We start from the raw sequence: 69,430 nt of genomic DNA on the forward strand, positions 1-69,430 counted from the left end.
CCTCTACGCCGGGTCTATGGTAGCACTGCTACAGGTAGCAAGGGAGCGGCAAGCCGACAAGCGACTAGTTGCAGCTGGGAGTAGGAGTCGGGAGGAGATTGCGGTGGCTACAGCTGGAGGTGAGCGTGCGACTGTGTGAGAGCTAGAGCAGCACGAGAGCGGCTGTTTGCGTCTGTGGCTGGAGGACGAGATCATGGGTGGTCATCGGATGGGGAATTGGGGATCAAGGAATTAGGGTTGTGTTATATACCTCCACGAGATTTACTGGGCCTTTACATGGGCTGCCTGCTGCGTGCTTCATAAATCTTTGCTGAGGCGGGTTGACAGGGATCGAGGGTCAGGGACCAAGCAACCATCCCCATCCCCTCCATCCCTGACGGGGACAACATTACTACCAAATCCTTCCCCGTGGGGATTAATTTCCCCCCATCCCCATCCCCTAATGGAAGAATTCCTCGTGGGGAATCAAGGATCGGGTCCCCGTTGACATCTTTATCCTAATCTGTGCCACGAGTTTTAGTGCTCTTGTTGGAGTATTTTATAGAATGATCAAGAGTAAAGCCATCCATCCGAAGTACATTTTCCCGAACTATCGCTACACCCGCTACACGAGGAACACAACTTCTGGACGGATAAGAAAGACTTCTGCTAGTAGACTCACTCTAAGAAAGACCACGACAACATCTAGCTTGGGGGAGGAGCACCCCCATGTATCTAGCTAAGTATTTCTTTTGGTTCTATTATTTTTGAGTTTGCTTCATATTTGCTAAAGAAATAAAAAGCTGCACAACAAATTAAAGCAAAATAAAAATTTATCTTTGCTAGTTATATATATATATATTAAAGGTGTGATATTAAATTATGAAAAATAAAATAAAAAGTGTGATCTAGTTTTTTGTTTTTAAGAGCTGAATAAATAAATGGGCTCTGAGGATAATCTCTTTAATAGAAATGATAAATAGTTGCTCTGTCGTAATTTCTTTCAAGTATCTAGTTTTCAGCCTTGAATTCTCTCGAGTTTTGGATACGACTGTTTTGATATAAGAATTTACTCTAAACTTGAAACTTATGAGTAGCATATGCTTAATCTAAGTCTAGGTAATTGACTGATGTGATATGAGAAGGTCGGAGTTGATGTTTATCTTGTTTCAAGTGACGCTAAAATTCTTGAGATTTATCTTTAAAAAAATATGAAAATCCTACATAATGAGCTCCTATATGACAAAGCTGGAATTCCTACCAGAGCCATATATGATATTTAGATTAGTGAAACTTCCACTCATATATATGTTGCTTGCATTGCATTGAGTTTAGTCAAGCTTTGTTGATCCTTATGGGAGGTTTGTCATGCTCTTAAAATCAAGATCACGTACACACCACCCAAATATGCACTACTCCTATACTGGGGGTAGGCGCAATAACATACCATTTCATCTAGATCCACCCAAAAATATTTTATTCCTACACTTGAAGTAACACACCAAAAATATTCTTGATAGAAATTTCCACCAAATAAATGCTTTAAGTTCTTGTTGATATCTTTCTCAAAGTTTTGTTGCACAAAAGAAACATTGGGCTATGCAAAAGTTATTCATAAAAAAGAAAGATAAGAAAAAATGGATAAGTGTCTGATATATTTAAAATAATGGGTGCTCAGATGCCCGCCTAAAAAAGAGAAGAAGAAAAGATGAATAAGATAGCCCATGTTTTCTTGCAAAGTTGTTTCTAAGTTTTAAAAGAGAGATATGTTTTCAAGGAGCATAGTAGAATTAGGTTAGCTACCAAATATATCTACCATATTTCCACACACATGCACATCTTGATTTGATTATATGACTCAACTCTCTATGGATCCGGGGTTTGACTTTATAATATATGTATTGCAAGTATGCTCTTTTATGCTTTTTCCACTCCTATGAGCTCCACATAAGCCTTAGTTGTAGGAAAATGAAGGCATAACACACTATTGCCTTGGTGAGGATCCACAAATACCACATATATTGAGAGACTTGAAAGTGTCATACAATGGAAGCTCTGAGTTTTATTTTGAAAACTTATAAAAACTCTAGAATAATGATTGAGCAAAGAACTTTAGACATATTGCTTAACTTGATCGTTCTGTCTTTCAATTGCTCTAGACCTAAGAGAAGGTTGAGAAGCCCCATGGTTGAAGGTAAATATGGGTAAGTTTGAAGTCAGATCGATTTATTCTAATACAGAGGAGAATTCTTGTTTGATCGCATGTGTACTTTTGAGAAGTGAAAGCATCGTAGCAACTCCTGATCCATTTGCTAAGTTTAGCTTTGCTAAGGGACTAGCAAAGGATAAGCTTGGGGGAGTTTGTTGACGGTAGCTAACAACCATTATAAACCGTTAATATAACATGTATAAGGGCATAAATATAATCACTAATGAAGGTTTAGGGGTTTAAACTAACAAATTCCATGAGTTTTGGTGAATTTGTATTTTCTATAGGGTTTATTCAGAAAACCATCAAGGTGGAGCTATATGTCAGATTTAATTGCGCTTATCCATAGCGAAACGGACACCAGAAGACTCTAGAAGACTCGGGAGAACTCCACACCGAAGCAGAGGGTGAGACGCTGCTAAGCCACTCGACCCTAAGGGCCCACCTGTCAGCCCCTCATTGCAATGTCGATTCTCCACCACCTCCTAGGTTGCATCTACGTCGTCCTTTAAGTCAGTTTGATCTAAGGGCTCATGTTGGACGCTCTAGCCTATATATATCAGCCCCATCCCCTGAAGGCATAAGTCATTTGAGAAGATAGAAACACCAATCATCCTCAGAGCTCCACCATATTCTAGGGCATAGCTAGTTAGGCTAGGTTTAGAGGGAGGCAAGCAGGCTTCGTTTGGATTCCCGGATCTTATTAAGAGCGTGGTTCAGTATAATCTTTGTACCCCCTCTCTTTTGTATCTCCATTACTTTTATATGCTAGTTACAATTGTTATAACAATATTAGTATTCATCTTATTTATGTTCTTTGTTATAATATTCATCGTCTACTTTGGTTATATGCTTAGTATAGCTAGTTTATCATTATATCCATGCATAAGTTCGAATAGCACTCGCTCTGCTGTGCACGGGGTGAGTGGTCGACATTGTGTAAGCGTAGTGCTTATACATTGTTTACCTACGGATACACCCTATATTCTGGGTCATATGATAGATCGTGGATGTGACACTCCCGTTGAGTCCTTTATAGTCCACTCCCTGAATATAGGCGCACGTAGGGTACGATTACGAAGGAAGATCAAGCTCTATTCTTGATCTTCCTTAGTAATATCCCTTATGTGTAGATATGAGGATGATTTTAGCATAATAGGTGGCAACCTAGTAAAGTAATGCTAGGAGATATAGGTTTATAATAGGTGGACATCATCATTAGGGATGATAACCTAGTAAAGTAATGTTAGGAGATATATGTTTATAATAGGTGGCTACTTAAAACAAGTGACATGTTAATAAATACCAACAGACCTCCTACTTCATCGGCATCTTCAGCACTAGGTACATATAGTGCGGCATGGCCATAAACTTGGCAAGAGCTGGTCGGCCGAGGATGGCATGGTACGCCGTGTTGAAATTGGCAACGAGGAAGTTGACGTAATCGACGCGAAAATGCATGGCGGTGTAGAACTGAACCGGCAGTGTAATATGTCCTAAGGGGAGAGGACACCTTCCCAGGAATGATTCCCTAGAACAGGGAGTCCATGAGGGTGAGGTCTTCCTTCTTGAGCCCTAGCTCCTCTAGAGATCCGGTGAAGAGGATGTTGAGGGCGCTCCCTCCATCGATGAGGACCTTCTGGAAGTGCACGTCCTTGATTATGGGATCTAAGACAAGTGGGAAATGCCCTAAGTATGGGATGTCCGACCACTGACCGGCCCTGAAGAAGGTGATCAAGTGTTCTGACTAGTCGAGGTACTTAGGATCAGCTGATGGGGCCATAATATGTAGCGACCGACATGACGCGTCGAGTTACAAGCTTCTGCTCCATGCTTGTCTTTGGAGATAGCTCTCCTACCAAAGATGGTGGTGACGGTCTTAGTGGGGTCCTGGTAGGTGGGGCCCTTGTTCTTGTCTCATTCTCTGCCTTGGCCATCTTTAGTCTCATCGTCGTCACGCTGTGGCTTCTTCGATGATTCACCACCGAGCGCTAGTCTTCGGGCCTCTACACTCAGTGCATGGTGTGCTTGGCATCCTTATGGATAGGGCATAGGCTGTCCAGTAGCTTGCCAAAGTCAGCGTCGTAGGTGCCCTTGGAACGGGTATTGATGATGTTGATCGAGTTATCAGGCTAGCGATGGCGGCCTAGTCTACCTCTTGAGCTATTTAGGAGGTCATCATGCCAAGGCTCGTGGTCATCTTAGCAGGCAGTCATGGTCATCGCAATAGTCCTGATCATCACGGTGGCTGGTCGCGGTTGTCATAGCGCCTGTCTTCACGACGCTCATCGTCATGGCGCTGGTGGTGAGTAGAGCGGGTAGCCCATTTGGCTTCTTCGGCATCGATGTATCCATTTGTTGTTTGTATCAGTTCACCAATGGTTGTGGGCCTCTTGTGGTATAGCTTGCCACTGAGCTGCTCATGCCAGAGCCCTTTGGTGAAAGCGGTGATAGCCTCGGCGTTAGTGATGTTGGGAACATAATTTCTTGTCTCCGAGAAGCGCCTGATGAAGTCACACAGGGACTCCCCAGAGGACTGATGAAGCTTCTCTAGGTCATACTTGGTGCTGGACTACTCGCATGTAGCCATGTAATTGTCGATGAAGACTTTCTTAAGGTCGTCCCAAGATCGGATGGAGTTCTCCCACAGGCTGAGGAGCTAGTTGTTTGCAGATTGGTTAAGCATGATGGAAAGATAGTTCTCCATGACGTCTTCGTCTCTGCCCGCGGCTTTGATGGCAATCTCGTATAGAGTTAGCCATTGAGCGGGGTTGGCCTTTCCATCATAGGTGTTAACACCAATAACATTGAAACCCATAGGCCACCAAATGGCTTAGAGCCTTTCTGTGAAGGGGTGAAGTCCTGATGCGCCGATAGGAAGTGGTGCTTGATGGGCAGCAAATCCCTCATGTTCGGTGTCAAATTGCCAGCGATGCTCCATCTCTGCTTCGTAGCGTGCGGACCTATTGTTTTCAATGTGGCCGTGGACATCTGCACCGGCATTAATGTGGTCACAAAGGTCATGAGGGAAGGGTTGATTGACCTCCTGGTTGCAATTGCCACCCTAACCTCCCTAGAGGCGTGGAGGGCGACCGTCGTGGCATGAATAAGCTTCATAGTTGCCTCTAGATCCTCTTAGAGGTAGGGACCTCTAGCCTAAGGTCAGGAGCCCTCAACACCGTGATGCTGGCCTCCTTCGTCATGGCGAGAGCAGTGGCTATGAGCTAACGTGGTAGAATAAGATGGGGCATCGTTCCGGGACTCGTTGACTTGGACTTGTGTGGCTATGATATGTGCTCAAACCTTCTCAACCTATGGAGTGTGAGGGAGTTTATCGAGCTCATTGAAAGCGATGGCTAGATTGGCGCTTGGAGTCTGGTAGACTGGCTGGTTGCCCACCATATCAAATGCCTCTTCTAGATTACGTTGATGGCGAGGCGGGCCACGACCATCGTCGTCAGCCCCTTAGGTTGCTTCTGCATCTTAGCGACATTGGCGATCGGTGTTCTTCGCTAGACGAGCTTCGCACTCTTCAGTGGTTTCGCCATCCTTGGTGATGCTGTCATGGCTGACATAGAAAATCATGCCCCAAAACCCTAGAGGGAAAGTAGAGCAGCTTGATACGGTCTTGGTTGAGCCCTCAGAATAATTATTAGGGCTCTTGTTTAGAATGTTGTGGAGAGATTCAGTCAGAAGAGGAGAATCATCCGAGAGCTGGCGAATAGCCACTAGGTTGACCTCGGGCGTGGGTTGACCAGAGTCAGTCGGGTCGATCATATAGAGGTCGGTGACGTGGTCGCGCTTGATGTGGTTGATGAAGAGGTGGTGGATGGCGTTCTAGTACGCAGATCCTGCACCCTCTAGCTCGAAGGGATAGGGCCTCAGCAGGTTCTCCATCGGAGCCTCGTAGTCGGCCAAGCGTAGGTCGGTAGCGGGAAGTGGTCGGCATCACGCCGTGCACCCCTCTAGAGCAGCCATAATCACCAGATCAGAAATCTGGTCGCCTCAAACAGTGTGGCCAAACAAGTCCCTCAGTTGCAGCAGCTTGGTGATCTTGGAGTGCAGGAAAATCGTCACTCGCTCTAGATTGATCTAAAACTGAATCTACGAGGAGCTGACATTCCACTAAGCGGTCTATGACCCGATCGATGGATGCGATCAGATCATCATTACTGATAGATCTTTTAACCCAGTGGCGGGGCGTCGGGATCAGAGATATCGTTGCAGGTGTTGGCTCGATCAGCATAGGGTGATCCTGCATCGCCTCCATGATCTCCCCGTTGCCGTCGGGGCCGATGACCCAGGTCATGGGTCTGATCGTGAAGATCTATCCTGGCTCGGGAAGGGCTATGGAGCTCGGAAAGGTGACCATCTAGTTTGCCATGAATTCAGCATGCACACCCCCTACCTGGCACGTCACCATCGATGAAATCTAGTCAACAGTCTACCGAGGGGTATGCCCACGGTAGTAGATGAATTGGTGGAGTTGCGCATGAGGGAATCGGACAGTGACACAGAACGTAAGGGACATCAATTGGGTAGGTTCAGGCCGTCGACTTAGCGTAATACCATACATCCTATGTCTTTCGGTGGGTTGTATTGCGTATGATCAGATGAAAATAAGGGGAGGTCTCTACCCACCATATATAGACTGGGAGGTAGGGTTACAGATCAGTTGTTTCTATCCTGATCGATTTACAAGATAGGAAGTTATAGATATTATGGGATCTAGCATATCCGAGCAGGTTTTCTAGATCACCGAGGATCTTGACGCAGTCTTGCGAGGCACGCTGACCTATGCCATGCTTCACGTGGCGTCGTCTTGTAAGCTAGGCCTCCACTAGTAGCGCGACCCATGCACAGTCTTGTGGGCTGGGCCTCCTCTAGTGGCTCAGCCCATGTACAGCCTGTGGGTATCGAGGGTCATACCCCCACAAGCATTCCCTCAAACACCCACCCCTCACGACATATCAGCAGGACCACACGTCCCTACACCAGACCTAGGGTTGTCCCACGCTCATCCAAACACCATAGCATTCCCTCGAACACCTCCTCCCCCGCCGTACCATAAACCCTAACCCAACATCGCTGTCCACCGACACGTCAACTCGCCCTTGCAACCATTTCATCGAACACCTAGCCTGCGCATCGCCACCTGCCACATCCACAGCAACCACCCACACCCCCTCCCCACCATCCACCCTAACCCGACAGAATGCCGGCAAACCCCCACAGCGCCAGCTGCACCCTAACCCACCAATGTTGTAGACAGAACAATGGCGGCGACCTACTCCTCCTAGCCTGAGCCGAGCTGGACATAGGCATTCTGGCCGCCATGGCACCCAAACCCCAATGCGACTCCGACACACCCAACGCTAGGTAGACCGTAGAAGGTACCGGTCATAAATCTCGCAAAGCAGAGCAAGAGGAAGAGGAAAGGGGGGAGAGAGAGGAGACGACGGATACACACCTCGACGCCGACCGAACGAAAGGAGAGGAAGCATTTTTCTGGCACCTAAACCTTAAGAAGGAACAACCTCCCGCTGCTCCCAACGTTCCTCTGCGTAGTGGACCCAGTCGTGCGCGATAGCCAATGGGCGATTTGACAGCGGCCCTGCGTCGCAGCAGCAAGCCAGGACCGAACGAGGTCTCCGGGCCCGCATCGGCCTCGTCGTCTAATCCCTGGTCGATAACGCCCCGCCGAAACAGTCTCGCGGCACCAAAACGACCGGCACACGTGACCCACCCACCCGCTGCCATGTGGGCCACAGAACATCTAGGCCTGCGCCGTCAGCCTGCCAGGCCGTCGAGCGTGGCAGCCCGTCGATAGGCCGAAACAGGCGCGCCACCCACCCACGGCCGCCCCACGCCGATGAACCACCTCCGCATGCGCCCCCCCCCCCCAAAAGTTGGGCCCGCCATTCAGCCTCTACGACCGACCAATACGCAAGCACTGCCGCGCGTACGGTGAAACCAGCGACCGCACGGCAAGGCCACTCCGCGTACGGAACAGCAACCAACCACCGGATAGAGGATCAGGCGGCCCACAATATTTTAAACCGACGTGGCCAGGGCGAGGGCGCGTCCAGGCCACGACGTTTAAAGACTTTAAATTTGGATTCGATAAAAAGATAGTAGAGGTGTTCGTTTAAGCCCTGCTGCAACATAAAAATCCTTAGAAAGTAAATTGTGTAATGCAAAGAGAGTGCTGGGAAGACTCAATCTTTCAACAAGATATTGGAGTGCAAGTACTCTTTATTAGTTCTCGTTCAAGTACGATTTTTTCAATGAGTTCATATCATTTTTATTGAGGATAGCAGTGTTCCTGGTTCACGAGAACCATTGTTCCATGTTTAGCGTAAAAATATTTCACGCTCACTTGGAAAATTATCACAAAGAGAAAATTGTTTGTATTTTAGGAAAAAAATTGTTTTATCTTTACACGAAAAAATATTCTTGGTTTGTGAAATGGTTATATGTTCTTGTGGAAATGGCTTATAGCTTCAATAAAAAACCTTAACAAAATCTAAAAAGTTTCATTTACTTATTTATAATGTACCATATACTCATAAAAAATATTCTTTCTATTATCTAAAACCAACACGGGACTAGATCGTGAAATTAAAAATGGAATAATAATAATAAAAAAGAAATTTCTAAAGAAAGTGTGAAAAAAGGGCCCAGAAGAAGGCCCGAGCCCCGAGCGGCCGTGCGGGTGCGCTCTCGCTGGGCCGACCGTCGCTGCACCCCCTTCCGTGTCCGCTCACCCGCTGCGTTCCTCCGCGTGCGGTCTGTCTGTCTCCCTCGTGCGCCCCCCTCTCGCTCTCCGGCGACAGGTGGGCCGCCGCCGCCGTAAGCCAGGTGCTGAAGCTTTCGTTGGTCTTTTAGCCGGCGACGAGCTCCCACCAGGTACTCCCACCCCTTCTCTTCCCTTCATGCTGTGCGAAGCTGAGCACCGAAACCCTAACCTAAAGCTATTTAGCTATTTGAGGATCCGTCCCTGTTCATTACATACTCATTAAATATATTGCTATAGTGGATTCATTTGATATTATAGATGTTATAATCTATTTTCCTTTGAACTTGGTCAAAGTTAGACGAGTTTGAGTAAAAAACGACTTACAATTTTGAACGGAGGCAGTGCGAACTATCCCATTTTTTCTTGCGTTTATTTCATTCTTTTTGGATCTGCATATACGATTGACTTTAGAGCTTTTTACATCACTTGTGGCAGGACATGTTTTGGGTTTCATCATCTTGTTATGTCCAGGCTGGCTCTGTGGTGATTTTATAGAGCTGTGCCATTGGCTCTGCAATAACTATGTGGACCAACATTTTCAAAATAGTAAGCCAGACCTTACTCCACTATCTGATGCAGTTCCATTTGTGCAGCACCAAAACGTGGCAATTTGTTCCATCCTGGAATATGCTTGCTTTCCAGTTTTTTTATTTAATTGTAGCTTCTTGCTAAGTGATTCACATCATCTGGTTGTCAGTCATTTTAAGTTGATTTTCTTTTCAAAAAATACTTTTGAGCAACATAATGCATTTCTATCTCTAAAGATGCATCTTGAGACCTCGAAGAGCAAGAAATGCCATGAATCTGTGAGCAGAGCATTTTACAACTCAGGCCAACACATTTTACATTGTCAAACCCAGAAGTTGCAACTCATATTTTGTTTGGATCATTCCGCAAATTTGACTACCCATGCTTTCATACCATGACTGACATACTTCTTTTCTTATTCTTATGGTATGTTTTGCCCTAACAGGGGGAGCTCCAAACAGTTTCGTGGTTTCAGTTTCTTCCTATCGAACCCGATGCAAGTGCAGCGTCTGAGAAGAGGTGCTGTATATGCTCCTTTGATGGCCTTTTGTGCTTTATCTTAGTTGTCTTTGGGCATTCGTTATTTATGTTTGGACTCATTTGCTTGTTTTGTGTACCACACGTTCTTATTTCAGTTCAAAGGCTGAGCAGAAAGATGCTCTTAATACCATTGTGCTTTTGGCATATCTTCACTTACAAAGTGAAGGTTTCCTAAGTACTTGGACTAATTCCTTTGTTGGTCCATGGGATCCATCTCAAGGAGAGCATAACCCTGGTAATGATCATATGTATTGGCTTCTAAATGTCTATCTATTTTTCTTTCACCTTAAGTTTGGTCTTGGATGATGCATACCACATGACTTTGCTATGCTTACAGATGAGAAGATCAAGCTCTGGTTGTTTCTTCCTGGCTGCCACTCATCGGTATCTGAAAACGCCCAACCTGCTGTAAACAAATTAAGAGGTTGATTCTGGCTGATATTTCTTTTTATTATGATGTCTTAATCCAATGTTCCAGTGCTTATGTATTTGCATCTTCCTACTGCTTATTATTTTGCTCTGTAGTTGCTTCAAATGGTTTATGGGTAGCCCCAGGCAACTCAGAAGAGGTAGCAGCTGCACTGTCTCAGGCTTTAAGAAATTCTTTAGAAAGGTATTCTTGTATTTTTTTAATAATTGTTGCAGTAAGAAACCATCGATATTTTTGCTGGTTTAATAATTGTTGCAGTAAGAAATTCTTTAGAAGGGCGGGCCTGGTGCAAGCGGTAGAGTCTTACCGCCTATGACCGGAAGGTCCCGGGTTTGAGTCGCGGTCTCCTCGCATTGCACAGGCGAGGGTAAGGCTTGCCACTGACACCCTTCCCCAGACCCCGCACAGAGCGGGAGCTCTCTGCACTGGGTACGCCCCTTTTGTTGCAGTAAGAAACCATCGATATTTTTGCTGGTTGGACATGAATATCCCTGTTTTTTTTTGGTGCAGATCACTAAAAGGGCTTTCGTATGCAAGGTTTGGTGATGTTTTTACAAAATATAACCCCCCTACAAGAAATCAAAACAGCTTTAGGTTGGTTAACAAAGGTTCCTACACTTTTATTTGCTTATTCCGTTCTTTTTCCACTTATCAGTGCATGATAAGCTGTCAGTTAAAGTTCCATGCTTGGTTTGCTAGGGTTTGGAGGATATGTTGGCACACTTTATCACAAATGACAGCACAAGTCTTGCACTTAAATATATACGATATACTATGCGAGACATGAAATATGTAATGGATCCTACTCTTGTAGTCTTGTGTTTAGATAGGCTTCTGCTTATATACTGATACACTATTTTGTTTGAACAGTCCTAATTGGATCATCAAACTGCACTGTAACCATATATAACTTTATAGTCTGCTGTTTTTCCTTTCACCGTAGGTTTTGGCAATGATTTTCGTGCCATTTTGTTAACCTTTATTATATGATATGCGGGTGTGTAGATGCTCTGAACTGAAGAGATTGTTTGGTTACCTTATCTTGTATAGGAGCATATTGCCACAGCTGGTAGTTAAGGGACTCTACCTTTCCTGATTTCTTTATTCTCATTATCATTGTTTTAGGAGAGCACAGCCTACAGTTGAGTTTGTCTTTGCTGCCACCGAGGAAGCAATATTTGTTCACGTTGTAATATCTGCTAGGTAAGTACTCAATGCTATGAATGCCTGATATATTGCTGATCTTCTTCAGTGTATATATGTACTGATGACCTTACTTTAAATAATATTCTACAAGGTATGTTCGGAACCTTTGTAGTGATGACATAGAGAAAGTTCTCACTCATTCTCCTCCCTCCATTGGTGAAGGTCTTCCAGGTACTGTTCCATCCCTCGACAATGTTTCGTGTCTTGCTTCTTTTGTACCATTGCAGTGCTTTCAAAGACTTCCTTTATCTTTTTTTGGCTGATTTATATGTTTGAGGATTAAGTGGAAAAAGTGTTGAATTTCGTTTACGATAGGGTCATAGGGAACACTTGAACCATCCAAAACGGTATTGCCCAAAACCCAATTCGTAAAAATGCTTCATGATGAATGGTGAGTCATCGAAATTATAGAATTCCAAAAATTCCAAAATGTGTTTTTTAGTTTTTGTCTCCTTTACAATTAGAAACAGTGACATGTTATATCTTAGAAGTACTCCCGATATTCTAGTGTTTGTAGTTTTGTGCACAGATATTAAGATAAACCTATAGCATGTCTTTAAAGCTACCGTGTTAAATTAACTTGCCTCGTCAACCACCTTCAGGCTTCAGTGACCAATGAACAAAGGAATTGGGCATTGAAAAATGTAGCAAACACTCAATAGGGTAGGGTCTGCAGGTATATCGCTTCTCGAAATCCTATAACAATAAACAAAAAAGTACACTTTTGCCGAGCTACACAACAAAGAAAAAGTATGAGGATAGTAATTAGTTAGTTCTTCACCGCTCAACTTACAAGGATGTCTCTTTCATGTTCGTACCATTGAGATAAAAAAATTAGCTTTATTGGAAGTATTGATTTCTTTAAACAGGACTAGTATGACAGAGTGATTTTGACTAGTATGACAGAGTGATCTTGAGTAGTATGACAGAATGATCTTTGGACTCGTTTCTTGAAGTAAGACTTCTAAAATACTTCTCATTTCTCAATGACAGAGTTGTGAGAATCTATTCCTTAGGCTAACCCTAGAAGGGTAGCAATATATATTAGTCATACATGGGCCTCATGGGCCTAATATACTCATGCTCTCATACTCCAACACCCCCCCGCAGTCTGAACTACCGGCGCAGCGGAGTTACAGACTGGACATGAAAAGAAGCACACACACGAGCCCCCCCACAGACGCAACTAGCCACCAATGATGTTGAGGCTGGAGCGAAACTCGGTGAAGGTCGATGACGGGAGGCCCTTGGTGAAGATGTCGGCAAACTGGGAGGTGGTCGGGACGTGGAGGACCCGAACATCGCCGATGGCAACCCGATCACGGACAAAGTGTAGGTCGATCTCCACATGCTTGGTCCGTTGGTGCTGCACGGGGTTGGTGGAGAGGTATACCGCACTGACGTTGTCGCAGTAGACCAGCGTGCTCCGGGAGAGAGGGCTGTGGAGCTCGTTAAGGAGCTGTCGGAGCCAGGAGGCCTCAGCCACGCCGTTAGCGACAGCTCGGTACTCCGCCTCGGCACTGGATCGGGAGACCACCGGCTGGCGCTTGGACGACCAGGACACCAGGTTGCCACCCAGAAAGACAGCGTAGCCGGAGGTAGAGCGCCGAGTGTCCGGACACCCGGCCCAGTCGGCGTCAGTGTAGACGACGAGCTCGGTGGAGGAAGACCGCTGAAGGAGTAAGCCGTAGTCGACAGTGCCGCGGAGGTAGCGGAGGAGGCGCTTGAGCGCAGTGAGGTGAGGCTCTCGGGGATCATGCATGTGAAGGCATATCTGCTGCACTGCATAGGTGATGTCTGGCCTGGTGAAGGTGAGGTACTGAAGGGCACCTGCAAGACTCCGGTAAGCAGTGGGGTCTGCCACGGTGGTTCCCACGGCCTCTGACAGCTTGCCCTGTGTGTCAACTGGAGTAGAGCAGGGCTTGCAGTTAGTCATCCCAGCACGGTCGAGGATATCAAGAGTGTACTGCCGCTGGTGAAGGAGAAGGCCGGTGGGGCGAGGCTCAACAGTGACCCCGAGGAAGTGGTGGAGCACACCAAGATCCTTCATAGCAAACTCCTGCTGAAGAGAGGCGATGACACGGCTGAGTAAGGACGGACTGGAGGCTGTGAGGACAATATCATCAACGTAGAGCAGCAGATAGGCAGTCTCAGCTCCATGATGATAGATAAACAGGGACGTATCTGACTTGGCCTCCACAAACCCCAGGGTCAGCAGGAAAGCAGCAAACCGAGAGTACCACGCCCGGGGGGCCTGCTTGAGGCCGTAGAGAGACTTGTTGAGCCGGCAGACCATGTCCGGACGAGAAGAGTCAACAAACCCCGCTGGCTGGCTGCAGTAGACTGTCTCGGTGAGAGTCCCGTGGAGAAAAGCATTCTTGACGTCCAGCTGATGCACGGGCCAAGAGCGACTGAGAGCCAGGGAGAGCACTGTGCGTACGGTGGCCGGCTTCACCACGGGACTGAAAGTCTCATCATAATCGACTCCAGGGCGCTGAGTGAAACCCCGGAGAACCCAGCGAGCCTTGTACCTCTCAAGGGTACCATCAGCCCGCCGCTTGTGTGTCCAGATCCACTTGCCAGTGACGACGTTGGATCCGGGTGGACGGGGCACCAGATCCCATGTCTGGTTGACGAGGAGAGCCGCGTACTCCTCTTCCATCGCGCGGCGCCAATGAGGGTCCGACAAGGCGTCGCGAACGGAAGAGGGTACAGGAGAGATCTGCGGGTCGTCGGGCATCGTCGCGAGAGCCCGGGGCCGCAGGGTACCAGCCGCGTGTCGCGTCACCATAGGGTGAACATGCCGCGGGTGTCGGTGAAGGAGTGGCGGGTGGTACACCGGCGACACGACACGGGCAGCTTGAGGCGGCGGCGGCGGTGTAGGGGTCGTCGGCGGAGAAGGGGCCACCGGTGGTGTAGGCGTCACCAGTGGAGAGGGGGCCCCCGGTGATGCCGGAGGCAGCGGTGCCGCCTGCACACGGCGCTGGTAGACGTGCACCGGCTGGGCGAAACGCGCAGGAGGTGCGACAGGCGGCGTCCCCGGACTCGCGGCGGACGTAGGGGCAGGGGCAGCTCCGGAGGGCGACGCCTCCAGACCCGTGCAGGGCGCAGGGCCAGGGGCGTCACTGGTGGGCGGCGAGCGGGGGCACGGGCCCGGCGAGGGGCACGGGGAAGCAGCACCTGCAGGAGACAGCGGTAAAAGTGGCTGGACCACCGTGTCAGTGGGAAACAGAGAGAAGGTGTCAGGATCGGGGGTGGGAGGTGGTGTGGTGGTGGTGGAGAAGGGGAAGACAGACTCATCAAACACCACATGGCGAGAGATGAGGACCCGACGGGATGTGAGGTCAAAGCACCGGTACCCCTTGTGATCCGGGGAGTACCCAAGGAAGACACACAGAGCTGAACGGGGAGCCAGCTTGTGGGGAGCGGTGGCAGTGGTGTTAGGGTAACATGCACACCCGAAGACACGAAGGTGGTCATACCGAGGAGGGGTACCGAAGAGAGCGTGGTGTGGTGTGGGAGCCGGGCAGGCAGCGGAAGGTAGGCGGTTAAGGAGATAGGTGGAGGTGTGCAGACTCTCTGCCCAGAAGCGAGCAGGAAGCGACGCCTGGAGCAGAAGGGTGCGCATGGTGTCGTTCGTGGTGCGAATCATGCGCTCGGCCTTGCCGTTCTGGGAGGAGGTATACGGGCAAGACATGCGCAGCTGGACACCTTGAGAGAGGAAGAAGGCACGGGAGGTGCCGTTATCGAACTCACGGCCATTGTCACACTGGACGGCCTTGATGGTAAGGCCGAACTGAGTAGACACCCAGGCGAAAAAGTGGAGAAGAGTGGTGAAGGTATCCGACTTTGCACGCAAAGGGAAAGTCCACGAATAATGCGAGAAATCGTCAACCACCACAAGATAGTATTTATACCCAGAAATGCTGATGACAGGAGATGTCCATAGGTCGCAGTGTACAAGATCAAACACATGCGTAGTATGTGAAGAAGAACAAAAAGGGAGACGAACATGACGGCCCAGCTGGCACGCATGACACAAGTGCTCATCGTGAGCCCGAGTACAACCAATGTCGGAACTGCGACTAAGCTGCGTCAGAGCATCACGTCCAAGATGGCTGAGGCGACGGTGCCAAGTGGTGGAGGAAGGAGTGGCGGCGAAGGCAGCTGACAAAGTAGACGGCGACGAAGAGAAAGCAGACGCCGGAAACCGAAGGGTGCAAAGGGGTCCCGTGCTGTCACATCGGAGAAGAGGACGCCGGGAAGCCAAATCCTTTACAGTAAGACCAGAAGAGTCAAATTCAACAGAACAGGAATTGTCAGCTGTAAAACGACGAATAGAAAGAAGGTTGTGAACCATAGAGGGTGCAACAAGAATGTCAGGAAGACGAAAGGAACCATGAGTGCCGGCGGCACCCACGGACGTAACTGGAAGACACGAACCATTCGCGACCATGATGGACGAAGGATGAGAGGAAGAAGGAGGGTAAATAGAGGGGAGTATACCAGGGTCTGGAGTAGTGTGGTAAGTGGCACCCGAGTCGGCGATCCAGTCTGGACCGGCAGGCGGTGTCAGGGCCATGGTGCTGAAGGATCTGGCCAAGGCCGCCGGGTTCCAACCGACAGGCCCGGGCGAGGTGTCAGGAGGTGTCACCCACGAAGATGCGCCGGGAGGTGGAGCCCACGCAGACGGGAAGTGAAGCCCCGGAGGAGCTCCAGTGAGCAAGGCCGCTGGTGGGCGAGGCTCTCCGCCTGGAGCCGGGAAGGGCCACATGGAGATGCGCCCCGACCACGGGTTGTGGAAAGAGGGCCAGGGTGCACCCCGTGGAGTCGCGGGCGACTGGTGGCTCCCGCGGCCCCCACGTCCCCCTCCGCGGCGACGGCGGCCGCCACGGCCCCCCCCACCCCCGCTCGGCCCGGGGGGAGGAGAACCAAGAAGCGACGACGGCGGTGGAGCGAACGAACGCGCCGGAGGAGTAGCAGCCAGGGCAGTCGAGGAAGACGAGGACCCTGGCACGGAGGTGGACCCTGGCTGGACGCCCTGAGTGAGCTCCTCCATGACAAGGTCGTCACGGACCTGCAGGAAGGAGGGAAAGGGCCTCTGCCGGGTGATCCACGTCCGGAGGTGGGCGTAGCGGTCACTGAGCCCGCGGAGGACGTTGAGGACCAGAATGCGGTCCTCCACGGGCCAGCCAAGGTCGCCGAGGGAGTCCGCCATGCTCTTCATGCGCCGGCAGAACTCGCCAACGTAGAGGTCACCCTGAACGAAGGTGCGGAAGCTCGCATCGAGACGCAGGGCCCGGGCTTCTGCATTGCCCAGAAACTGGCCCTCGAGTGCAAGCCAGGCCCGGCGAGCGTCAGCAGAGTTGCGGACGAGGTCGTGGAGGTCCAAGGAGATTGTCCCGAGGATCCAGGAGAGGACGACGCTGTCAAGGCGCAGCCACGATGGGTTCTGGGCCGCGACCGAGGCGTCGACTAGGACGTGGTCGTCGAGGGCGTAGCGGCGGAGGGTGAGGAGGACCAGGTCCCTCCAGCGGGCGTAAGAGGGCTGACTCAGGCTCGAGGATGACCGGGACGAGGAGTCGGATGTTCTGGACACCCCCGGCCTGGTAGTGGAGCTGAGCCACGTGCGGGTCGGCCGGGTCGTGCCAGATGACCGTGGTGTGAGACGCGCGGTGACCCGTCGAGCCTGAGGAGGTGGCCGCGGTGTCGTAGGAGGTAGGGAGGACGAGGAGCTGCTCGCCTCAGCGATCTGGCGGGCCAGGGCTCAGCCGCGTCGCGCTCGCGCTCCCAAGCGAGGGCGGCCGCCCGCACCCGGGCCTGGCTGTCCGCAGCAGCAGCCCGAGCAGCCACGAGGGCGGCGGCGAGAGAGCGGAGTTGGCCCCTGCCGTCTGGAGAGGGGCAGGGGGGCAGGCAGAGGAGGAGAGCGGGAAAGAAGAAAGGCTCCAGGTTCTCCCCCGCGCCCGCAGCGGCAGCGGCGGGGCTGCCTGCGCTCGCTGCCCGCCCCCTGCAGCGAGCCGGTGGCCAGGCTGCCGCGCCGCGCCGCGGCGGCGGGGCCGCCTGCGCCCGCGCCCGCGCCCGGGGCTCCCTGCGCCTGCGCCCGCAGCGGCGCCCGGGCCATCCGCGCCTGCGGCAAGGAGGCCGCCGGCGGCGGCGGCGGCCGGGCCGCCGCGCCCGCGCGCTGGGCCCAGGAGGAGGGGTAGGGAAGGGAGGGGAAGGCCTGGAAGTAGGTGGGGGAGGGAGGGGGAGGGCGGCCAGCCATGGCGGCGGCAAGAGGCCGGCCGGCGGCGCCTGGCGGCTGGTTGGGGAGAAGAAAACCTAGTCTGATACCATGCTAGAGTTGTGAGAATCTATTCCTTAGGCTAACCCTAGAAGGGTAGCAATATATATTAGTCATACATGGGCCTCATGGGCCTAATATACTCATGCTCTCATACTCCAACACTCAAGAATAAAGAAGATTTTACTGATTTTTACTAAATTTTCTGAGCTCGACTTATTTGATTAATATGTAATTTCACTTTTCTCTGTTGTTTCCACCACTTATATAAGTTGTGCTTTGTGTTTATTTCATGACTTACATTGAATGTTGCAGTTGTTGTTGCTCCTAGTGGGATGCTGGGTAGGCTTGTCGGTTGCTGTCCAAGTGATCTTGTAAGACAAGTATATTCAAGGTATTTCAAATGAAGTGAAATTTATTATTACGTTAAGCTAGTATTCTGTATCTATGTATGCAAATATTCTCTAAAGAAAAAGCATTAATCCCCACTGATGAGATGGTCGCAATGTAATCTACAAGCAAGCACTTGTATTAGTTTCATTAGATGTTTTTATGAAATTATTGTGTATTCAGTTATTTTTTAAAGATGTCCATATGAACAGATTGTTCACTTTGACAGTGTCGTCTCACGTTAAGTTCCTTTAACAATTGCAGCAAATCATCGGCACCTAATTTACCAGGTTTTAGTCAACCTACTGTATGCCAGCTGAGAGGCCAAAGTTGCTATGTTGAAGTTGCACTTGGCTTTCCAGCTGCTTCAGCTGACAGAGTTTCTGAGTCCGAGCATATTCAGATAAAAAGAGAATTGGATCCAGCGAAGGATGCTCAGGTTGGTACTGATGGACTGCGTAAGATAGAAGCACCTGATAGCCTTCCAGTTCTTGAGAGGACATTTATTTACCCACCTGAGGCTGTTTTGGTACCTATGGTCCATCAAGCATTTGTTCGTTTTTCGAGCAAAAGGTACTAATCTTACTCTTTTTCTTGCAATGATTGTAGTGGACATGGCTTATATTTTGTTCTTTGCAGAATGTGTTTACAGGGCTCGCTGGGAAGTTCATCGTGGGAGGCATGGCCGTTCTGGAATTTTTCTCCGTCTTCTTACTTTCAGAACAGGTCAGTCTCAAGTTATTTGTTTCTTTGGCATGCTCTATCAATGATGCTAAAGTGAGAATTGATTATTCGTTGTAAACATGTTTGTCGACTCACAATGTTGTCTATAAATTGAGGAGCTCCATGAAAATCAGCACTTACAAAGAAAATTTTGCACTTGTTGCCCCCTAATCATTGGTTGTACGTATTCCAAATCCTCTTTAAGCTACTTTGTGTTTGACTTGATTAGTATTCTCTCAAACCACTGTTTGAAAGAGTTAATCACAGGTGTTTTTGTTTAGAAGACAAATCAAAACACTTGCATTTTGATCTCGAGCACTTCTATTCTCCCAACCCATGATCCTTTGCTAACCTTTACCCTCTCTTTCTAACTGTCTTCTGTTTTGTGCTGCTGATAATCTAAACTACGGATGGGCAACTGAACGCCATACTTTCCTGTTCATTTCCTGGAACTTGAGTTGGTGGCTAGAACATGATCTGTGTCTGTGTGAATCACCATCTTGGCCTCAGTCTCCCAAGAGCTAGAACCATCAGCAGGGTGTGAACTTGTTATTACATTTAGATTTTTAGAGTATTACCAAGTACATCTGAGAGCTCCTCAGAACTGTATATGCTTTTTGCTGACGGACCATGGTTCATACACACTAAAATTCCTGGAAAAAAAAACGAATTTATTTCTACCATGTAAAACTCAATTGTGTTTGATCGTACACAAGAAATAGTAGTAAACTGTTCAATATGACGTTTCCGTTGTTTTTTATTATATGTGCTGGTTATAACCTCTGTCGTGTCCATAATTTCTCCTACTTTAATTGGTGTCCTCTGTTAACAGCTCTTTCCTTGGATCTTCTTGTGGACTTGGAGTCAATTCTAATTATCTAAGACTAAGAAGGGAAAAAAACAAGTGCAACAGCATGGCCAGCAGTATTAGTAGTGTGAGTAGCACTTCTGATGGAAGTGAGCGTGCAGTTGCTACTGAAGGTGATCTTGTAGCTGATGCTGACTCTGTGTTCGGTCGTCAGTCTGATATGCCATCCAACAATGATAATATCGGTAGTAAGACGGTACTGTAATCTATTCCTTCTTTACTCACATATTTCAGTATACTGAGTTGACCTTTTTTTCCCTGTATTTAAAACGCAAAATGGTGTTCTTTTCTCTCGACAAGTTATTGAGATTGTGTGATATACTTGTGATATATGGAAGATTATCCATGTGAATATCGAGTTTCAATTTTTTACCAACCATCCTGAATGAAGTACAAATGCAAAAGAGAGGACAGACTGGCTTAATATACCATCAGCTCTCTTCTTGTAAATGCATAACACTTGTAGTAATAAATAATTAAGTATGAGTGACTATATTCTTATTTTTATTTGTGGGGAGCAATTTATATCATTGAAAAAAAAAATTAGTCATCCTCAAAGAGATAAAGAAATGTGAAAATGATGTGACCTGCTCCCTCCATTCCAAATTTTGAGTCGTTCTAGCTTTTCTAGATACATAGCTTTTGCTATGCACCTAGATACATAGTAAAAGCTATGTATTTAGAAAAGCCAGAGCAACTTACAATTTGGAATGGAGGGAGTACTTAATATATTCATAATTTTGATTTAAAAATATATGATACTTTTAAGTACTATATTTTGGTTGCAGTTAAAAATGGAACACAAAGCTGGTTGGTAATAGATAAATCATAAATGGAGTGGTTATACACGGTTGTACATATTTCACTTCTCACATATATTTCTTTTGAGAAAGAGCCATGACCACCTTGGTTGATGATGGTGTACACCCACATTCTGACTGAACTAGGCCAGATTCCTGCACATTAATATTTTGTGTGACTATAATCTGTGCGCAAATATAAATCTGCCTGGACCTCTGCTTAGATAAAATGGTGGCCCTTGACCATGTGTTTGTTCCTTTAATGCTAAAACCATCAGAGTGGTCTGTAATTTCTTGCCTTAATGGAGCTCGCTGTGCACAGAGTTCTGTTTGTGTGATTCAATCACATCTTGTTGAGATGTTAACCATTTCTTTTTTGGCACCGGCCTTATAAGCAATATTGTGGTACTCTGTACATGAATGTAGGGGCATCAGTATAATCATGATGCTATGCTTTGTGTAATTAGGTATCCAAGCGGTCTCGTTCTGAAGTAACAGAAGTTTCTTCTCATACTGGCAAAGATGTTGGTGAAAACATACAAGGTGCGAATGGTCAGGTTGGACGCTCTTGGGGTTGGGATGATGAGGGTGTCGTTATGGACATCAATATACTTCTCTCAGAGTTTGGAGATTTTAGTGACTTCTTTCAAGAAGAGGAGTTAGACTTTGGTGAGGTAGGCATTCTATATCCTTGTAGTATTTTATTTACCTTCGGAGCCATTACTATAACATTCAAATAGTGACTTAATTAAGTATGAGGAGCTCTGTGATAGTGCTGAGCTCAACTTAAATGGCTATGAGCCTATGATAGAATGACAGTCTATATGACATTTCAAATCCAGTACATTGACCTGTATATGTCATCAGTCGCAAGTATGCTAACTGTAATAAACTGTATTGACTCTTTGAGTTGCATTCAATACTGCTGTATTGCTACACTAATGTTACAAGAGAAATTTACTACTGGTGCCTTGTTCTCTATTTTAACTAACTACTTCACTACTGCTTTTTTATATTGTTTAGGTTATAACCAATGGCCTCTGTTAGAGTTTATCATAATTTGAACTCATTGATTGAAAAACATTTAGTTGTCATGTCACTAAAAGGTGAAAGAAATTTCTTACAATGTGCATTCCCATCCCCCTTTTAACTTCTATACTTTAGCTAGTTGTTGTGAAATGTCTATTGAAGTTATCTGCTCCTTGGGTTTATTTAAAGATTTAGCATGCTACCTTTGATGATGGGGAAACTATCATCATATAAGTTTTATTGAAGGAGTTAGCATGCTACCTTTGATGGGAAATAATCCCCCTATGATGACATGGCTGTTTAGAATTAGAATGGAATCTTTGTGATTTACCTGTAGTATTAATTCATGTAACTGAAAATTCCATTTCGTATAGCCTCCAGGTACTGCTGAATCACATGCTCTAGTAATTCCTGCTTCAGATGGTGGAGATGTCACATTCACAGATAGTCCATCAACAGCAATGGATATCCCTGAACAAAGACTTTCTCCTGTTGGTTTCACATCTTTGGATGCATTTGACCACCAAATTATGGCCCCTGCTCAGGATGTTGTTTCTAAAGTTCAAGAACCTCATAAAGATACTGCAACACCTGCACAGTCCCACTCGTTAGTTTTATCATCTGGAAGATTTGATTATCTCACCAAAGCTGAAGCAAAGCTCACATTTGCTCCAGAATATGCAGCTGTTGAAATTTCTATTGCTGAGGCCCTAACACCATTGTTTACAAATCCATACTTCCCCAGATCAAAGAAACCAGGCAGTTCTAGTTTTAGTTCAAGAGTTTATTCATATGATGTTGCACAAAGCTCTCAAATTGAGTCCACAGGAGACAAGCCAGATAAGCCTTCTAAACTAACATCTGGTAATCATTTACATGATGTTGGTTCATCAAACTTATACACACTTGTCCAAGGTGGGAAGAAAGAGAGTGACAAGAGCTTAAAGAGTACTGACATACATCCCTCTAAGGGAGAAACGTCACCGCCTATTTCTGGTGTGACTTCATTTAGTTCTTCTCTTGTTTCACAAAAGAAGAGTGACAGCATGTTCAATGCCGGCTATTTTCTGCTGTCTATGAAGACTGCTCTGGCAACTGAAATTGAATGCATCACGTTCCAGGCTGCCATGTGCAGAATTAGGCATACACTATTGTCTCTGAGAAGCAAAGCGTCTGCCGAGTTTAACAGTGCAACATCCAGTTTTATGCAGACAAATGTCAGCAACAAATCAGATCTCACCCCCAAGTATGACATGAGAAAAAAAGAAATTATGACTGTAAGGTTATCTAGTGATGTTGATCATGAAATGTTTGACAGATCCTTAATGGACAATGTGGGAGTTTGGAGGCCTGTTGTTGTGCCTAAAGGGCCAAAATCTCTTGAGTCTTTGTCTGCTAACACATTAGCTGGTGCAAGCCCAAGTCTGTCTATACAAAGACAGCCTGTTGTAGATCTTCTCTGTGCCATGGCTCTGCTTGTTCAACAATCTACTTCATTTGTTGACATGTCACTTGATATGGATGACGGGGATGGTTCCTTTTTCTGGCTTTCCCTGGATGAGCAAAAGAGACGTGGATTTTCTTGTGATCCTTCTATGGTTCATGCTGGCTGTGGTGGCCTATTAGGAACATGCCATTCAAAGGATTGTGCTGGTGTTGATTTAGTTGATCCACTTTCTGCTGAGGTAAAATCTTGTGCTCGCTTCCTTTTTCTTTTTTATTATCACTGATACTTGTGTAGTACATTGTTTCTCCATATATTCCAGTATTCATGTTCAGTCCCCTTTGGGTACAGGTTTCAGAGTCATCCATGATTAGCTTGTTGCAGTCAGATATAAGAGTAGCTCTTAAAACTGCCTTTGCAAACATGGATGGCCCGTTATCAGTAATTGATTGGTGCAGGGGCCGAGGCAATGCAGCTGAGTCTGCAGGTACTGGAGATGCATACTCTTTTCAGTACTCCACTGGTGATATCCTGGAGCCATCAAGTTCACTGTCCATTGGTGGAGATTCATTGAGCCCACCCCAGCCGACCAGTAGCAACCGAGGTATACCTGCTGTGACCTGCACTCTGAACTTGATAATTTTGCTACAAAAATAATATTGCCAAAGGGAGGAAGAGACGACGATTTGTATCACAGGGGATTTTTATGTGTCACTGCAGGCATTTCAGAACTAGAGTACCAAAAGGGATATCACCGTGTCAGACCAACCATTGCTGTCCTCCCTTCACCTTCTATGCTAGTCGGGTAGTGTATCTTTTCTTTTCCATGAATTGTTTTATCCTACGTAAGCATATGTATCTAAATGAGTTACTGATGCAAGCATTAAAACTGCAGTTACCAGGATGATTGGTTAAAGGCCTCGGTGAATAGTCTTAAAACGTGGGAGAAAGCTCCTTTTGAACCTTATGCCTTGCCGAAGCCTGTAAGATTAGTTTGGCAGTGTTCTGTCACTACCTTCTCTCCCTCCTCTCCCTTCATGCTGCTTTTGGGGAAACAAAGACGTCTCCAAATAGGGCCTAACTACTTGAAATTATCTTTTTAGCACTGCTTTTAGCCAGATTTGTGAATATTTTTGTAACAGCAAAGACACCATACTACCATAGTGCAAATGGCACAACAGCATAACATTGTATTCATATACAGTTAGTGAGTCTAGATTAATATATTTGATTCATTGATTTCTTATCTGTTCTCTCTTTTAGGTTACTTACTATGCACTTTGCCCTGACATTGATATGTTGACTTCGGCTGCAGCTGATTTTTTCATGCAGCTTGGAACAGGTAAGTCATGTTTTTCTTGCTCCATATTTTCTTTAGTTATTTCTCGTGAATAATATTGCTGACATAAGCTACTCCCTGTGTTGAGTCCATCCCTAAATAATTGCCAATTCATAATACATGCAGATATGCTTTTTAGACAGAAATTTTGGTACTTAAAACTCAAAGAGGACACTCGTAACATTATATTTTTAACATAAACCAGATGTCACCATAAACATGATTCACTTATTCCTCCCTTTTTGACAACATTACAACATGATTGATGTAGGCAAGAAATACTTTTGTCACTCCAGCAGATTTATGTACATTAGCAAGTTCTTAATCTCCAAACCTCTGTTCCAGTTCATTATGATGCAAAGTGTTTTTACTTTTTAATAGCATTTGCCATCATTAATTTTGTGTTCCTGTAGTTTATGAAGTTTGCAAACTGGGAACTCATTCACCACAAAACAATGGAGGACAAATGGAACTATCTCCTGGAAAATATTTGCCTTCAGGACTTGTTCTAGTTGAGTGTCCTGAACAGTTGAAGAAGGTTGGCTGTGGCCACTTAAGTGCCATCAGTTCAACAAGTGAGTATCTTCAAGCTTTTTCAAAACATTGGAGTGTGAAAAGCTTTGTAACATCTATTTCAAGGATACTTAAGGATATAAAGCTGACTTCAAACATCTCTACAAATCAGAAAGAGAGCAGTAGTGGACCTTGCACAGTAAGGCCTTTTTCCTTTTTGTTCCTTTGCCATTGATCTGATTCATATAACTTAACAATAAAATAGCTGCTTCTCTCCTATTGGAATGCTTTGTAGTGGTACTCTGCATAATTATGTTCATTTTTTATTTCTATTCCATCTACCTTGATTGTTTAATCTTTTGCAACTCTGCAGTGTCTTTTCCCTTTGTTTTTTTTTCAAACAACACCCCCCCCCCCCCCCTTTCAAAAAAAAAGTTGTTGCAAACGAGAAGTGAGTATATTTAGTCTAGGCGTTTCTTTAATGAGATATATTTCATCTGTTCTATAGGATATAATGATCCTCAGAGGTTTTTGTTTTGTGGCATGATTTGTTCTTTGACCTTGTAGTTTTTTGTTACTTTCATCTGTGCAAACAGAACTTTTCTTCTTTCATGATGCTACCATAACCAGGGCTCCTGTCATGGTATCATGGATAAATCCGTAGTTCAAATATCCACTTCCTCTTAAGGCATTGATGTAGTATACAATTACAATATGCATGTGTTGTTAATAGATCCCTTAATTGGAACAGACAAGAAAGAAATCGATCTCTCCTTAGAATTGCTATCCAGGAACTTGTCTTCATTTCTCTTGTCTATCCTCACTACCCTTGTCTAATTGCCAACCATGGCACCTAGATGCTGGATGTGGAGGGGCCCAAGCTTGCTGCTTCAACATGCTTGCATTCTTTGTAGCAAAGCTGGCTCACATCATATTCCTTATGACATGTATTTCAACCTAATTATCACGTTTTCCTGGGAATGGAAATGATTCAACCTTTTGATTTATTCACATTTTTGTCTGTCTTTGTTTTTTGCAGAACTTCTTTTCAATGCCAGGAACTTTTTAACATCGCATGATATTTAATTCTTGCCTTGTCTTTGGTTGATTTGATATCAAATCTTTTACCTGGTAGTATTGTGGACTAAAAATACAATTCTGGTCTTGTTTGGAAGGCCTGGGATGACCCAAGAACCTAGAGTATCCACATGGAAATTATTGAATTCCACTTGGATGATAATTTATGTAGTCACTATATGATAATTTTGTTCGAGTATATTCATGTTTTGTATTTCTCAGCTGTAGGTTTTGTATATATTTGCACAAACCTGCCTGTGTATATATTCTGGCCTAGAGCCCTCATAATGGATACAAATGATATTCATAATATGGTAAATTATTCACCTTATTTTTAACACCAGTAGCCCTTTATCCATGCAGGTAATTTATGTAGTTTGCCCATTTCCAGAACCTTGTGCAATTCTGCAGACGTTAGTAGAATGTTCCGTTGCTCTTGGGTATGTTATTTCATCCCCGGAAAGGGAAAGAAAGTCGCTATATTCGCAGGTTGCCAAAGCCCTAAACAGCAGTGCCTCTGCAGATGAAGCATCAGCATCAAATGTCGTTATGCTATCCGGGTTCAGTATACCTAAGCTCGTCTTGCAGATTGTTACTATTGAAACTGTACTGAGAATTGATAAGCCAAGCAAGGAGCTTGCTGTTTTGAAGGACATAGCATTCACAGTGTACAACAAGGCACGACGAATCCCACGGGCTGTCTCCACAAGCGACATGTTTCAGTCACCAACTTATTTGGGTAGATCTCAGTCCACAATGATGCATGCTACATCACCTGCTCCTACTCTTTGGAAAGAATGTTTAGTTCCTCGAATGTCTGGGCCAACTCTCTCTCGAGAAACAGATTTTGATGCATCCATGAGGTCGGCAACATGGGATAACTCATGGCAGCCTGCTCGTTCTGGAGGACTGCTGGACCCAAGTAAGATGCCAGATTTATGTGCTCAGGATGATAGAAAATATGCCTTTGAGCCACTTTTCATACTAGCAGACCCTGGGTCTGCTGATCTTAATGCTTTAATGGAACCGTTAAAATCTGGAGCAGATACAGGTGGCAGCAGGGTTTATGGCTCAATGTCAGGAAGTAACTCGGATAGTGGAGTGAGCCCTCTACTCGATGTATCTGAGAGTGACAGTGCAGCAAGTCTTCATTGCTGTTATGGTTGGACTGAGGACTGGCGATGGTTAGTATGCATTTGGACAGATGCTAGAGGAGAATTATTGGACAGCTTAATATTTCCTTTTGGTGGTATTAGTAGCCGCCAAGACACTAAAGTTCTCCAAAGTCTTTTCATCCAAATTCTACAGCAAGGTTGTCAAATAATGTCGTCTTCACCTGAGGCTAGCAATATGAGACCACGAGATGTCATAATAACACGTATTGGAGGTTTCCTTGAACTTGAAATTCAAGGTACTCACTTATTTTATCAGGCACTCAGATACCTTTTGTTTTGAGACTAATGCGATTATCTAATATGTTTTGTCTGCAGAATGGCAAAAGGCAATATACTCTTTTGGCGGTAATGAAGTCAAAAAGTGGCCTGTGCAGTTACGGCGATCCATACCTGAGGGTATTCCACCTAGTTCAAACGGTCCTACACTCCAGCAGCAAGACATGGCCTTAATTCAAGATAGAAACATGCCTTCCTCACCAAACCCTCTGTACAGCCCTCATTCAAAATCAAGCTTCATGAAAGGTGCACTTGGACAATCTGGCAACAAAAAGCAGATACTTGTGGAACAAACTGGAATGGACACTTCAAGGGGATCACTGCACCTAGTTCGCAGCATCAGTTTGGTTGCAGTTTCACAAGATCATTCGTTGCATCTCACATGCCAAGCGGACCTGTTGACCAGACATGCTTCTGGTAAGAACCTCCTGTATATAGACCATCGTATATATTAAAATACTCCAGAAGGTATCACTTTATGCCCATTTGATGTGTATATCTATTCAGTGATGCATTTTGTTCCAACACAGATTAATTACTTGTTACTTATTGACCACTTAAAAATCATTTCGACCTACAGCAGTTTATCACTACATGAGCATAACCCTTTGTTTGCAAGGAAATCAATAGTAAAAGATTGAAGCTTGTCAAATTGTGGCCCTTTTTACAGGCGAAGGGAATCAAGGCAGCAGTGGCCCTTCGAGTTACTTGGAAGGTTTCACTCCAGTGAAGTCCATTGGGTCAATGCCAGCATCACACTCATATCTCCTAGTTCCTTCACCAAGTATGAGATATCTTTCTCCTGCAACATTACAGCTCCCAACATGCCTCACATCAGAATCACCACCGCTTGCCCATCTATTGCACAGCAAAGGGACTGCAATTCCCTTAGCAATGGGTTATGTCATCTCCAAAGCCGTCCCACCTGTAAGGAGGGACTCTGCACAGCTCACCAAGGATGAACAACCCTCTGTTCTCTCAGTTAGCATCATTGATCACTATGGAGGCAGCATTGCCACTGTTCAAGAAAAGATGAGCCGAGGTGGTGGTGGCAGCAATATGAGCAAACAGGCAAGGAACTTCACTCAGGAAACAACAACTCGAGACTGTGAGATGGAGATGCATAATGTGCTGGAAGCTGTGGCCGCGGAGCTTCACTCCCTTTCTTGGTTGACAGTAAGCCCAGTGTACACAGAAAGGCGCACTGCCCTGCCCTTCCACTGTGACATGGTCCTAAGGATGCGGCGGCTTCTACACTACGCTGATAAGTATCTATCTCAACCAGCAGAGAAGGGAGAGACAACTTAGAGGGGTGACTAATTGTTATGTAGCTGTTAAACAGGAAAATTAGGGCTGGATGGTGCTCAGATTCAAAGTGTCTCTGTGTAGGTAGGTAGGCAGGTGAGGGCACGTTGTAGCCTGATTTTGCATTGATAGTACTTAATAACCCTGATTTGTTGGGCCGAGGATGTAATCAACTGTGCAGAACAGGTCGATACCTCTCCCTTGATTAAATGTAATACCGCTGTAACCTTTTCTCTTTTTGGTCATGTCCTTGTATATTGAGGTATTGGTTTCGGGAATGCTCACCTCTTGTTAAGGGTGTGCTGTTGTTTCTCTGTCTCCTGCACTGCTGGCTGTATATTGGAAGCTGCAGAAACCAATGAAGGCTTTATTGTGGGACAAAATTTGAACCTTTACGTGGTGAGTTTTTTTTTTTTTTTTGGGGGTGGGTAAAGAGAGTAATCCTGTGACTAGAACTTGTTTTCCTTTTCCTTTTCCTTTTCTTTTTCTGAATTTAACTTGACTAAAACTTCTGAGTTGATAATGTTGACACCTCTCGTATTCTGAGTCTGATATAATTGGAAAACTCAAGTGTCCACACAAGTAGAAATACATAATACTGCAAAGATTTACAGAGACATTATTTGCAGCATTAAAAAAAAACAGCATCCATATAATAGTAGATCGCTGTGAACAGGTCTGTATTGTTTGTCAATCCGGTGGTTAGATCAATGTGCACACAAGATTGAGATATGATTCCGTTTGTTGATTGGTGCCCTAATAAGTCCTTCCTGACTGGCCATGCGTAATTTTTAGATGGATCTTCCAAACATATTAATGTTCCCTTCTACAGTGTTCACTGGGATAGCGTGCATTGCTGATTGCCCTTCTGTGAGGAGGTTTTGTTTTTCTTTAAAAGTAGTTTAGTAATAGCTTGTAATCGGATCCAAAAGTTCAGTACTGGAATTTCTTCAGAGCAACATTATTGAGATAAGCACCTTGCTGTAATCGGGCCTCGACTGCCTGTTGTTGTACTTGTAAAATCATCTCCCCGCTACAGCTGCAAAATACTCATAACTTGCGTGTGCCCTATTGGAGCAACAGCAAAGCAGTGCTGTGCCGCTGCTCTCCACTCGACGCCAATTTTCTCTTTCTTCAACAAACTTGCTTTTAAAACATTTGCTTTCCAGGATAATTAATTTGCAAAATCTCCTCACATATATCGGCACCCACTCTCTATACACTCACTCACCCCTGGAACGGCAGTGAAATTATTGGTGCCTACAGGCAGGCTCACCCGGCTAAAACCCAGGTAAAACTGACAGGTCTGCAATTCCCTTGGGCAAACTCTCAATCTTTCTCAGCAGCCCTAGCCGGTTGTTGCGAACTCTCTCGTCTTCCTGTACATGATATACACCATCAGTAAGGAACACAGCAAGGGTAGTCATCATCAGCAACAACAAAAGTTTTTCAAGGGCATTTCAAACTCACCGCCATGACAAAGACACCATTGAAGAAATCTTCTAGGGGTTGAATCAGGAGAAGAGAAGCATCCGCAAAGGTCTTAATATCAACACCTACAGGATGGGTTGTTGGATACAGCACAGGTAATCAGACATAATGCAGAGAGGCAAGCCATTCACGACAAAAATGAAACTGAAAAACGTGTACCAGGATGGATCTTATCAGCAACCTCCAAGTAGGCGCTCCACAAAACTTTTTCTTCATCTTTCTCGAATACACTTGGGTCAATCTACACATAAAATCAGAGTCAGGAGAGAAATACTGCACCAATAATGAGTACTCATGACTGGTGATGGGCTAGTTGCGAGTAAAAACTTCGCTGTAATTTGAACTGAACTCGTAGTTTATGATGGTATACATGTTTAAGCCAGTACCTCCAAAACAGACTCGATTTCTTTTCCACGGATGATCCTTGTTGGCCTTGAATACGCTTCAATAACTTTTGGAAAAGTGTCCGTTCTTGAAAATGCTTCCATCTGCAAGTGTCCACACAACAAAAACTATAGAGTACTCGGAAGAACTGTAGAATCTTTGGGGCGGATTGGTGAGGGGCACATAACATCTTACTTCAGTTGCTGTTTGTGCTGCTAGATAAGGGCAGTTTGCACGCTCCATAAGCACTGAACGGACTATCTCGCAGTTAATTCCCTCATCCACCTGATGGCAATGACAAGAATAGATGCCACTTTGAAAAAGGCAATGGATTCCATCGACCAAAAGTTTGATTACATGGAGCAAAATGAGTTTTAAATGAAATGCAGATGTATCAGTTCAAAATGTTAATCCTATTCAAATAAATGACCAGCACAGCAGTTGGAGAAATAATGACAACCATCCAAAATTTTTTTGTTTTCCATGGTAAATGTACCAGTGTGTGTACCAGTGTATCTCTATCCCTAGCTAACACCCAAAATGAAAAATCCTAATATGTGTATATAACTCAATTGTCATTAAAGATCAAGATAATATGTACCAGAAGTTGTTCCAGTCTCCTTGTGACGAATTGTACTGCCTAAAAAGGATTTTGAAAATAAATCTGTCAGGAACCATATACTAAATGAACATAAGTACATAAACATTATCTGAAATGCATACTGACCTCATCTATAACATTAGTCTCTATTTCTATGGGTTGCACCCCAGCCAATAAGGTGAGAGCTCGCCTGAGGTCAAAGCTCTTCTTGTTCTCAACCAATATTTGGACCTAGATAAAATACGTGTGAGAAAGTTTCATGTGATGATAATTGGGAAAGTTTTATGTGATGGTAATTGGGCTTTTTCTAACTCCCTTACCAGTCCATAAGAGACCCTTCGAAGTCCAAATGGGTCATTGGTAGAACTTGGCTGGCATCCAGCTCCAAACAATCCAACTAGGCTATCCAATCTGTGAAACAAATGAGAAAAGGGTAGCAGCTTCTCTAGCTTGAATAAATTCTTGGACAAATGAAATGCAGTACTACCCGGAAAGTTGCCACAAAATTTCTGTGCGCTAACAGAATTAACAAATGAAACGCAGAAGTTATTTTTTCATGTTGAGACTGAGTGGGCTACATTTGTGTGCACAAGTACCTATCAGCAACCGCAAGGACTATACCAGCATCTGTTCTTGGAAACACATCACCTGAAGACCGAGGAAGTGTTATCTCAAATAGTGCTTCTGCAATCTTTGACATGAATATGTAATCAGCCAAAATGGACAGAATGCTAAGACAAGTTGGTACCAAATTACCACATTAAAAAAGAATCACAACCTCTTCAGGGATGCCATCTCTCAAAGCATAATGGCGTGCCATAATTCCAGCAAGTGAAGTAAATTCTGTGACAATAGAAGTGGCAAGATCTGACATAGCCAATGCAGCCGCATCTTTGATAATTGGGATCATTCTCTCATTTATTCCGAGAATAAGGGCCAATTCAGCAACAGTATTCTCAACACGTGTCATTTTATCGAGCATTGTGCCAAGTTTTTCCTATTCAATTAGGATGTAATTATTATGAAAGACAAACATTACAGAAGAAATAGCGTAAGAATTAAGGACAGTATACTTACATGAAAAAGAATGCCACTAAGCTGGCCTTGGAATTCAGAAAATTTCTTTTGTGTATCCATCTTATAAAAAAATTTGGCGTCCTCATACCTTGCCCTGCATTGTACGACAATTCAGAATCTAAAGCTGACTAAAGTAGTAAAGTCCTCTAATCAAACAAAAAATCCAGAGGGCACAGAAAGAACACTTCAATCATAATGCTGTTTAGTTGACTATGGCGATTGTTGTTCATGCAAAGAACTTGACTTTGCAATGCATGCCACAACTTGTTTATAAAATCATCATAGGGCCTTTCAATAACCTGAGAACAGCTTCATTCCCTTTGCGGACAACTTCCTCGCTAATTGCACCATTGGCAACCTAAGGGAAAAGTGAGTTAAACAAAAGGGTAAAAAGGCATTACTCAATTGTCAAATATATGATGGAGGAAAATCTCTCACAGCAACAAAATAAGGTAGCAGATCGCCTGTGGACTTGGAGATTACAGCAAAATACTTCTGGTGTTTCTGCATAACCTGTAGTTGCAATTCTGATTAAAAAAATGCAGCACATTACAAGGCATTATATTTCTAAACAAGGTTACATGTTAGCAGGCTTATAATTTTGGTCACTGAATTGTCAAGAATTGAAGAAAAAAAGTTAGCTTCTACGCATCCACAATAAAAGGCTGAACATACCGTAATCAGTACATCTTTCGGAAGTTCTAAGAAGGAATCATCATATCGACCAAGGATGGGCACAGGCGCCTCCACAAGATTGACAACCTGCATAATGTGGTTTGAAATTACACTTTTTGACAATAAAAATTAAGATAAAAAAATAAAAAATGGAATAAAAGGATATCTACCTCCTGCAGCAAGCTATCAGGCGCAACAAAATCGCCACCAACACCTTCAGCCAATACAGTAGAGGCATGCAAGACTTTTTCCTTCCGCTCCTGCAGTAGAATATTTTATGAAACTTTATTACAGTAACATCTGGAGTGCTGAGCACTTGAAAAATTATGAATGAATCCATTTAGCCTTTTCCCTGCTTCATGCAGGCTACTAAAGCTGACAAAGATCAAAAGTTCAAATCCATACTTTAATGACAAATATTGCGTGAGATTGAGATTTGACGTTAAGAAACCTCCAAACAAAACATTACTTTGTTAATAAAAAAATTAAAAATGAGTTTGTGGATCACTTAAGTGTGTATGAACAACCTATATGCACTCATCTCACCTGCATATTAATCAAGATCCCAGTTTTTTCCACACTACGTAAATATGATTCTGCAGTTTCCACCTGAAATTGGAGAAAAAATTCGGATTACTTCCATGGTACATATGATGAGCTGGTAGTATGCTGCTTTAGTTATTTTATTTATGTACAATACAAGAGAAAGGGAAGATGTCAGAAAAGAATCTTTTATGTATTGTTTGCTGAAATACAATGTATAATATCATAAAAGTTTAGTTTATGCAGCAACATTCTTACTCAAGACAACCATCAAGATAGAAGTAACAAAAGAAGCAAAATAGATGAAATATACAAACAAGCAATCCAATTAGTACCTTAAAATTAGCCAAAGAAGAGTTACGAAGGCCACATGACTGATTCCCACTGCCAACGCAAACCTTGTTTGTTAATTGATAGAAACAAGAATGCTCAAAATTTATGACAAAACAAGATCGAGAACTAATACAAAATGTAGTACCTTGAGATACCAGCAAAATAAAATGGCACAACAAAATCGCCATGAAGTGCCAGGATCCAGCGTATTGGACGACTAAAAACAATCTGCGAGTGAAATAATCTAGAGTGAGTGGCATGCACATTGATCTTGTAATGGGATCTGTAAAGCTCATTGCCCAAATTAAAGAAGTAACTATTGTCCTCACCACAGAAAAGCAAAGAAGTAACTATAGTTGAGAATTTATCCAAGATTAACCAAAGGTACATAATTATGAAGAAGCATTCATTCTGTATATTACCCTTTTATCTATGTATTATTTTCAGGAAGGGTCCCCCCTAGGTGAAACAACAGAAGAGAACTAGCTACAGCTAAGTTATGAGTTCTGTTGATACAAGTACTCTAACACATATGTAATCAGGTTAATTTGAAACTATAGTGGCATTAGATCATTTGATAGATGACTAGGATTCCTCGAACATAATAGCACATTGGCAGCATAAAGGCCATTCAGGGTACACATACATTGGAGTTCCAGCGCATCGACTTGGGAAATGAGATACCAGAAACAATAGTAGGTATATCTTCAGCTAGGACCTGCAGTTGACATGCTACAATTAAAGGACAGAAGCAGAGAGATACACACTGCAAATAGAAAAGAATATGCGAAGCCACACATGTCGAGTCAGGTACTGGAAGACACGGACTCTGAACACAGTACTTAATAATTAAGTAATTAATTATTGCTAAGCATCGATTTTTTTTTAACGCAATGGCAGGAGCTCTGCCTTTCAATTAAGATAGGGAAAGATAGTTTATGTACAAGCAAGGACACTCCACATAAGGGTTTCAAGCCCCCCGAAGCAGGTAAAGGAGGGAAACACACGCCCCAATGGGGGAACAACAACTAAATATAAGCGAGTGCTCTCTTCCTTTGCTCTATGTCTTTCTTTATCCTTGCGGCTACTTGCGGCACCGTTTCTATCTTGTTGTTGAAAATTCTCCTATTTCTCTCTTTCCAAATATTCCAAAAGGTGTAGATTACTACCCTGTTAAGTCGTCTACGTTCAGATCTTGGCACTTTCCTTGCCACCTCTTCCCACCATGCCCTGATATGGATGGGGTCTGCCTAGGGTTGCTGTTGCAGTTGAGTGAAGTTTTCCCAAGAGAGGATTTGATCCCAAACCGCCTTAGCAAAAGGGCAACATAGGCATAGGTGGAGACCGGTTTCTAAGGGACCGTTGCACAGCACGCAGTGTTGTTGGTGTGGCCACCCTCTCTTTTATAGGTTTTGCGCCGTAAAAATTTTATCTTGCACTAAAATCCAGGCGAAGATCTTGCATTTGTTCTCCACGTGCGCTTTCCAAATCAATTCCGTACGGAAGGGGACGAGCGAGCCTTTGAATTGAATTCTGTAAGCTGAGCGGGTGGAGTAAATCCCATCCTGGGTCCATCGCCAGATGATGGTGTCCTGGACGCCCTGTTGTAGGTGCACATCCTGTATTCGTATCCAAAGGGACACAAACTCCTCTATGTGGACAGCCGAGGTGATTTTCCTTCCTAGCGAGCAGCATCCAATTGTTGTTCCGGAGCTCTTGTTGCACCGTTCGGTTTCTCCTTGAAACAAGGCGAAACAAGTTCGGGGCTAGGTACCTAGGAGCTTGTCCATCAAGCCAATTATGGTGCCAAAACTTAGTCTTTGCACCATCCCCCAAAGTTATAATGATTGAGGAGTTGAAGAGGAGACGATCATCATCAGTACATGGAAGCTCTGAGCCGCTCCAAGACTTGGAGTTGTCCACCTATTCTTGCCAAAGCCAGCGCAACCGGAGGGCTCTCCCAAATCTATCAAGGTCAGGAATGCCTAAACCACCAAGGTCTTTTGGTCTATTAACTGTTGGCCAGTTAACCAGGCAGTGTCCATCATTGGCATTCTCCTCCCCCTTCCATAAGAAAGATCTCCTGATTTTGTCCCATGCCGCCAAGGGAAACACCGTGAGGTGGTAGGTTGGCATGGAGGAGAGGACAGAAGTTACTAGAGTGAGGCGTCTTGCTTTGTTTAGCCATCTTCCTTTCCATTTGGGTAACATTTGTCCAATACGCTCAATGAGAGGTTGCATATGGACCTTTTGCAGTGATCTGATGTGGAGTTGTAGCCCCAAATATTTGCATGGGAAGTCCCCTCTACTACCGGTGAAGGGTGATAGGACTTGGTCTAGGTCGACGTTTCCACAACTGATTGGATGCACTGAGCTCTTTTCTAGATTAATATGGAGTCCCGAGAATGTGCCAAAAGCCTGTAGGATGATTTTGATGGCTTCTACATCGTCTTTTATTGGATTGATGAAAATAGCCGCATCGTCTGCATACATAGAGGTTCTCCATTTTGCCGCCGTGATGGGTAAGGGGGTGAGTATCCCATGTTGGGTTGCTTGGTCAAGCAATCGTTGAGGCGGGTCCATAGCTAGGATGAAGAGCATGGGTGAAAGCGGATCTCCCTGCCGGACGCCTCTGGCATGGCTAAAAGTGGCTCCTTGCCGCCCATTAAGCAAGGCTGTCGAGGTGGATGTACGTAGGAGAATAGAGATCCATTCACGCCAGCAGCGGTCCGAAGCCCAGAGCCTGCAGAATCTCAAGCAAATACCCCCAATTTACCGTGTCAAAAGCTTTGTGGATATCTAGTTTCATGAACAAAGCTAGTATCTTCTGCCTGTGTAGCCTTTGTACTACTTCCTGGACGTAAAGAAAATTATCATGGATGCTTCTCTTTTTTATAAATGCGCTCTGGCAGTTGGAGACGAGGGAGTTCAGTCGAGGGGCAAGTCTGTTAGCTAACACTTTGGAGAAGATCTTTGCAATGCTATGAACGAGGCTGATGGATCTAAAATCTGTAACTCTTGTTGCATCCGTTTTTTTGGGTAGAAGGATGATGCAAGCCGAGTTTAGCCATTCAAAATCCTGGGCATTCAATGTGAATAGGCTGTTCATGGCTGCCATAACATCCTCTTTTTCCCAACAAGCTTTGAAGAAGGCACCCGTGAAGCCATCTGGGCCTGGCGCTTTGTCGGACGGCATGGAATTTATAGTATTTTTTACCTCATCATGGGAGAAAGGCACCTCCAAATCGGAGAGATCATGTTGATTGTAGCCAAGGGATTGCCAATTGACTGTCGAAGTTCTCGGAACCATGGAGCCAATGTGATTTTTAAAATAATCTCGTATCACCTTTTCTTTTTCTTCATGAGCAACCGCAATCCCCGCATCCGTATGTAGACTATGTATGTAATTCTTTCTCCGGCGTGCACTGGCTCTACTGTGGAAAAATTTGGTGTTAGCATCTCCACAACTGAATGTATGTGAGCCTCGATTTCTGTCCTGATTCTTGATTTTTCAATGGCTGCGAGCCCCGTGCTACGGGCTTTGAGGCGCCGACATAGGTCAAGCTCCATGCCAGTGAGCAACCTATGCTCTTGGGTTGCTTCTAACTGTAACAATACTTCCTTCACTATGGCGAGCTGCAGCTTCGTATCCCCTATTTTATCTTTTTTCCAACGCTTGATTCCTTTTGCCACACGCGCCATTTTGATATGCAAGCGTTTCATAGGAAGGGTAGAGGCGACCGGCCTATTCCAAATGTTTTGGACAAGATCTTGGAAGCCTTCCATCTTAGTCCAGAAATTTTCGAAGCGAAAGGACGTGTTCTGATGGTGGTCAAGCTCTCCCTGCAGTAGTAGCGGGGTATGGTCCGACATGAGCGATGGAAGGGAATGCAAGAAGCACGCGGGGAAGATCAGTTCCCACTCGGGGGTACATAGTAGTCTATCAATTCTAGTGAGCGTCGGGTTCTCCTGTTGATTACTCCAAGTGAAGCGTCGTCCATTTAGCTTGATTTCTTTGAGCCTCAAATGATCGATCGTCGCTCTAAATGCCCCCATGAGGCGCTGGTTTAGATTGGAATTGTTCTTGAGCCATAACTCTCCAGGAGAAAACTGTCGGTTGTCTTGAGCGATCTCGAACTGATGCAAAATTTCTCTTGCCAAGGCAAGCTGAAAGCTAACTTGGCCCACCGCCTTACCACTCCAACTCTGCAGGCCCCTAGTAACAGCTTTAAACTTCTTGTTTAGAGTTATAAAAGGGCACTGGCCAGCAGGGGTTGAAGCCCACGCTGAACCCATCGAGTTTGGTCCAAAAGGACTCAAAGTGAAATCTGGGTCGTCCTGATCTATTATCTTGGAGGCCCAGCAGAAGAGGGCAATGATTACTCTGAAGCAAGGAGTTGGGAAATTTCTCCTCCTAGTCGACTGAGCATAGCACTCGATCCAATTTTACCAAGGTTGGAGAGTTTTGCTGGTTTGACCACGTGTACTTGCGACCATGCAGGGGTATCTCTTTGAGAGCCAAATCATTGATGAACCTTCTGAAACGACCCTCATTGCCCTATTATAATTAGCATTATTCTTGTCCTCATCTCTGTAGATTAGATTAAAATCCCCAGCCACCAGTCCCACCACCCATGGTCCCGGACATGCTGCACGAATATCCCTTAACTCCTGCAGAAACTGAATTTTGTCGTCATTGCCTTGGGGTCCATACACACTGGTCAACCACCATGACTGCCCATTTTCTGTAGAGAACTGAACTGTTATGCTGTGGTTGTCAACCCGCCGAGCTAGAGAAACTCCAATATGCTGTCTCCAAGCGAGCAAGATTCCTCCACTGGCTCCAACAGAAGGAGCAGCAATGAAGTCAGAGAAATCCGAGCCTAGACTAGAGAGAATAATTCTGCGAGACATATCTGTGACTTTGGTTTCCTGAATACACAAAATGTCCGACCGAGAGGAATCCACAATAGAGCGTACGGAGTCTTGCCTAGAGGTAGAATTTAGACCCCTAACATTCCAAATTAAAATTTTTGCAGGATCCATAAAAACACATTTGAAGCCGACCAAACATATAACAGAAAGCTATCCCAACATTTCACTGTCAACCCCTTGGCCAAAGTCCTCAGGCAAGGACCACTTGAACAGAGTAGACAGCGCCCGGAGGTGTGAATCAGACAGAGGATGTCTAAACAACTTGGCGTAATCATCCTGAGCTTGTTGGTCAATACCTTCATTTTCGCCGAGGATGTCCAGCGATCGCATTGCCTTCTTCTTTGTCCTTCTGATCAGATCATCCGGCAGAAACTCTGCTGCAGCCCCGGCAACGCATGGCTGTTGGCCTATTATGGCTATTATAGATTGATTACTCTTATAATAGGCAAGGAGATCCGACGGTGGTCATACTTCTATAAACCAACCCTGGGTCCTCCTTGCCTCTATATGTACCCCTGCCTCTTGGCCTCATAATCAATCTACTAATTTCCCATGAAATTCTATTGCTTTCACTTCGCACAAGAAAACATAGCACCTAGTTTATGGAGGTTGACTGATGGTAAATAGGATGGAGCATTTAATCTGTTTAGACATTAGAGTTCGCCATCTGGTACTGACAATTAAAAAAATGGATGACTAGATTAGTATGTTGATCCGAATACAAGCAAGCTGCTCTAAGAAAACCTAGCAAAATGCAACAGATATCATTCTCATTCCAGTGCCAGAAAGTCCATTGTTTATAAACACCACGAATATACGAGGAAGAACTTTTTAACTCTTGAAAACTCTGTTGATCAACTAAGGCCTACTTCAGGTATCCAATACAATCTTCTGTCAAGCAAATATATAGGATAAGAAATAACCTCATCAGCAAAACGAGCAGACTCTCTGACTCTAGCATAGATATATTCTGTTTTACCTGTAAAGTGTGATTTTTTTCATGAAATTTAGGCCTCTTTAACAACAAGAAGAGATAATTAAGAAAAAAGGGGGTTATAAGGGGGAAGCAGTATTATGTGTTATAAGCATAAGGCCTCAACATGGGCATCTGGTAATAAGATATAGGAAGCAGATAATAAATCTGAAAAAGAAACTTCAATTTTCTCTTGATAAAATATGGATTCATCTAATCAATTCAGTACCCTCTATTTCTAGCACTGAATAAGTTTATAGAGAATAAGCAGATGAGAACTAAACTAAAGCTAAGGTTATCCTATAAAATAACTAAATGTAATATCAATGAATGATCTACACAGGTCATCAGCTCTATAGTAAATTCCGTGCTATCAATTCCACATGGTGATTCGAACACAGCAAGCATGAACAAGAAGTGGAGATGACTGTAGGTAGGTAAGTTGGCAACCAATCACAATGAGCAATATAATTATATAAATGGTGCAATGATGAAGATAAACCCAAAAGCTAGAAAGAGAAATTGGCAACTCTAAAAGAAAGTGGCAATTATAAATATTTAAAAGGGAAGAGCTTGTTTTGTATACCACCTATTCTTCTATATAGATGATCGACAGAGACATTATTCTTTCGACAAAATCCCTCAGCGGCCTGGATAGGAACAAAGACAATTATTCTGTAAAAATTCCATCAAAAGAAAATTGTTCTAAGAGGATAAGGTCCTTATCAGCAATGGTAAAAAATGCAGCTTTTGTAAATGATGCTACTCTGTTCCTCCTAATTAAGAACCAAACTAGATTTTATTTTCCACATGCACATATTCATGTTTCAGGCTACAAAAGAGATACAAGAATAAGCAATATCACAACAGCAGAGTATAGCCAAGTTTCTTGTGGATAGCCAACCTTAGTGGGGTTTCCTTCTTCGTCAAATGCCTTCGCAACTGGTGGACCACGTAGTTCAACCTCTACCTCTGTTTGCTTCATACTAAGATTTTCAACAACAATCTGTAAATCAAAGCTGGACTTCTTGCTTCAGATTGGACAAGTGTAGATGTAAAAAAAATAGTGGTCTAATATATTAAGGGTTTTCCATATAACAAACATAACTAAAAGATGCCCACCAAGAAATCACTTCTTTCAAAAATGTTTTCGTGTTCATGTACACCGTTTTAGATATTTCCGTGTGACTAAAATGCACAAACATCCCTAATATACTAAGCAAAGGAAATTTTAATGAGTAAGAAAAGTTCTCCACCATGCAATTGGCTTAGCCATCAGGCAGGTTATCACATTCATTTCTAACTGAACACACACCAAACTGGCTCCTGGTCTCTACTCACAGAAGGAATACAAATATTGCAGATATTTTAGACATTACATGACAGCAATTTCTGATGAAGCTTGAAAGATATGACGGTGTAGAAAAATACATCAAGAAGGCTGGTCAGGAAACTAAATGCGAGATGAAAACTGTCAGGATGATACCGCTAATCTCCTTGGTGTCCAGTAAGTGTGCACTTTCCCATGGGTCAATCTACGTTTCTCCAATGTATTAACTAGAGATTTCTCAAGCTGAAGATCAACAAGCAACAGATCACAAGTCATTACACTATGAAACAAAGTCAGCAAATTCTAGTAAAGAAAAATTTGCAAAGCAAGGGTCATCATGTTCTTTAGATACAAATGGAAAGCCATGTTTACCTGTTCAGTTGCTTCTACGACATCACGGGGTGGCAACTCTTCTGTTCCTATTTCAAGAACAAATGCCCGTGGTTGCACCGGCACTTCCTGAATGGCAGAAACCAAATTTCTAGGTCAAACAACATGTGTTTTGTTTTGTGTAGTCTGCAACACCATATGTGCATTCTTATGTGATTTTCTTCGTAAAAAATACTCAGCGGATAGCAATGTAAATGAACTACCTCTCTACGAGGTTTTTCGGAGACATGAGGATAGATAAGGTTATCCTCTTCGTAAGCACCCAAAGGATGTCCAAGGTTTTCTCGAGTTTCCACCCAAAGCTGAGCACATTGACGAGCAAGGCTGCACAAAGCAGTCAGCAAGATCATAATTTTATTTTGACTTTAATGCAGAAGCTAGATGAAAGAAGAACATTGAACGAACATCAAATAATGTAACATAATAATGAATGGTTAAACACCAAATCAGTTCAATAAGAAAACAATATTAGATGAAGCAATCTTCAATTATGAATCCAAAGCCCATAGCAATGAAGTTGGAAAAGCAATCAAAATATGGGTAGTGAGGAATATTAGAACTTAAAATAAAATGCAGGTTGCTAAACCTCCAAGAAAAAGAAAAACATGGTGATATGGAGATATTTGTTGCTCTAATGGAAATATATAATTTAATTAGGAACAAAGAGGCACTTGAAAGTTTCCATGATACCTGATGAGGTAAGATAGAAAGAAAACAAGGGAAATAGTTCCGCACCTTCGCATGCGACCAAAATATCTTGCACGCTCAGTTACACCAACAAAACCTCTAGAATCTAATATATTGAAAGCATGAGAGGCCTTCAGAACCTGATCATACCTAGTTCATTGCAAATCAAGAGCCAACTTGTCAATGTTATCACTTAATTGCTTGTGATCCAAAAGAGACGGTATAAAATCATTCAAGCATACGCCGGAATTGGCAGCCCCAGTGATAACAAAGAGCGAGCCTCTTCTTCAAAATTGTCAAAGTGCTTTTGAATGTGACTGACATCTGCATGTTCTAAATAATATGCACTCATCTCCTTCCTGAAGTCAAGAAACCAGAAATAAGGTCCAAAGCTTAAGCACATGACAGAATCAGTATCCATGGTATATAAGAGGAGGAAAATGGAGGGAAAATCTAAAGAAAAAAGAAAAGAAAAGATCTGCATAGCATCGAAAAACAGTCAAGAAAAAAGCATACTCGTTCTCAAGGAACAGTTCTCCATATGTAATTCCTTCCGTGTATAGTATATTCTTGAAATGATCAACTCCCTGTCACAGCATCTAAATTAAAGTAAGGTCAGCTTTTTCAAAGGTCATGCTACCCAGCATAGTATGGTAGAAATGATCTCAATGGAGAAGTTAGTATCACAGTTGTTGTGCTATAGACATACAGGAGTCAAGGATCAATAATCAACAAAATCAAGGAATTATGTTTACAATTCTATCCAGGAAGAAAGAATGCTAATAAGCACTGTATATGTATGACTCATACAAGACGAGTACAAAATAATTACTGGGCCTACCTGAAGTGACATGAGGATACGCTCAAGTCCATATGTTATTTCAACAGAAACCGGCTGCAATGGAAGGCTTCCTGACTGCAACAATTGAGATACAAAAAAAAGGTACAGGGATTAGACAGGAATAGGACCTGAAAACTTTTAGTACATGAAGTGACGATGCAAAATCATCTAGTTTCTCATAGGTCATCTAGTTCTGAATAAATAAAGTTTCGTTTTTTTATGCTATTTTATTCTTGGTGCAGATCACATAGTTCCTCCTGGATGGTCTAGTTTTCTTTTCTTTTCTTAAAAAATCTAATAAGTCCACTGTCACTTGGTCTGATTTGCATTCCTTGTCTACATCCTAAATATGCAGATGAAACAGCTGTGTGGTCCCCAGTTTGATTTTAGCAAGAGTCATGAAGTGATACATAGTACTATTTAATTAGTTGTACCTGCTGAAAATATGTGAACTGTGTGATTTCCATGCCATCCATCCAAACCTCCCAGCCCAGTCCCCAAGCACCAAGAACCTATCATGAATAAGAAGAAATTCGTTGGAGTTTACTTAGCCAGGACAACATGTGCTGGCATAAAAAAAAAGAACACTGGAAAGAAGGTAGAAATTCACCGGACTCTCCCAGTTGTCTTCAACAAAGCGGATGTCATGTTCACAGATGTTGATACCTGTGAGAAAAACAACTCAACCAATCACTGACTCCATTTATATTCGTTAAAAATGTGATTAGAGGGAAACATAGAACATCATAATGTACCAGTTGGGACTTTCATTAATTAATACCCAAAAGTAAAAACATTTATCACATTAGTGTTCCTTGGTTGTTGTACAAAGCGTCTAGTAGAACTGAAGGCAGATAATATTATTTAGCAATACCTATTGCTGAAAGGCTGTGCAGAAAGAGATCTTGCGAATTTCCAGGATCAGGCTTCAGAATTACCTATTCATAGGAATGATTAAATTCCTTGAATCAGGCACCGGTAACAGTTTGGCCAATCAAATAAAATAAGATGGGAAAAAAAGGAGCAAAACTTGAGTCAACCTGAAACTGAGTATGGCGCTGAAGCCTATTGGGATTGTCCCCATAGCGACTATCATCTGGTCTTATACTTGGCTCCACGTAACTTGAGGATCAAAATTGGAGAAAAAATACAGTACAACAAAAAGAAAAGAAAAAAAGCAAAGGAAGATGGAGTTAGCACTGTAGCCTTTGTATATACTGCCGTTCATATAGAGCATCACATGTCAGTGTTTTGAGATTACAGGAATTATTATTATATATAATAAGGAAATTATTGTAAGCCATAATTTGTGGAGCGCAATGAGGAGAAATTAGACGGCGGCGCATAAACAAAAGGGGTGGGACTGTGGGAGTTGAGTTGATAAATACTACTAGTAGTGGTCAGGATGAGGGGTGAGAAGGCGAGCTTACGCGACGTTCCATGGCTCAGGACCTAAGACTCTAAGAAATGTGAGAGGATTCATTGTGCCTGCTCCGACCTGGATTCGATGTGGATGAAAAAACAACGTTATTACCTACTAGTAAGGGTCGGGGTAAGTAACAATGCTGAAGAATACGCATGTAACTAAAGCAGGTTACCTCGGTGTTGCTACACTGCATGACGGCGCATCCTACGGAGGCCCAGTACTCCTGTGGAAATGGAATTGGAATTGAAGAGGGATCAGACGTCACTCAGAGGAGAGAGGAGATGGGTGGTTTTGAATTTGATTAGTGGGGAGGGGAAGGGAGCAGCGGGCGAAACGAACCTGGAGACGCTGGATGGCCTGCTGGAAGGTGAGGACGGAGGAAGCGGAAGAGCCCCGTTGGTTGGCAGCAGACACGGCGGAGGAGGAGGTGGAGGCGTCGCCGTCTGCTGCGGCAGGAGCAGAAGAAGATAGGGGGAGGCGAGGGCGAGGGCGTCGGCGTCTGCGGTGGCGAGGAGGACAGAAGCGGGTGGAGGCTGGAGGAGGCAAAGTGGCGGGCGCCGTTAGTAGCGGGGCGTGCCGGCGGGCGGCGGTGGGTGAGAGGAGGGGAGGCGGAGGAGCCATCATCAAGAAGCCACTTGCCAGGTGGAGGTAGAAGAGGAGGATAAGGGAGGGAGGAGACAGATAAGATGGCTGGTGGAGGTGGGGTACGTCTTCCCTCTAGTGAAAACGTACTTCGGCTACTTATCTTTCTCTGGAGAGCACCTAGCACTGAGCAGTAGCAGGCTACCACTGAGCAGAAAAGCAGAAACCACCACAGTCCACAGACCACAGGGGTGCATCATACTACAATCTATCTATAATCTATCATCTATAGAATGTAGCTAAGCTAACAACAATCTATAGTATAATAGTAAAAGAAGAGTTGCTATTAGTAAAACTAGTAGTAACAATCTATTGCATGCCTGCACCAATTCAATCCTCGATCCCTCAGTAACACCAGTTCTTCTTTCTACGATACAAATTTGCACTACGTACGCACTCGAGCAGCAGAGAAATGCTGAATCTCTCGCTCGCTCGCTCGCTTATTCAGAGGGGTCACACGCAAATGGCAGCGGACCACATCAGAGAGAAGAGAATTCGTTCAGAGCCTCGAGAGCTTGAGCTGCTGCTGCTTGATGAGGGGCCGGAGGTACTCGTGGTACCCCTCCGGCACCACCGTCTCGTTCAGCGGGTCCTTCCACGCCTCCTCGTACAGCGCCGGGTACACGTCCCCGTCGTACCGCCCCAGCACAGACCCCAGGTAGTGGTCCGTGTAGTTGAACGCATCCACCAGCGCCACAGCGCTCGGCCGCACCTGTGTAATGTGACAAGTCAGCAAGCCGTCAGTTCAGTTCAGTTCAGTTCCTGCTGCCCACTTCTTCACTGGATTTCACTCCATTTCATCGTTTGCCAGCGCTATATATAATATACCTGCGCGTACAGCTTGCCCAGCTGCTCGTTTGCCAGCGCTCCCTGCCTGGGCGTGATGCACCCAGTCACCAGGAAGTCACCCAGGTGCTTGTGGAGGATGTAGAGCGCGTACACGTTGCAGAGGGTCTGCAGCTGTTCCTTCACCCCGTGTCCAGGAATGTCCTGCTGCACCTTCTCGATGAACCTGGGCGACAAGCAACAAGAGTAGCAAATGAATCATCGTTATTTCCTTTCATTTTCTTTTCTGTTCTTTTCTTTTCCAAAAATACGAAAAATGACATGGAAGGAATTGCGCATGCTTCCTCCACATGGTTGTGTACTTGCTACTCACTTGGTCACGATGATCAGCTGGATGTGAGCTACTGCAGCCTCAAGCAAATCTGGGGACCGCTCGTAGAAACCTGCAGGGAATGAGGTCGTCATTGGTAAAGTTGATTAATTTCCATCCAGACTTTACCAGCTATATAAGATTTTTGTTTTCTGCCTGTCTCCCAGACTAATGTGTGTAAAATAAATACTAACCTTCCTCTTGGCTTGCAGCTTGGCTTATGTTCTGGGCACAGTTTACCGCCATCCTGAGCGCTCTTGCTTCAAATGCCTCTTGAATGGCAGCAGGGTTAAGCCAATCTTCGGCTGTTGATAGTCATCAAAACATGGACTATTACCATCACATCACAAAATATATCACCTCCTTAAGAGACAAGGAGACCATACAATGTGTCAGCCTATAATTATGTACCTGAATTGACAGCAGATTTGCATTGCATCAGATACTGTACTTTGCCCATGTACGCCATTGTGCCAACAGGCTGTTTTCCGGATGCCAATTGAGAAACAGTTTTCATTAGAATCCTTGCAACCTGCAGGTACCACCAAAGGCTATTACCACACCATTGACAAAAAACACAATGAAAGAAAAAAAGGGCTTCAATCAAATAAACTACGTGCTAAAAGCATGACAGATGATTGACATCATCACAACTAAGGAATATGAGTAGCATACAAACCTGCAAAAGTAAAACAATGTTGTCTCCTTCGTAAGTGCAAGCAGGAACATAGACGGCAAACAATTCAGGAAGCCCACTGCTGTTCAAGTAACCATGTCCACCACAGAGCTTCCGGCATTCTTCAATTGCATCCTGCGTAACAGAGAGAAATATCCCTTTATACAACAATGAATTGTAAAACTGTCCTTTGTTATATATAGTGACTAGACCATCAGAACATGCATAAGCTTGACCATCAGACCAGAGCCTGCTCTCTTAAAATGGAATGGAGTCAGGCAAGTCAGACAGAAAAATCGTATCTAGTGACAGCCTATGAAACCTGAATTACGAGCTACAATTGAAATACCCAAGAAAGATTTAGTGATATAGACAACATCTGCCCAATTGGTAGTTCAGAACTTCTACAAACCACTTTTATACTACGAGTACTTGGGAATGATCAATATTAACTCAACTCCACTCCAATCATAATTGTATACGAGAGCCAAAGAGGGCTGATGAATATAAACCATTAATAACAAGTAGAACAGCACAAGGGTTACTGAAATTAAACTCAATACATACAGCTGTTACAGATGTTGTCACAGCCTTCAAACCAGCAGTGCATGCATGAGCTTCCTGCAGTGTTGAGAAGTCCTTGGCTTCCAATTTCTGAGTGACATCCGTGTATAGCCAGTTGAGCCAGTCACCCACAAATCTAAATGCATATGCTGAAGCCAGCAATGGAAAGAGTCTGCTCTGTTGAGTCTTGTAATTAAGGACCTGTAATCAGTTTGAATATATTAGTCACCTCTCATTGGTAGCCAGAAGATGCAGAAATATCCATGTACATGTACTCCCTCCGTCCCAAAAAGACTTTACTTCTATCTTTCTCCCAAGTCAAACTATCAATCTTACATTTGATCAAGTTTATAGATAAGGGTATGGACGTTTATCAAACCAAATAGGTATTTGATGCCCGCCTAGTGGATAGATCTCATTTATTAGTTACTTTATATGGTCAGCTCAATTTATGGTTGAGAGCATAGTTTTTTAACAAAATTTCTTCACAATTAACAGAAAAATGAACGAATAATAACGATACGAAATTTATTCAAATATTTAACAGAGAAAGTACCTGAGTCTCAGGGCCACCATCTTGAGAGCCAAACTGCTTTCGGACTGCGCTGTATCGTACAGCAATGCAAACAGCACGGGACAAAGCCTTAGAAGCATCTGCAACAATTGACTGACGAACATAAACCATTGTCCCATACAGCAGCTGCTTTGGAACATTTGAGTGAACATATTTCCCCTCCCTTGTAACTTGTGAAAGCCTAGAAAGCAAGAATATAACCATGTCAAGTTTAAGGAAGGTTAAGACAAGAAAAAAGGGATAAAGTGACAGAATGAAGTATGATGATCCAAATGGACAAACCTCATCAGCATTTGGTCCCTTGGGATGCGCACATGATCAAATCGAAGAACACCATTATCCATACTGTTATATGCACCACTACCAAACTTCCCACCAATATCACCGAGAGTAACACCAGGAAGTGGGGAGTGATCCTCTAAGCTTCGCAGTTGCACAATGAAACCTGGAACACCGACATGCATAAGTCGCAAAGAAAGAGAGTGCATCAATAAAGGCTTCCCAGAAGCAAAACACTACCATGTATGCCATAGTCCTTTCCTTCAGTTATCAACCGAGCGTACACCACTGCATGGGTGGAAGCTTTCCCCAAGCCACCAGGCCACCACTGCCAACAAGAAACATGTAATGAATTGCGGGGCAGCGTCTTCAACAATTTACATCACAAATTGCTAAAGCACTAAAGTAATTTTTAAAAAGGGAAAAGAGCAAATGTTTTAAACAAATCAATAAGGTGGCAGTTGATTCATAGAACTTTACTTTGCTGGACGTGAGAGTTGGACTGTGGATGACAAACTCATCAGTCTTTGGATCGAATGTAGCAGTTGTTTCAAGGCCCTGAACGTTTGAGCCGTGACCAAGTTCCGTCTGAGCATAGCACCCAATTATTTGGAACTTGTAAGCCAGTGGTAACCACTTCTGCTGCTGCTCCTCAGTTCCTTGCCCTTTTATAGCTGGCACGAACATGCCCTGCAAGATCGTATTGTGTCCGTAAGTTAACAAAAGAAGAAGAAGCTTGTACAAAGCAACTATCTGTTGTTCCTTCCATGGCATGAATTTTCTGTGATTGCTATCAAAGGTAAGGCCCTAGTTTTTACAGAAACCCAAGAACCATATGAAGATCGACACACACAATAAAGGCTTGACTGAGGTATGAATAAGAACATATTATTACTAACGGAAAAAGGAATGGATAGACATACCCAATGCAGATCAACATAACCAGGCTGGTCGACATATTGTCTCAACAAATTTGCTTCCTCTTCTGTTAATCGACATCAAGCGAGACATTACATTAGTTTAGAGTGCTGTATGTAGCACAGTTGATCAACGGATCTTTGGTTGTTAGTGGAAATAGATGGGGGTTGATTTGGGACCTGTAAGACGTAGCTCGACGATCCGCTTCCACGCATGGGCTGCTTTTCTCAGAGTGTCCTTGAACAATTCCTTCCTAGAGAGCATGGTCCGGTTATCCTTGCGGAAGACCTACACATATCGAGAACGCAAAGATGTAAGGGGAAGGGGGGATTTAACAGATTGTAATGTCAATCAGATATATATCTTGATGCCTGTAATGGGCTGTATTGAGCTGGGCACACAAAGCAGAGGGTGGGTATTATGTCGATATTAGCCTCTTTAGCATGAAAAAGAAAAAGAAAGATTTTTGTAAGGGAAGAGAAAAGCATGACCGTTACAATCTTCTGTTGCCTTTTTGAACAAAAGGGCATTGTTGAGTATCCAGTTTGAAAGTGGAGACCAAGGTTACTGTAACATGTGATTAATGTTTGGTTACAAATAAATAAAAGATTGTGGTTGGAGTCAACATCGTGAGGTGAGGTGACCATGGCAGGGAGGGAAACAATAAAAAAGCAGGCAGTCAACAGTGGAGCTAAGGATATTCGTAAAATCCTAAATAATGATGTGACCAAAGCTGAATCAAGCGGGTTATCCGAAATCCGTTTGGTTGCTTCCTTTGTTTTCTCCGTTTGGTACCGAGGGAGCGAATGTACGGAAGCAGATGCAAAAGTGGTGTTGCTTTTTACGAAGAAAGAAAGAAGAAGACATAAGTCAGCGGATCAAATCAATCAATCAGAAGGGAACAGATGGTGAGTGTATCCGGAAAAGGCGAAGCATGGATTGGATTGTACTACTGGCTACTGCATATATGGAAGTGAAGTAGGGAAGCACGTGTGCGAGCTACAGCTACAACAGGTAGATGCAAGAAGCAGGCGGGACTTGTCCTCCGATCTGCGTGTCCGGTGAGGTGAGGCGGCGGAATTTGGCGCACTGCAGCCCTGCAGGGTGCAGGGGATGAGGTAGGGGAGCGAGATCCAGACGGGGTGGGGTGGGATTGACCGGCCGGCTTACAGGGTCGGATGCGACGAGGCGTGCCATGCGGTCGGCGACGTGGACGGCGTGGCGTGAGCCGGCCCAGGCGACCTTCATCTCCTCGACGTCGAAGCGCGCGGTGGCCCTCTCGGCGGCGAGGTGGTCCACTTCCGCCATGGCCATCTCTCTCTCTCTCTCTCTTGGGTTCTTGGCTTCGCAGCTGAGTTGTGCTGTGCTGCCACAACTCCTCCCTAATAAAGACCTCAACGCCCTGCAGTATATATATTCTGTTGTTGGGCTACCCGGGTCCCAGTGACGACGTCGAACGGTGGCGCCGCAAGCCGGCGACGAGTTCCTATTATCCTTCTGATTCTGGAAGACGAAGATAGACACGACTGCTACCGACCACATCTCCTGGAGACTGGAGTATGCGCCGCAGCGGATTTGGTTTGGTTTCAGACAGAGAAAAAGGATTCCTTTCCTTTTTACATTATGGCCTCGCTTAGATTAGAAAAAAATTGAACCCGACGAATAGTACCATTTTCGTCTTATTTGGTAAATATTGTCCAATCGTTCATCTCGTGATTTTCAACTAAACTGTGTAATTAGTTATTTTTTTACTTACATTTAATACTCCATACAAGCGGTTAAAAATTAATGTGATGAAGAAAAAGTGAAAAAACTTAAAATTTGGATGGCATCTAAACAAGGCCTATATTTGCATGCATGTGTTTTGTTTTTCACTCGCGTCACATGCGTATTTGACCCACCGCATCCCGCCCGCGTGTGTACTGCCGTTTCGTAGGCCACAGAGATACAGGAATTAATCTATCTCACGTACGTACGTTAACCGGTTTCTATTAGAAAGGTGGACGAGGTGTTCTGTTAGCAAACCTTGTTGTGAGGTCACTAATAAATATAGCTCGGAGATTTATTATGTATTATATAATGATCACATTATCTATTCTAATACGTATTAGAAATAGCCTCTTTAGCATCACTAGATGCACGAACACATACAGTTCTAACTCGCTGTGAGTCCGGATCATGTACGATATAGAGAGGATCGAGAGGCAATTATATTGTGCAAAGTAAAAAAAAAAAAGTAGACAGAAAAATCACCTTGATCGTTTTAATATTATATTAAGTAGTGTATATATTAGAGTCACTCCTATTAGCTTCATCGGCAAATAAATTAACTCACGCTTCGTTCTTTAATACTATTAAGTAGGTCATTCGTTCGGCTAATATTACCTTGGTCGTCACCAAATAAACTAACTCTAGAGTTATCTAAAATTAAAATTTTATATAAAATAGTAATATTTATTAATGAAATTAGTATCATTGAATAACATGAAACATACCTTTTATATTCTACTAATAAAGTTCATCAACATTATAAAAATTAACTCTAAAAGATATTTATTTGGAGATGGAACGGGTAGTTTGGATTCTGATTTTTGAACGAAAGAAGGTTGTAATGACCCACATTTTTAGTAGATAACTAACCATAGATAAGTGGGCCATTAGATTCTCTTAATTACACCAGGCTAGATAATTGATACACATTGACATAAAAATACCCAAATCATATATTCAGACCCACAGAGATTATCACACACGCACACCACAGATCATTCTTTACATGTTCAGGGTACACACTAGGACACACCACTGTGGCAACTATTTCACCCACTCTTGTACTAGTCTATACACCAGTGAACTGCCATGCCCTTCTACAAGGGAGCTAGCCAATCAAGTTGCAGCACTGTACAGCCCTTGACAAGTGAGGTGAATAGGGGAGTAGAATACTAAGGGCGTGTTGGTTTGTTTAGGGTCACGTTAAATGTTTAGACGCTAATAAGAAGTATTAAATATAGATTAATTATAAAACCAATTACATAGATAGATGCTAATTTTTAAGATGAATTTTTTAAGCCTAATTAATACGTATGTTTACTGTAGCACCATATTTTTCAATCATGAACGGATTAGGTTTAAAAGATTTATCTCGCTAATTAGTCGTAAGTTGTGTAATTAGTTTTGTAATTAGTCTATATTTAATACTCTATACATATATCAAATATTCGATGTGATAAGAACTGTAGAAGAAGATGAACGAACCAAACAGGGCCTAATTCGAGAACAAGAAGTGAAGGTGAAAGGAGCGTTTCCCCCATCGTAGTAGCAAACCAGTCCTTGAGTCTCCACTCTAAGTTGAAGCCTACCAAGAGCACCTAGCCTAGTCCTTGCCAGCCATGGAGAACGACATGCGATGAGGGAAAGGGGCTGATCAGTAAGAGAGTCGAGAGAAGTGGCTAGGTGAGGATCAACCAAACAAAGAAGGAGGAGCAGTGTTAGTCAAGATCTGCAAATAGAAGGGGTGCTCGTGAGGGGGCACAAGCCTATGCCTGGAGCTGAAAATCTCCAAGATTAAGGTGAGGTTTCACCTACACATTATAGAGAAGGTTTTCTTTCTTTTCTACAGAGAACACAGAACACATCACAAAGGGATAAATATCTTGGCTGCACTAATTTTGCATATCAAACAAACACTGATAATATGTCCAGATTGCAAGAAAATGATGAACTAGCTGTTACCATAACAAGGTCTAGCATTCTTTTTTTAAGCACAAATATACACATAATACTTCAACCTGGGATAAAACGTTAGCACAAGGAACTTCACATCTAGCAACCCCCAGGCCACAATCTTGAGTTACAGACTAGATGAACTAAGTGTTAGAAATTTAGGTATTTTCATGGTTAATTTAATCCAGAAATATAACATCAACAGGTTTGTGACGGCATATATGTGCATGTGTATATCTCTATTGAACGCTACAGCATGTAGACATGACATACAGATCGATACAGTAAAAGCGCAAAGTACAGTAATCACAGAGATTAGATTGTACCCAGCGAAGGGTCCCATGCCGAGGGCAGCGGAGGCTTCATTCGCACCAGTTGACATAGTGCGTTGGTCGAAGTCGTGGACCGCAGTCGATGCAGAAAGATGTTCGCAGTATAGTCCCACGAACGGTCACCGGGAAGAAGACGCCTTGTTGTGGACGAGCAGTCGCGGATCGCTCCCCAAAAACCTAATCGCCGCTCACCCCGTGCAAGGTTCTCAGGCGGACGAGGGTTCTGGAGGCACCTGCTCTTCGGCTACTCCGTGCGCGTAGAGGTACGATACAGAGAAGCCAGAGGGCTACTGAGATGTGATTTCTCTCGAGAGCGGTTGCGGAAATCAGAAAGGACTGACGGATGACTGCGGATATATAGCTACAACGGTGAAAGGGTCGAGATGGCGACTAGAGGGGGGGTGAATAGTTCTTTTTAAAATTTAATCACGTTGGCTAACCGAAACAAGTGCGGAATTAAAACTATCGGTCTAGCCAAGACTACACCCCTCTATCTATGTTCACTAGCACCTTGCAAAGATACTAATAAAGCAACAAAGGTGCCGGGCTAGCTAGAGCTCACCTAACCAATTCTAGGAGCAAGGTCACATAAACCTATGCCACTAGTACTTTAAGCAACAAGGGAACTCCTACACATGCTAGTAAGCAAAAACACAAAGTCAACTAAGCTCACTAGCAATGCTCAATAACAAGGTAACCAATGCCAAATTAGAGAGCGTAATTACTTAGCTACACAAACTAAGCAATATGACTAACAAGATTACACAAACCAAATTAGTCACGCAAGGGAGCTACTTCTATGCTACACAAGTAAGAAGGTAACTAGCAAGCTACATAAGCTAACTAATTATAAAAGCAACAACACAAGCTCAATGTATATGAATGTAATCGCAAGCTTGTGTAACGGGGATGCGAACCAACGGGAAGAACAAGGTTGACATGATGATTTTTCTCCCGATGTTCACGTGTTTGCCAACACGCTAGTCCCCGTTGTGTCGATCGCTCACTTGGTGGTTCGGCGGCTAATTGGCATCACCCGCCAAGCCCGTACATCGGGCGCCGCAAGAACCTACCCTGGAAGTGAGGTTAGCTCAATGACACGCTTTACTAAAGTTGCTCTTCGCGGCTCCCACGGGATGAGCACAATGCCCCTCACAAGCACTTCTCCGGAGCGCCGCACAAGCTTCTTGCGGGCTTCGACGGAGATCACCACCAAGCCGTCTAGGAGGTGACAACCTCCAAGAGTAACAAGCACCACCGGCTTGCAACTTGATCACCTAGTGCCACTCGATGCAACCTCACGATGCAATCGCACTAGAATCGCTCTCTCACACAATCGAATGATCACTATCAGGTATATGTGAGATGGAGGGCTCCTAAGCACTCTCAAGCATGGACACGAAATCCCCCAAGGTGCTCAGCACCAACCATGGCCGAAGGCCACTTCTATTTATAGCCCCAAGGGCTAAACTAGCCGTTACCCCTTCACTGGGCAAAAATCAGGCCGACCGGACGCTCCGGTCGTGTTGATCGGACGCTGGACATCAGCGTCCGGTCGCCCGATGATAGCCACATGTCACCTGCGTTCAACGGCATTCTTCTGATCTCAACGGTCATCTTCTGACTGGACGCAGCAGCTTCAACTGACCGGACGCTGAGGTCCAGCGTCCAATCGTTTACAGTAAGGTACCGACCTTGACCGGACGCATCCAGTCGCATGTGATCGGACGCAGCCCAGCGTCCGATCAAACTCCAGCTCCTGTGTCATCATGCGTCAGCCTGACCGGATGCGCCCTGCCAGCATCCGGTCACTTCCAGTGCCAGCGTCCGGTGCACCCAGTGAGACTCTATCTTTTCTGTGTAGGGCGCCGGTGGCACCGTCGGACTGTCCGCACTCTACGGGCGGACACTCCGCCGATGAAGTTTCTTCACCAAGTTGATCCTCATCAACTCCAACTCCATCTCCTTAGTAAATATGCCAACACTACCAAGTGTACACCATCATGTGTAAGTGTGTTAGCTTTTCATAACCATTTCCCAAAGGATGTTAGCCACTCAACATGCCACGCCACTCGATCCTAGCAACGATGCAAAGTTAGATCACTCGAGTGGCACTAGATGACCGATATGTAAATAAGTTTGCTCCTCTTGATAGTACGGCCATCTATCCTAAATCCGGTCATAAACTTCTCTACATGCCTATGACCGGTGAAATGAAATGCCCTAGGTTATACCTTTGCCTTGTGCATTCCATTCCTTCCAATGTCAATGCAACACATGCACCAACACGATCAACGATGATATGATTCACTCCATATCATCACATGATCATATTGGTTCATCGATCTTGACTTTACTTGCTCTTCACTGTTGCCATCATCCATCAGCGCCAAGTCTTGCTCAAGCTTCACCGCCACGCGGTCCATCACTCCAAAGCCTTCAACTTGCCCTTCACGCTTGCAACTGGTCTATCAAGCCAAGTCTTGTCTTGATCTTCTCTATCTTGATCACATGACTCAATGTCATGTCTTATGTGCAATGAGCTCCTTCATCTTCACATGTGTGAGCTTTGCAGCATCTCCAAGCCATTTTTACATTCATGGCATATGTTGCTCACACATATGTACCTATGGACTAATCACCTGTTGTCGGTGCTTTAGAACCAGGGGTCCCTCAACCAACGAGTGAATTCGTGCTGCGTGCCCCTAATCCCGGATGGTGATGCAAGGAGACACAAGGTTTATACTGGTTCAGGCAATCGAGGCCCTACATCCAGTCTGAGAGATTGATCTTGTATTCCTTGCACCGGAGTGCTCGTAGTAGGGGGTTACAAGCTAGGAGAGAGAGAGGGCTAGCCCCAGGTCTCGGCGAGGGTGGTGCGGGCTGTTTGAGGCGTTGTTCTCAAGCAGCGTAGTGGAAGTGTCTCGTTCTATCGGTGTCTTCGTCCTCCCCCCCTAGAAATGGTCCCGGTCCCTCCCTTTTATACTCTAAGGGAGGACCGGGAACGTACATAGGTTGCTACATAGCGCTTCTGCAGATAGGGTGTCGTGTCCGAGCCCTGTAGCCGGCCACTGTTGTTGTGGTATGGTCGATGGAGTGGCTCCGTCCTTGTCGTGCAGAAGTGACACGCCGGTCGTACTTGATCTTGTGCGTCGCGGGGCTCCAGTACAGCTTGATGCAGGACATGGCAGGCGACGCGCTGGTCACCGTGTAATGACGTCGTAGTGGGCAATGGCTCTGCAGACGCCGAGGCCAAGCCATCGTGGGGGGCTCGGCGGTCATGGACCCTCAGGCTGCCGAGTCCGTGAAGCAAACTGCCGAGGCCTCGGGGGAGTTGTTGGCCCTGGGTACTGATTCCGAGGCCACAGTAGCCCAGGCGCGGCTCCCCACGCCGCGTTGTCCTCTAGGAGTTGGCAGCACAGGGGGGCATGGGTGTCAACCCATGTGCACGGTGGTTGGCACAGTGACGGGTAACCCCTGCCCAGTCCGGGGGACGTGCAGGTCATCGCGTGATGACGTCGTAGGGGGCTGTGGTTCTGTAGGTGCCGAGGCCAAGCCATCGCGGGGGGCTTTGGGGAACCTGGGTCCCCAGTCTGTCGAGCCCTTGAAGCACACTGCCGAGGCCTTGGAGGGAATTATTGGTCCTGGGTACTGATTCCGAGGCCACAGTAGCCCAGACGTGGCTCCCCACGCTGCGTTGTCCTCCAGGAGTTGGCAGCATAGGGGGGCATGGGCGTCAACCCATGTGCACGGTGGTTGGCACAGTGACGGGTAACCCCTGCCCAGTCCTGCCTCCTGTCCCGTCGGCCATTCTGCTGTACTGTGCCGAGCATGCGGTTGTCGTCAGGGGTAGCAGTTGGCTGAGTTGATGCGACACGATGTTTTGTCAGAGGGACGGGAGGAGGAAGGGGCAGGGGAGTGCTGCCGAGCCCTCCTTACGCGAGGCGGAGGGTCGGTGGCCCGGCCGAGGCCTTTGGCGGGGAATCGCTCGAGGTCGGTAGTGAGGGAGCCTCGGGCGAGTCGGAGAATCGGCCAAGGCTCGTGGTGATGGGCCTCGGGCGAGTCGGGGAATCGGCCGAGGCCCCCGGGGCCTCGGGCGAGTCGGAGAATCGGCCGAGACCGGCAGTGTTTAGCTGGTTTCGATCTCTCCGAAGTCTAAGCAGTTGTTTTTTGGGTCTTGCTTAGGGTACCCCTTCTCTCGGTACCCGACAGTAGCCCCCGAGCCTTGGGGGGAGTGGAGGTACTCCTCCTGAGGTTCTGACGAGAATTGGCTCTTGATAGTTCCTGTCGGGATGGCGTTTGTATTCGAGGTTTCGGTGGGTGCGCGCGAGCGCACCCGCCGGGTGTAGCCCCCGAGGCCCTGGGGGAGTGATTTCACTTCTTCAGGGGCTTTTTTCCCTTTCGAGTGGAGTGTTCTCATCGCGTTTGCCGGGCCCGTGGGTGCGAGTTCGGATCGCGGGGCCTCGACGATGTTGCGGAAAGAGCCCCCTAGCCTCCGCCTGGAGCGAGAGGGCCATCAGGGGTTCTCCCGGTTTTTTGTACGTCCCTCGTGCTTCCTTTTAGCTCGGAAGGAGGGGTGGAAGATGCCGTGCTTCCCTCGGTGGGTGCGAGCGATGGCATTCCCGGTGAGTTGTTATCGGGTAAGTCCGAGTGGAGGCCCGTACCCCGTTCGCTGAGGGTCGGCTAGCGGTCCGGAGACGCGCTCCAAGAATACCGGCGGGTTTCTCTAGTGGGTGCCGAGGCCGTTCGCTAGGCCTCGGTGGCTCGGTGCCTCCCTACGGTGGGATCCCATTCAGAGACCTCCCCGCCGGTCTCGGACACGACCCGGGGCGCGCCTGTACAGGCTCGCCCGTGGTCGTCCCTGACTCCTTTATACTGGGGTGGCTGTCGAAACCCCTGGGGGCCCAGTTTTCGAACCCCTGGACCGTAATGGGCTCGGGTCGCTTTGTCTTTAGCCCCGCACGTCCTTTTTGTTCGGACGAGGGGGCTGTTTGCCGAGCCCACTCGTGTGCGAGCTTGAGCCGCTGGGTCTCGGCAAAGTTGCAGGAGGAGCCCCCGAGTCTCTCGCACGGAGCGAGAGAGCGGTCAGAGGTCCCCCTGGCTTTTGGTTCGCCCCTCGCGCGTGAGGGTCTGTCTGCCGTGCCCCCCTCGGGTGCGAGCCTAGGTCGCGGGGTCTCGACGACTTTTGCAGAAGGAGCTCCCTAGCCTCTGCACGGAGCAAGAGGGCCGTCAGGAGTTCTTCTGGCTTTTTGAACGACCCTCGCGCTTCCTTTTCGCTCGGAAGGAGGGTTTGTTTTGCCGAGCCCCCTCGTGCGCGAGCCTAAGTCGCTGGGCCTCGGCAATGTTTTGCGGAAGGAGCTCCCTAGCCTTTGCACGGAGCAAGAGGGCCGTCAGGAGTTCTTCTGTCTTTTTGAACGACCCTCGCGCTTCCTTTTCGCTCGGAAGGAGGGTTTGTTTTGCCGAGCCCCCTCGTGCGCGAGTCTAAGTCGCTGGGCCTCGGCAATGTTTCGCAGGAAGAGTCCCTTAGCCTCTGCACGGGGCAAGAGGGCCGTCAGGGATTCTCCTGGCTTTTTATTCGACCCTCGCGCTTCCTTTTCGCTCGGAAGGAGGGGTGGAAGATGCCGTGCTACCCTCGGTGGGCGCGAGCGACGGCATTTCCGGTGAGCTGTTATCGGGTAAGTCCGAGTGGAGGCCCGTACCCCGTTCGCTGGGGGTCGGCTAGCGGTCCGGAGACGCGCTCCAAGAGTACCGGAGGGTTTCTCTAGTGGGTGCCGAGGCCGTTCGCTGGGCCTCGGTGGCTCGGTGCCTCCCTACGGTGGGACCCCATTCGGAGACCTCCCGCCGGTCTCGGACACGACACAGGGCGTCCCAAGCGTTTCGCTTGCTTGGGCCTCGGCCTCGTATAGGCTCGCCCGTAGTCGCCCCTGACTCTGTTGCCCTGGGGCGGCTGTCGAAACCTCTAAGGGCCCAGCCTTCGAACCCCTGGACCGTAGCAGGCTCGGTGCCCAGTTCCTTTGCCTGAAAGGAATCGGGGGGGTTATTCCTCTCCCTACGGCTAACAACGGCAGGCGCATCTTTTGAGGCGACTTTTTCGGGGAGGCGAAACGGCGCCTGCTGCTGCTGCTGTTGGACGCGACGTGGCGCCGGCCAACGGGATGTGTCTGCACGCACGATTTAATGAGGAGGGAGTGGGCGCGTGGGCGGTAAAATCGGATCTGGATAACCGCTCCGGATCCTTTGGGGAAACTTCCCCGATTTCGTCGCCCGGCGGTTTCGTCTTGTCCCTGCATAAATACGCAAAGAACCTCGCCCTTCCCCTTCTTACCTCTTCCGCATTCGCTTTTGCTGCCTCCGTGCCGTCGCTGAGAGCATAAAGCGCCGGGGAGAAGAAGGGCGAGGGGGAGAGGCTGAAAGAGAGAGGGAGAGAGATTACCGCCGTAGCAGCGTCCTCCGCCGCGCAATGGCTGGTGGTCCCGTCATCCTCGCGGCGGATCCCTGGGAGCGGTCCGACGTCACCGAGGAGAAGCTCCAGTCGCTCGTGGAGGCCGGTCTTCTTCGCCCGATCACCGACCCCGACGAGCCGGAGTGGATTGCTCCGGGGAACGAGTCGGAGCCGAGGCCGCGCGACGGCTATGTGGTGAGCTTCGTGGTCTTCCATGAGCGAGGCTTTGGGTCGCCGGCGGATAACTTCATGCGGGCGCTCCCGCACTATTATGGCGTGGAGCTACACAATTTCAGCCCCAACTCCATCGCGCAGGCGGCCATCTTCGTCGCCGTCTGTGAGGGGTACTTGGGGATCGCTCCCCACTGGGAGTTGTGGCTCCACTTGTTCCGAGCGACGTTCACCACCAAGCCGGGGGGGACGAGGGGGGCTCGGAAGGTGCAGAGGGCCGGCGGCTGCACCCTTCACGTGCGGCAAGACCGGCAGTCTCTCTACATCCCGGCCCAGCTGTCGTCGTCCAACCGTCGTTGGTATGACGGCTGGTTCTACCTCCGCAACGACGGCGGAGTACTTCCCCCTTATACCGGGCGGGTCATAGAGAGTCAACCGGAGAAGTGGGGGTACGGCGTCATCCAGGCCGATCAGCCCAGGCTGGAACCGCTTTTGAGGGCCTTGCGGAAGCTGCGTGACCATGGCCTTTCGGCGGCTGTGGTCGTGGTGGCTTTTCACCGTCGAAGGGTGTTGCCGCTGATGGCTCGGCGGCGGCGGCTGTTCGAGATGACGCCGAGCGATCCGATTGCCGGTATCAAGATGTCCGCCTTCGCCCTTACCGACGAAGAGACCCTGCGTCGGGTGAGGGAAACGGTTGACGTGAAGCCGAAGATTGAGGATTTGGTGCCGTTCCCGATGCGCCTGTCGCGGGGGTATGTCTCGCTGGTAAGTTGGAGGTTGCCGAGGCTTTCGCGGTCTTCTTGCTTTTTGCCCTTTCGTCTGTTGTCTTACTTCGTCGTTCCCTCAGGGGATAAGAGATGTGCGAGGCTCTCCGCCGCCCGTACCCGAGGACACCCGGCGGCGGTCTGCGAACAGGGCACGTGCCGAGGAGGAGAAGAGGAAGAAAGATGCCAAGGAGGCGAAGCGCACGAAGAAGATCCTCGCGCGCGAAAAGCTGGACGCCCGTCGCCGACGTCAGAGGCTCGACGGGCTCCCGTTGGAACCGTCTCCCTCGTCGTCGGTGACGGATTCTTCGAGCGACGGCGGCGGGCGCGAGGTGGGGACGGCCTGCCTGGAATACCTCCCCGACATCAGGGAGATGGTTCCCAGGGCGCCGGCAAGGAGCCTGACGCCCCTAGGAGGAGGAGGAGGTGTCCCGGGGCCAGTGGCGGCCCGTCCCGGGGCCGAGGCCGACACACCCGAAGCGCGGGTGTCGGAGGAGCGTGCCGTCAGCCCGATGGGTTCGACGGTGGAGGTGGAGCGGGTGACGGTGGGGGCGACCCCATCATCTCCGCGAAGGGTCGAGGAGGTGCCGGGATCCGACGGAGGCCAGCGGGTACTGGTGGACACCGAGGCCGCGCTGCTGCCACCACCGCCGCCGTTGCAGAGGAGGGTGGCGGTGTCGAAGCGGCTGCATCCCCGTTCGCGGTAAGCGCCTTCCCTGGTGGGGTCCGTAGTACTTCTTGTTTGCCCCTTGGTTGCATGCTGACCTTGGGAGTGTCTTTTCTCCCAGCCAGACGCTTCTGGTGGAAGATCCTCCCTTAGCGCCTCGTAAGGCGCTCAAGGTGAGCGTTAGCTCCTCCGCCCATCAGGCAGCGGAGGCGCAGGCGGGCGTGCAGCGTGGCGTGGCATCGGGCGAGGCCGTTTCGGAGGAGGTGGCTGCCCAGGAAAAGGGTGCCGAGGCGGCCGCGGGGCGAGTGGATGAGGAGGAGCCCGCGCCTCACGACGTTGTGGGTCTTGGGGCGACGGAGGCTGGGGCGTCTAGCACTGCCGAGGCCATTGAGGGTGAGGCCGGGGCCCCCAAGACCTCCGAGGTCAGGGCGGTGGACTCCGGGGCCATCGAGGTGGAGATGGCGGAGGCCAGAGCCCCCGGGTCCGTCGAGACCGAGGCGATGGAGGTGGAGGCGCGGCCAACTTTGGTGCCGCCCCTGGTTCAGACAATCTCGTCTGATGATTCTTCCCGAGGGAAGGAGGCGGCGGACGCCGAGGCGGCCAGTGCCGCGGAGCAGCAAGTCCCAGATCCTGCCGAGGGGAGTTCGGCCCTTGTCCCGCTACGGCCCGAGCCCCGTGGGTGGAACTTCCCGCGTGTTTTCTGGCGGGACCAGGCTGATCCCGAGGGGGAGCCCGTGTTCGCCCTTGAGGACATCGCCGAGGGGGGGCGTTGGGATACCCTCGAGGAGTACCGCCAATTGGCAGTGCGGTCGTTGCAGACAGCGATGACTGTCATGGAAGGGGACTTGCCTGGTGTCACTCGGGTAAGTACTTTCGTATCTCATGCCGAGTTGTCCTCGCAGTGTTTGACGTGCGTTTTTCACCTCTTTAGGAGCTCGAGACCCGGTCCCTTGGGAAATCGGTGTTCCTACGAAGGGAGAGGGGTATCTGGGACCAGCTCCGGCGGCAGAGAGGCCTGCTTGCCGACGCCCAGGGGCTTTTGTCGGCGCGGAGTGCGGAAGTGGAGGACCTCCGCCTTCGCTGTGCTGACCTTCAGGCCGAGCTAGTCATGGCTAAGGGCCAGGCGGCCCCTCTGGTGGCGAAGATCAAGGAACTGGAGGAGGAGAGAGACTCCTTCAGGTCCCGGGCCCAAGAAGCAACGGCCTCTGCGAAGGCCACAGCCGGGCAGCTGGGTGCGGAGCAGAGCGAGCATCAGGCGACGAAAGTCGCCTTGGCAGAGGCTACCAAGGCGGCCGAGGCCTCTCGGGTCGAGGTCTCATCCTGGAAGAACAAGGCCGCGGGTAAGTTCCGCTGAACTGTGTTCCTTGCTCCATTTGTTCCGGTTCACGTTTGACTCCTGACCCCTCGTTGCGGCGTAGATCTGGAGAAAGAGGCTTCCCAGGCGGCTGAGGCCTCCGTCGCAGCGCAAGCGGCGCTGGATGTTGAGGTCCGGGAGCACGAGGCGCTGCGCAGCGCTGTCCTCACCGCCTGCGAGGCCTTGGACGTCGAGGAGGTCCAATCAGCCAGCTCCCTTGGGAGCCGCCTGATTGCGTTGAGCGGCCGCGTCCGCGAGAGGCTCCGGGGGGCGTTGCACATGGGTGTCAAGCGCGCCCTGGCCGTCGTCTCCTCGCACTACGCCATCAGCCTCGAGGCTGTCAGCGACGGCTACGTGTTGCCGGAAGATGACGAGGAGGCGGATGCGGAGGTCGTGAAGCTGTTGGAGGCGGCCGAGGCGCCTGGCACAGCGCTGGCCCGTCTATTTGAAGAAGAGGTGGTCCCTCCCGCGCCGGCCGCCGGTCCTTGAGCTTTAATTCTGGGCCAAAAGGGGTCATGTAATCGGATTGGGTTAGTTGTCATACCGTGACGTCTTGGTGGCCGTCGAGGCCTTTAAAGTATTTGCGTACGTGCGTCTTTTAACCGTTTTCTGTTCTACTTCCGAGCCTGTGCCCTCTGTCTCGATCTTGGGGACCCGCAAAGAAATCCCTCGGGACCTAAGCCGTCTTTCGGCGAAGGGTGGCGAGGGAGCTGCCGTAGCCCAGAGGCGTAGGCTGTTCTCACGACTCGACCGGCCCTTTGGCCTCTAGACAAACTTTTGGTCTTTGGGTTCCTTGTGAAGGTCCCGTCGGAGCGCGAGAGAGTTTGGCGTAGAATTTTTTCGAAAGACCATTAACAAACGGTGTTCGAGACTTAGGGGGTTTCGGGACTTAGGGGGTTTCCCCCTTTTTTAGCCCCCGAGGGAGGCTCGGCTTTGCAGAGGCAGAGCCGAGTCTCCCTTATAGCGAAGGGGTGTTCCTCGAAAGATTATAACAACTAAGAACGCTTCTTTATTGTATTTCGAGAAACAATGTAAACAACGTTTGGAATTTTAAGGATAGAAACGACGTAGCTGTTCTATGTTCCAAGCGTTTGTGAAGATTTCGCCCTTCTCGTTGGCCAACTTGTAGGTCCCGGGCTTCAGTACTTGAGCGACGATGTACGGCCCTTCCCACGGTGGGGTCAGCTTGTGGCGGCCCTTGTTGCTCTGCCTCCGCCTCAGCACCAGGTCGCCCACCTTCAGGTCTCGTCTTTGGACGCGCCGGGCTTGGTAGCGTCGTAGGGCCTGCTGGTACCTGGCTGAGTGTAGCAGCACGACGTCTCGGGCTTCCTCCAGTTGGTCGAGGGCGTCTTCGCGGGCAGTGCGGTTGCTTTGCTCGTTGTACGCTTGTAGCCTCGGGGAACCGTATTCTAAGTCAGTGGGGAGGATGGCCTCGGCTCCATAGACCAGGAAGAACGGTGTGAATCCCGTGGCTCGGCTCGGGGTATTCCTTAGGCTCCAGATGACTGACGGGAGTTCGGCAAGCCATTTCTTGCCAAACTTCTTCAATCGATTGAATATTCTTGGCTTAAGGCCTTGTAGGATCATGCCGTTGGCACGCTCTACTTGGCCATTCGTCCTTTGGTGCCCTACGGCCGACCAGGCCACCCGGATGTGGTGGTCGTCGTAGAAAGTTAGGAATTTGCGACCGGTGAATTGTGTCCCATTGTCAGTGATGATGGTGTTAGGAACCCCGAACCTGTGGATGATATCCGTAAAGAACAGCACCGCTTGCTCGGATTTGATCTGAGCGATCGGACGAGCCTCGATCCATTTGGAGAATTTGTCGATAGCTACCAGCAGATGGGTATAGCCCCCGGGTGCCTTCTGCAGAGGCCCAACCATGTCCAGCCCCCATACAGCGAATGGCCATGTGATGGGGATGGTTTGGAGGGCTTGGGCCGGGAGGTGCGTCTGTCGAGCGTAGTACTGGCATCCCTCGCAGGAGCGTACTAGCCTCGTGGCATCGGCCACCGCCGTCGGCCAATAGAAACCTTGGCGGAAGGCGTTACCCACGAGCGCCCGAGGCGCCGCGTGGTGCCCGCAGACTCCCGCGTGCAAGTCCCAGAGTAAGGATTGGCCAGCCTCGGCGGTGATGCATCGTTGGAGAACACCAGATGGGCTACGCCTATACAACTCGCCGTCGCAGAGGACGTAAGTCTTGGCGCGTCACGCAAGCCGTCGGGCTTCGGTTCTGTCGGTAGGAAGCTCTCCTCGAACGAGGCGATCAAGGAAAGGGACTCGCCAGTCCGTTCCTTGATCGGCCTTGGGAGGCTCTGCGTCGATCGCCATGGCCTCGGGCCCGGGTGAGGTCTCGGTGGCAGAGGGGGCCTCGGGCCCCGTGGTGGGCTCGGCTGACGGGCCCTCTTCCGTCGCCGAGGCGTAGTCGACGGATGGCTTGTGGAGGTCTCTGGCGAAGACGTTCGGGGGAACCGGGGTCCGTGCCGATGCCATCTTCGCTAGTTCGTCCGCGGCCTCGTTGAACTTTCGTGCAACGTGGTTTAGTTCGAGACCGTCGAACTTGTTCTCCAGGCGACGTACTATCGTGCAGTACGCCTTCATTTTGGGGTCATGGTAGCTTGATTCTTTCATCACCTGATCGACGACGAGCTGCGAATCACCCCGTACGTCGAGACGTCGTACTCCGAGCTCGATGGCGATTTGCAGGCCGTTGACGAGGGCCTCGTATTCGGCGACATTGTTGGAGGCGGCGAAGTGAAGCCGGATCATGTAGCGCATGTGTACTCCGAGGGGCGAGACCAGGAGCAGGCCCGCGCCAGCCCCGGTTTTCATTAGAGACCCGTCGAAGTACATGGTCCAGCATTCTGATTGGATCTGAACGGGCGGCAGCTGTGTGTCGGTCCATTCGGCTACAAAGTCAGACATGACCTGTGATTTGATCGCCTTCCGAGGCGCGAAAGACAAGGTTTCCCCCATAAGTTCGACAGCCCACTTGGCTATCCTACCCGAGGCCTCCCGGTTTTGGATTATTTCTCCCAGAGGAAAGGACGACACCACAGTCACCGGGTGGGATTCGAAGTAGTGACGCAGCTTGCGTCTAGCCAAGACTACGGTGTAAACCAGCTTCTGGATGTGGGGGTAACGTGTCTTAGTCTCGGAGAGCACTTCGCTAATGAAGTAGACAGGTCGTTGGACGGGTAGAGCGTGTCCCTTCTCCTGCCTCTCGACTACTATGGCCGCGCTGACCACTTGGGTCGTCGCAGTGACGTAGAGTAAGAGGCGCTCGCCCTCGGTGGGTGGAACTAAGACGGGGGGGGGTGGTGAGCAGTGCTTTGAGCCCGGCGAGGGCTTCTTCGGCTTCGGTGGTCCAAGAAAAGCGCTCGGACTTTCTCAAGAGGCGGTACAGGGGCAGGCCTTTTTCGCCGAGGCGTGAGATGAAGCGGCTTAGGGCCGCAAGGCATCCCATGACCCTCTGCACCCCTTTGAGGTCCCGGATCGGGCCCATGTTGGTCACGGCCGAGACCTTCTCCGGGTTGGCCTCGATCCCTCGTTCCGAGACTATGAATCCTAAGAGCATGCCTCGGGGAACCCCGAAGACACACTTCTCGGGGTTGAGCTTGATGCCCTTCCCTTTGAGACATGTGAAGGCAATCTTCAAATCGCCGATGAGATCCCCGGCCTTCCTGGACTTGACTACGATGTCATCTACGTAGGCCTCGACGGTTCGCCCGATGTGTTCACCAAAGACTTGGATCATGCACCGTTGGTAAGTAGCCCCCGCGTTTCTGAGGCCGAACGGCATGGTTACGTAGCAGTACATGCCGAATGGAGTGATGAAAGAAGTCGCGAGCTGGTCGGACTCTTTCATCTTGATTTGGTGGTAACTGGAATACGCATCAAGGAAGGAAAGGATTTCGCATTCTGCAGTGGAGTCGACGATTTGGTCAATTCGTGGTAATGGGAATGGGACTTTCGGGCACGCTTTATTTAGACCAGTGTAGTCCACGCACATCCTCCACCTGCCACTTTTCTTTCTGACTAATACAGGGTTAGCCAACCACTCTGGATGGAATACTTCCTTGATGAACCCGGCTGCCATGAGCTTCTGCAATTCTTCGCCGATGGCCCTGCGCTTCTCCTCGTCAAATCGGCGCAGGCGCTGCCTTGCTGGCCTGGAGCCTGCCCGGATATCTAAGGCGTGCTCGGCGACCTCCCTTGGTATGCCCGGCATGTCCGAGGGACTCCATGCGAACATATCGACGTTCGCACGGAGAAAGTCGACGAGCACGGCCTCCTATTTGCTGTCGAGGGTGGCGCCGATCTTCAGTTCTCGGCCGTCGGGGACGGTGGGATCAACGGGGACGGGCTTGACAGCCTCCGCGGGCTCGAAGGTCCCGGCGCGCCGCTTGGCGTCGGGAACCTCGCTACCAAGCTGGACGAGATCGGCGATGAGGGTCTCGGCTTCCACGATGGCCTCGGCGTACTCGATGCACTCGACGTCGCAGTCGTATGCATGCTCGTACGTGGACTCGACCGTGATGATGCCGTTGGGGCCTGGCATCTTGAGCTTGAGGTAGGTGTAGTTGGGGATCGCCATGAACCTGGCGTAGCACGGGCGCCCTAAGATGGCGTGGTAAGCCCCCTTGAATTCAACCACCTCGAAGGTGAGGACCTCCTTGCGGTAGTTGGAGGGAGTGCCGAAGCAGACGGGTAAGTCGATGCGCCCGAGGGGTCGCGTGCGCTTTCCTGGCACGATGCCGTGGAAGGGCGCGGAACCGCCTCGGAGCCGCGATTGGTCGAGCTCCAGGAGCTCCAGAGTGTTGACGTAGAGGATGTTGAGGCCGCTGCCTCCGTCCATGAGCACTTTGGTAAGTCGGGTGTTGCCGATGATCGGGTCGACGACAAGCGGGTACCGCCCGGGGTTTGGAACATAATCGGGGTGGTCATCCCGGTCAAAGGTGATTGCCTCCCGAGACCAGTCGAGGTACCGGGGGGTGGCCACCTTGACCGAGAAAACCTCCCGGCGTTCCCTCTTTCGCTAGCGTGCCGTGAGGCATGCCGAGAGTCCGCCAAAGATCATGAAAGCGTTGCGTACCACGGGGAACCCGTCGTCCTTGTCCTCATTCCGACCGCTGGGGCCCTTCTGCTTGGCGTCGTCGTCGGGGAGCCCGAGCCTGGCGTAGTAGCGCCGGAGCATGGTGCACTCCTCGAGGGCGTGCTTCACCGGACCTTGATGGTAAGGGCAGGGCTTTTTCAGCATGTCGTCAAATAGCCCGGGGCCGCGGGGTCCGCGGGGATTCCTGTGATCCGTCGTGGCGACATGGACGGCCTCGAGGACTTCCTGCTTCCCTGGGCGACCCTTCTTCTTTTTCTTAGGGAGGTGGGAGGCTGAGGCCTCGGGGGCCTCCTCCCTCCGCTTCCCCTTGGGGTCGGCGTTGGGGAAGATGGCTCCGACAGCCTCTTCCCCTGAGGCGAAGCTGGTGGCGATGTCGAGGAGTGCGGCAGCAGAGCGTGGGACGTTGCGTCCTAACTCTCGGACCAAGTCCCGACAAGTGGTGCCGGAGAGGAAAGCCTGGACGATCTCCGAGTCGCCGACGCTGGGTAGCTCGGTGCACTGCTTGGAGAAGCGCCGGATGAAATCCTGGAGAGACTCGTCTGGCTTCTGGCGGCAGCTTTTAAGATCCCAGGAATTCCCAGGGCGCACGTATGTGCCCTGGAAGTTCCCGACGAAGACCCTAACCAAGTCGCGCCAGTCGTGGATTTGCGAGGGAGGGAGATGCTCGAGCCAGGCTCGTGCCGAGTCCGACAACAGCAGAGGGAGATTGCGGATGATGAGCAGGTCATCGTCCGCGCCACCTAGCTGGCAGGCCAAGCGGTAATCGGCGAGCCAGAGTTCCGGGTTGGTCTCGCCGCTGTATTTCGCGAGGTTGGCCGGCTGTCGGAACCGGGCGGGGAAGGGTGCAACACGGATGGCCCTGCTGAAGACCCGAGGTCCTGGCGGCTCAGGGGAAGGACTGCGGTCCTCACCGCTGTCGTAGCGACCGCCTCGGTGTGGGTGGTAGCCCCGTGCTGCTCCGTCATCGTGGCGCCGTCGCCTGCCAACTACTTTGTGGTCGCCCTATGCCTCGCGTCGGTCCCTAAGTCGGTCGCGCACCGAGGGGGCCCTGTTGACCGTCGGCGCGCGAGCGTCCTCGGGACGGACTGAGGCATCCTGGCCCCGACAAGGTTGCGCTGTGGGTTGCTCCGAAGTGCCTCCGCACCGGCGGGAGGCGGAACTTTCGGCCTGCTGCACCGCGGCGGTCTCGAGGAGATCGCGGAGTTCCCCACGGACCCGTCGCCCCTCGGTGGTGGAGGGCTCGGGCATTGATCGGACCAGCATCGCAGCGGCTGCGATATTCTGGCTGGCGCGATTAAAGATTGGGGATGGCGCTCCCTCCTCGTCGTTGTTGATGCGGTGATGGACGTCGCGGGCCCACCCTCGGGCTCCTCCGCCCTCACCGCGCCCCTGCTGCTCCTGCTCGAGAGTGTTCCGAAGCTGTTGCAGAAGGAGCCGGTCTTGTTCGACCTTGTCT

At 47.7% G+C, this 69,430-nt stretch overlaps 3 protein-coding genes across 6 annotated transcripts; 1 reads left to right on the plus strand and 2 right to left on the minus strand.

Annotated features, from left to right (window-relative positions):
• The first annotated feature begins 8,899 nt into the window (after nt 1-8,899).
• LOC136534992 (mediator of RNA polymerase II transcription subunit 13-like) lies at nt 8,900-29,147 on the plus strand. 2 transcript variants are annotated; one of them, XM_066527336.1, is made up of 23 exons: nt 8,900-9,097; nt 9,423-9,533; nt 9,961-10,034; nt 10,151-10,290; nt 10,393-10,479; nt 10,581-10,668; nt 10,996-11,079; nt 11,611-11,688; nt 11,783-11,862; nt 18,287-18,365; nt 18,626-18,934; nt 19,001-19,087; nt 19,917-20,148; nt 21,220-21,426; nt 22,156-23,466; nt 23,577-23,829; nt 23,946-24,030; nt 24,121-24,208; nt 24,489-24,567; nt 24,978-25,276; nt 26,518-27,565; nt 27,645-28,022; nt 28,276-29,147. In XM_066527336.1, exons 2-23 carry the CDS (start codon nt 9,510-9,512, stop codon nt 28,911-28,913), a joined length of 5,748 nt encoding a protein of 1,915 aa, XP_066383433.1. In that variant the 5' UTR covers nt 8,900-9,097; nt 9,423-9,509; the 3' UTR covers nt 28,914-29,147. The 2 variants fall into 2 exon arrangements, with proteins under 2 accessions (XP_066383433.1, XP_066383434.1); XM_066527337.1 differs by having other exon boundaries at nt 23,577-23,824; nt 23,944-24,030.
• Nucleotides 29,148-30,053: 906 nt separating this feature from the next.
• Nucleotides 30,054-45,374, minus strand: LOC136534993 (glycine--tRNA ligase, chloroplastic/mitochondrial 2-like). 3 transcript variants are annotated; one of them, XM_066527340.1, is made up of 36 exons: nt 44,936-45,374; nt 44,769-44,819; nt 44,601-44,668; nt 44,211-44,292; nt 44,045-44,108; nt 43,781-43,836; nt 43,605-43,682; nt 43,171-43,245; nt 42,846-42,916; nt 42,572-42,688; nt 42,378-42,479; nt 41,846-41,966; nt 41,625-41,711; nt 41,409-41,495; nt 40,827-40,928; nt 40,512-40,572; nt 39,873-39,928; nt 34,661-34,732; nt 34,160-34,242; nt 34,017-34,065; nt 33,685-33,747; nt 33,309-33,398; nt 33,139-33,225; nt 32,902-32,976; nt 32,763-32,821; nt 32,464-32,557; nt 32,165-32,383; nt 31,983-32,077; nt 31,707-31,797; nt 31,513-31,617; nt 31,387-31,425; nt 30,981-31,070; nt 30,788-30,889; nt 30,561-30,642; nt 30,381-30,466; nt 30,054-30,289 (listed from the first exon to the last, which is right to left on the minus strand). In XM_066527340.1, the coding sequence occupies exons 1-36, from the start codon at nt 45,218-45,220 to the stop codon at nt 30,191-30,193; spliced, it is 3,243 nt and encodes a 1,080-aa protein (XP_066383437.1). In that variant the 5' UTR covers nt 45,221-45,374; the 3' UTR covers nt 30,054-30,190. The 3 variants fall into 3 exon arrangements, with proteins under 3 accessions (XP_066383437.1, XP_066383436.1, XP_066383438.1); XM_066527339.1 differs by having other exon boundaries at nt 40,509-40,572; XM_066527341.1 differs by lacking the exon at nt 44,601-44,668 and having other exon boundaries at nt 40,509-40,572; nt 44,936-45,025.
• A 150-nt stretch (nt 45,375-45,524) lies between these two features.
• On the minus strand, nt 45,525-50,971 carry LOC136534994 (peroxisomal acyl-coenzyme A oxidase 1-like). The gene is made up of 14 exons (XM_066527342.1): nt 50,576-50,971; nt 49,585-49,693; nt 49,411-49,472; nt 48,968-49,177; nt 48,728-48,815; nt 48,491-48,653; nt 48,191-48,389; nt 47,638-47,835; nt 47,074-47,205; nt 46,806-46,926; nt 46,589-46,699; nt 46,398-46,467; nt 46,067-46,250; nt 45,525-45,950 (listed from the first exon to the last, which is right to left on the minus strand). The coding sequence occupies exons 1-14, from the start codon at nt 50,945-50,947 to the stop codon at nt 45,738-45,740; spliced, it is 2,232 nt and encodes a 743-aa protein (XP_066383439.1). The 5' UTR covers nt 50,948-50,971; the 3' UTR covers nt 45,525-45,737.
• Between the last annotated feature and the right edge of the window lie 18,459 nt (nt 50,972-69,430).

This window comes from Miscanthus floridulus, unplaced genomic scaffold, assembly GCF_019320115.1.
Source record: "Miscanthus floridulus cultivar M001 unplaced genomic scaffold, ASM1932011v1 os_2472_1_2, whole genome shotgun sequence".
Taxonomy (NCBI): domain Eukaryota; kingdom Viridiplantae; phylum Streptophyta; class Magnoliopsida; order Poales; family Poaceae; genus Miscanthus; species Miscanthus floridulus.

What these genes read in the sequence shown, in the direction of transcription:
- LOC136534992 (XM_066527336.1), top strand. Translation starts at nt 9,510, where the DNA reads ATGTGGACCAACATTTTCAAAATA. An exon ending in AGTGCAGCGTCTGAGAAGAG is followed by an intron (nt 10,035 to 10,150) that starts GTGCTGTATATG and finishes TTCTTATTTCAG; the next exon opens with TTCAAAGGCTGAGCAGAAAG. An exon ending in TCACCTTCTATGCTAGTCGG is followed by an intron (nt 24,031 to 24,120) that starts GTAGTGTATCTT and finishes TTAAAACTGCAG; the next exon opens with TTACCAGGATGATTGGTTAA.
- LOC136534993 (XM_066527339.1), bottom strand. Translation starts at nt 45,220, where the DNA reads ATGATGGCTCCTCCGCCTCCCCTCCTCTCACCCACCGCCGCCCGCCGG. An exon ending in AAGACAACTGGGAGAGTCCG is followed by an intron (nt 43,683 to 43,780) that starts GTGAATTTCTAC and finishes TATTCATGATAG; the next exon opens with GTTCTTGGTGCTTGGGGACT. An exon ending in CGAAAGATGTACTGATTACG is followed by an intron (nt 32,977 to 33,138) that starts GTATGTTCAGCC and finishes TTGCAACTACAG; the next exon opens with GTTATGCAGAAACACCAGAA.
- LOC136534994 (XM_066527342.1), bottom strand. Translation starts at nt 50,947, where the DNA reads ATGTGGTCGGTAGCAGTCGTGTCTATCTTCGTCTTCCAGAATCAGAAG. An exon ending in CAACTCTCACGTCCAGCAAA is followed by an intron (nt 48,816 to 48,967) that starts GTAAAGTTCTAT and finishes TCTTGTTGGCAG; the next exon opens with TGGTGGCCTGGTGGCTTGGG. An exon ending in ACATTGTTTTACTTTTGCAG is followed by an intron (nt 46,927 to 47,073) that starts GTTTGTATGCTA and finishes TGGTACCTGCAG; the next exon opens with GTTGCAAGGATTCTAATGAA.